We start from the raw sequence: 56,638 nt of genomic DNA on the forward strand, positions 1-56,638 counted from the left end.
ATGGACCAGAAAATTCTTTTTTCCTCTCAAATGTTAAAGTTGCATATATCATCAAGTTGATAGGATTTGAAATAATTTAAATTTTAAAATGATGAGAATATAGTCTACAATCAAGATTTTGAAATTAACTCATTGCATTTTAGGAATTAAAATAAATAAACAAAGCTTCAAAAAAGGAATTAACAGTACATTTTAGGAATTGAAATAAATTGAAAATCTCTGAAAAAGGATTTGACATTTCATTTTAGGAATTATAATAAACAGGAAGAAATTAATATAAATAAAAAATCTATTGAGAATTTGGAAGCTTCTAATAAAAAAAACCCAATTCATATAGATATGGACTAGTTTTCAATTTCATTACGTAGAATATTTTGTTGAAAATTAACTTTTGACATGTCTCAGTCAAGGCCGGCAATCAACCGGGGCCTACTCCACACCAACCCCGCTGTCCTCATTCGGCACTACTGTATATTCAGTCATCCCTGCCTCCTTCCTCCTCTGCCCTCACTCACCAAGCAGTAAACCCTGATCCATTCCGCTCTTTCCTCCCTCGTGTTTTTCTATCTGAAAATGGCAGCACGAGTTACAGTGCCAAGAATCAAGATGGGATCGCAAGGTCTCGAAGTTTCAGCGCAAGGGCTGGGCTGCATGGGCATGTCAGCCTTCTACGGCCCACCAAAGCCGGAGCCCGACATGATCAAACTCATTCACTATGCTATTAGCAGAGGCATCACCCATCTTGATACCGCGAATTTTTATGGACCCTACACCAACGAAATCCTCATCGGCAAGGTAACTTTAATTCAGGGCGGATTTAAGATGGGGCACTTGGACCTGGGCTTGCCCCTTAAATTTCTATAATATTAATGTAATTTTGATATAATTTTAAATGTATTTCCATAGTTTTCTTAAAAAGGACATGAAAGAATTACGTGATTTTTTAATTTAATTCATAAAGTTAAATTCTAAAAAAATACATGGGACACAAATTTCATTTGAAATAAATTAAAAAGAAAATCTTTTCATTTCAACTTGCAAGTATCAATTATATCATTTACTTTCTCTGGGTCTCGCTCCCCAATTTTTTTTCTCTTCTCTGATCTCTCATTTTTCCCCTACAATCGAGAGTCACTACCTTCCACAATCAAGTAGTTAGTTACTTTTTTTCTTAATCAATTCATCAAATTATATCATTCATTTCCGTTGTCCCCACTTCTCAATTTTCCTCCCCTCTACTAGTCTCTCATTTTCCCTCCACAACCGAGAGTTATTCTTACTTCCACAACCAAATAAATTATCAAAATATAAAAACTCGCAGTAAAAACTCGCAATAATTTAGTTTATTTTTTAAATAAAATTATTATTACATTAATAATTTTGAATTTATTTTTTTATATTTTTCATGAAATATATGCATCATTTATATTTGTCAGTAAATTTTTTTTTCTTAAAAATAAAAAAAAAGTAAGTAAAAAATTTTAGTATTTTTTTTTGTCATCATTAAAAATTTTTTCTGGCTCCGCCACTGCTTTAATCACATTTGCATTTTTCTGCAGTTGTGCGGTATGCATGAACTCTTGTACTTTTAGTTTTGACTCTGTTCTTGGTTGCTTTAGATTTTGCATAATTTGATTATGGTAAGTGATTACAGAAAATAATTAGAATCAGTAAGATCTGCTCTTTGGCCAATTATGAATTATAGCTTTTTTGGTTATTAAAAAATTTATAATCTGAAACATCACAAAAATTAATTATTTAAAATCAGAATCTGTGATCGATAAAAAATAATCAACCAAGAAGAATTATAAACAGGTAAATTTTGTTGGCTCTTAAAGTCCATTTGTCAATCCAAAAAGCTTGTATCTTTATTCTAATGGAATGTTAACCAAGAGAGAAGTGTGTTTGGATTGACATTTTAAGCAGGGAAAGAAGAGGAGATAAGGGAAAGGAAGGAAGGAGCAAGGTTGGTTGTTTTCCTTCAGTTTTATTTCCATCCAAACGTGGACAAAGTTACATTTCCATTCAAAAGTGGACAGAAAGGAAAAGAAAGGAATTTTGCTTTTTAATGATTTTCTATTTAAATGCCTCAAAACCCAAATTTTGGACTTGGGCTTTGATTCCTTTCTTTTCTGTCATTTAACCAAACAACATCTTTAAGTTTTGTTTCACATCCATGTCTAATCCAAACGAGTAAATTCTCAAAAAGAGGGATTTTCTAAATTCACTTCTCAAAAGGTGGTGTTCTTTAAACTTCTTCTCAAAGGGTGAAAAATGAACTTAATAAATGAGTTGTTTCCTCAAAAGACAGATTCACAAAATGCATTCTTTTATTTGTCTAGGTATTTTTCCTTAAAAAAATGCATTCACTAAATGCATTGTCTAAAAGACACATTAGTTGTTTCAGAACTCTCACTATTTGGAAACTCTTTGTGAAATGTACCCCTGTTTGAGAATTTTCTTTCCGAAAAGACAATAGGCGAACTGTACTCCTCTATCTCCTTTCCTTTCTTTTTTCACTAGGATGTTTTCATTTCTTTTCCTTCCCTTGAATCCAAATGGATCCTAATAGGGCACTATTTACTGCACCTTAATAATTTGATTAAATATGAGGTTCCTATTTTTTTTATTATTGTTCATGTATACGAATCTGTCTATGCTCATGTTTTCCATCTAATCTTATCAGTGGTAAAGGTAGACTGTGAATTTGTATTCGAAGAAACAGAAATAAGAGCAGAAAAAAGGAAAGGGATTGGCTCCTTTAACTGAATCAAGCTTCTAAAGTCCGTGGTTTACATAATTTTCATTCTGCGTGTTACCATATTCAATAGGAAGAAGCAGCATAGTCTTAAAAATGAAAAGGATGGAAAATCTCAGACAGATTGTGCCATGCATGGATCACAAATCAACTTGCTGTAACATGCAATAATGTTCATGTCCTCCATGATTGATGTTATGAAAGTGTGGTTTTAGGCCTTGAAGGAAGGAAAGAGAGAGACAATGCAGCTAGCAACAAAATTTGCATTCATTGATCAGGATGGGCAGTCTGGTATACGTGGTGATCCAGCCCATGTGAGAGCTGTATGTGAAGGCAGCTTGAAGCGGCTTGGTTTGGATTGCATTGATCTCTATTATCAGCCTCGCATTGATACAAATGTGCCCATTGAAGTCACGGTTTGCTCCATTTTACCTTTCTTGTTTAAATCTCCATCTCATTCTTAAAAAAATGAAAGTTTGATCAACTTCAAATTTAGGCATACAACTGCTTTTCATGTCCTTTGCAATTGCTTAAAATATACAAAAAAAAAGGTCTTAAAAAATGCAATTTGTGTGCTATACATGTTGATCTGCATTAAGGTAAAGCTTTATTTAGCACCAGCATCTCAAAAATAAAGAGAACCAAACTATTAGTCTTGTAAGCATAAAAATTGTAGCTTGACTGCCCTGCTGAGGGAGTTACTAATGGATATGACATGCTATAGATTCTATGGCTTTCCTTTAGAGCCAGAAGACCTGTGCATTCTCTTTCTTTTGAAATTTGTAATCCGGTTGAGTAATCATATGCTAATTTATACACCTTGTCAGTTGTCAGTTGCCACATCTTTTAATTCAGTGCATAAAGCAGCAGATTGGTACTCAGTTTTTATCAAATTGAAGTTTTTTTGGAACGATTTATATAAATTTTTTCCTAGTATAGCTAGCAAAACATATTTTGCTTTTCTTGAGCAGCAGGAAGAAATTTTCTTATCGCACAATCACTCAAAATTCAGGTAAGTTTGAATGAGATCAAGCAAAATTGATGATTGGCAATTGATATGTGCAGCCATTAGTCTGTTTAGAAGAAGTCAAGAAAATTGTATAATGTTGTATAATGTGGTATAATGATATCAGAGCTAAGTCAACCAGTGAGTTAATAACATCATCATCTAGAGAAACATCTTGGCTGCTTGTTGCCATTTTTGTCAAGTAGTGCTTTGAGCTTGATGTATACTTTGTCAAGATTGTGCTGCTGCACTGAACTAGTGCTACTTTTCGTATGTGGATGTATAATTTCGATTCTCTACCTTCGTATGGAATTTAATAAATCAGCTTGGAATTTTCTCGTCCATTAAAAATTCTATTTTGCCCAGGTAGGAGAATTTAAGAAATTGGTTGAAGAGGGTAAAATAAAGTATATAGGTCTGTCTGAGGCCTCAGCTTCAACAATTAGAAGAGCACATGCTGTTCATCCAATAACAGCTATACAGTTGGAGTGGTCATTGTGGAGCAGAGATGTCGAGGAAGAGATCATTCCCACTTGCAGGTAGTGTATTTATTCTGCTTCATTTTCTACATGGTCTGGAAGAAATATGAAGTTGTAAGTTCATTTTGGTGTAATCTTGTAGAGAGCTTGGAATAGGGATTGTTGCATACAGTCCACTTGGAAGAGGATTCTTCTCTTCAGGTCCAAAGCTGGTTGAGAATTTGACTGACGATGACTACCGAAAGGTTTGTGAATATCCAAAAAGATTAGTAGTTCCTAGTGTAGTATAGTCAGTTGCAATCTTTCTCAATATCCCTATTCTTATCTATCTGTTACATGTTGCTGCACTAATTGATGTCCAATAATTTGGTGGAACTTCTCTAAAACTATCTAATATAATTAACTTCTATCCAACAGAGCGACTAAACAAGCTTTTTCTATCTGACAAGTCTTGGTCGTCTTGGATTCCAGTAAATCCAGTTTTTGGCATTGTTAGAAACTGAACCTTTTGTAGAGACAGGATAGAAATTGTGTGCTCTGTTTTTTGTTAGAATTTAAAGATAGCACTAGCGTTATCAACTATCACGAGCGGTGGGAGTTTTCTATTTTATGGTGCAAAAATATCCTGGACATGAAAAAGGCAGAAGGCAAGAAACTATGGCATTTTTTAATAATTGTCTCTGCAATTTTGAGGAGAAATGGACTTTCATTTCAATGCAGTTATTATCGATCATCTTGAAGTTATTCGTAATACCTTCATTTATAGACAGCACATGCTTTACTCCATTTTGAATTTCTGGCGTTGCAGTTGCTTAAGTTTTGAAATTCATACAATGCAGCATATGCCAAGGTTTCAAGCAGAGAATTTGGAGCACAACAAGAACTTGTACGAGCGGGTCAATGCCATTGCTTCAAGGAAGGGTTGTACTCCATCACAGCTAGCATTGGCCTGGGTCCATCACCAAGGCAATGATGTTTGCCCCATACCTGGCACTACCAAGATTGAGAACCTCGATCAGAATATAGGAGCTTTGTCTGTAAAACTGTCTGCAGAGGAAATGGCAGAACTTGAATCTATTGCTTCGGCTGGAGTCAAGGGTGAGAGATACGGGCCTGAAGTCAGCACTTGGCAAAATTCTGAAACTCCACCATTGTCAACGTGGAAGGGCATATGACGAGCAAGTTTGCTTTGATATTAAGCTGACTTGCTGTTCTGGTTTTGGCTTGGACGAGCACATGAAGTGCCAGTTTGGTTTGGTATTTCGTTGGAAGACCACAAAGTGCAAGTTTGGTTTGATACTTTGTGAACTTTTGTTTTAGTTTAGCTTGTGTTGTGGAATAATCATCAGGTACAATACAACGGTGTTATGTCCTGGTTTCTAAATGTAATAAAATCCTAGCCCCAGGAGTTGTATTGTAATCTGTTGAGAAATCCTCCTTTGCCTAAAATTTTGTTCCATTAGCATCCCTATTTTTGAGTCCTTGCGCCCTTAGGTTAAGGTAAAGTTCTGAATCTTAGAACTAATTCAAATAACTTTTAAGTGAAATCACAAACTCAAAACTGATTCATGTAAGTTATTTAATGACCCATAAGGCAAAACTTCTAAACCTTTCTTGTCCTTTCTTTCCTCTCATTTATCAACATCATAATAAAACCAAACTCGGGCAATATTTTTAACTCGATATGGAGTCAAGCCAAACTTAAATGAAACCAAAAGACAAAGAAGAACCTTGCACTTGCATTATCCAAGTTCGTGTCTCATGATAGAGACTTAGCTGTCAATTATCATCCAAAATTACACGGTTGCTTGTAATGGAGTTATTTTTTGTTGATGGATCGTTGTCAATCATGATACCTCAGCAGGTATTGGATGGGTGCTCCAAGATCCACTTCATAATAATCCATAAACTAAGCAAGAAGGTCCATTCCTTCTTCTTTTTTTTTATTCCGAAGGGGACTGAACCATCACCTGTCTAAACAGGTGCTTACACACCCGCTGACAATATTTCTCGAAAACTTGAATTTTTAAAATATAGATAAAGGAATTTGATCCTTTGACTTACACCTAAATAAAATTTTAAAATTCTCTTAGTGGCTAACTATTCTAGTAGTAGAGTAGTTGGTTGATTAGTAGGTCATCTGTCAATTTGGCTCATAACTTTACTGTTAAAGCTAGAACTCTGTAATTATGTGTTAATATTATTAAATGCTTTCATTTTTAGAAAAAAAAAAAGATGTCAATTACGTCTCTTTATTGAATCTGTCCACTTATTTCCATTGATAAATTAATATCTTTTGAGATAGTTTCTAGTTCGAAAATCTGTAGCATGTTGAATTAATCAAAGACATTTTTATCTTGTTTATGAATTGGATTGGTATTCTTGGTACTCTAAGGTTACAAAATAACAAGTGGGCTCGGCATTATTCTTTTCACAAGAAGCTAATTTCATCGTGAAAGTGTTGTAACTCAGGACCTGGATAGTAATTTTAAAACTTTAATAGTGCACCTAACTTTCAACTTTTCACGTGCTTTCAGGGTACCAAATGAAAAAAAAAAAAAAAAAAACCATATAACTTCAAGTCTAAGATGGTATGCAATTTATCAAATTAATAAGTATTCATAATTTCATATGTAGATGTTAATATACATTAATATATAAAAAGTGCATGATTGATCACAAACATATTTATCCTAATATTACAGTCTTTTTTTCTTTTGAGAATTCAACTTTTCATGCAAACATGTAATCAACATGCATAAATGAGATAACATTAGATAAGTTTAAACGAGCAGCCTTCAAATATAAAATTTTGATTTCATAAATGTGCATTGGCAATTTAGAAAGGGTACTTTTCAAATGACAAATCTAGAGAGCAACAACTACTCCTACTTTATTTTGATTTCTAATCTTCTTTTGACGTATCAAAAAGGTGAAAACATGAAATTAATAATGGATCAGATAGAGAAGAGTACACTGTGAGTAAAAATAAAATGAATAATTTATTTTGAATTTCTTCGTGTATAAATTTTTCCTTAACATTAATCGTTGACGTATCATTTATTATAGACTCTTTCAAGGCACCAATCAAAAGTTCTAAGTGCTGGAAACAATATAAAACCTAACACTGAATATGAACAATAGAACATGTAATTACCCAAATGCAAAATCATTGGCCTATTTGGAACCTGAATTTTTTGGGAGTTTGTCTAAAACTTTACTGTAGTGCACTGTAGAAATTTTTGAAAAAATTTTGTAGAAGTTTTTATAAGGTGAAAATTTTGTAGAAGTTTTTGTAGGGTGGAACTTTTTTTTCCTTTTCTTTTTTTTTTCTTTCTTTTTCTCTTTCTCTTTCTTTTTCTTTTCTTTCTTTCCTTTTTCTTTTCTTTCCTCTATTCTTCTTCTTCTTCCTTTTTCTTCTTCTTCTTTCTTTCTTTCCTCCCCGTTACCTCCCAGCAGCTCACGCCCACCACCCCTCTCCTCCCTTTCCCCTTCTCCTCCCGCCACCTCCCCTCTGCCACCGTGACCCCCTCCCTCCCGCCAACCCCCTGTGTCCCTTCCCTCCTTGCCACCGCGACCCCCTCCCCCCGCCACCCTCTTGCCCTTTCCCTCGGCCACCCCCGCCCTTTCCTCTGCCAACATGACCCCCTGCCCTTCCCCCTCCCCTGTCCCTTTTCCTGAAACTCCCTTCCCCGCCACCCCTCCTCCCTCCCCCGCCACCCCCTGCAAAAGTTAAACCCGCCGCCCCCTGCAAAAGTTTCCCTGTCGCTCTCCTCTGCCCGCAACCCCCTCCCCCACCCCTGCAAAAGCTCCCTCTCCCTTTGCCCGCAATCGAACAGGAGGGCGGCCGGAAGATTCAGGTTGGTCTGGGGTGGCCAGAAGATTCAGGTCTAAAGACAGGAGGGCTCTTGGCTTCTTGACTGCAAATTCTCGAGAACCCTCCTCGTCGTTACTGCTGGTGCCAGTTAGCATCGGCAGAATCTTTTTTAATTTTTTTTTTTTGCAATTTTTCTTCTCCCCAAGCTGCGGGAGGGGGAAGGTGGAGGGGAAAGGCAGAGGGAAAGAGGGGAGGGGGGAGGGAGAAATAAAAAAAAAGGAAAAAAAAGATTTTGGAAACTAACATATCGGTCAAAGGGGCAAGGGAGGGAGAGAAAAAAAAAAAAAGAGAAAGGCCGGCAAAAGTTGACCGGAATAGTTACCGGCATCGGAAGCGGTGGTGGAAGTGGTGGCAGGTTGGGTGGGGGAGAAAAAAGAAGAAGAAAAGTTGAAGGGGAAGTTTTTTGTGTATTATTTTGAAGTGTATAGGTAAAAAACTTTGATAAGTTTTTTGGGGTTCCTGTAGCAAAAGTTGTTAAAAAACTAGTAGCTAAAAAACTTGGCCAAAAACTTCACTTCCAAACAAGCCCCATATTATACATGCACTATTCACCCACGACGTATGGCACAATTTTAAAGTTTATTCAAATTTCGAGGTTTGTTTGGTTTGGTGTTTTAGAAAAATTATATTATACTCTCTCCTTTCCACTTTGATAGTCCTGATTTTTTTCCACACAGTTTAAAAAAAAGTTGTTAACTTTGTTTGAACAATCAATTTAGGTAGTTATTTTCCTAAAATACCCTCACATTAATTAGAGTACAACTTTATGAGAACTTGAAATCATATTCTTTTGTTGGAGTTTCATTAGAAAAATTGTGGGAATATGGATGGTTTTGAAAATTTTCACTCATGGTTTGTAGCCAATGATGACATAGTTTGTTTCCCTCCGGATATAAATAAGCTTGGAAAATCTAAATGCATTAAATGTGGTAAATTTATAGTAACAGCAACTTACATTGAATAAGGGTATTTTAGAAAAATTAAAATATAACTACATTATTCAATTGGAAAGTGGATCACAATTTGGGACAGACGAAAAAAGAAAACAAGACTATCAAAGTGGGACGGACGGAGTAGGTTTTTTCTTTTGTCTTTTGAAAAAAAATATAATTATAAGATAAAAAAAATAGTTGAAAAACTAATTGAGAGTTTTATTAGAAATTTATCAGGAGAGCAGTAATCCCTCATGAGCCATCCCCTCATTCTTCCATGTATATTTTTCATGAATTGGGTTGATCTATTTGGCGTTCTGAGATCACATTTAAAAAGTTTTTTTGCGAAAGTATTATAATTCAGAATATGGATGTAATTTTAAAACTTTAGTAATGCACCTACCTTCCATATTTTCGTTTGACTATTGAGTGCTCTTGGAGTATTAATGGGAAAAAAAACCTTGTAAATTTTATATTCGAGCGTACCCCCTTTTTGAAGAGCAGAAAAAAAACACCACATAACTTCAAGTCCAAAATTTTATTTTTTTGAACAAACTTCAAGCCCAATTTTTTTTTTCCTTATAAAAAGTTTAGATAGATTTGACTCCAGTCATCATTAAGGGTTAAAAAATGCCCTCTAAATTATAAGTTACTTACAAAAGTTCTTACATATTGCACAATAGCATAATGTTAAACAAAGGGTATAACGATCCTTTCCTTGTAGCTCTTTTTTTTTTTTTTTTTTTTTTTTTTTCTGTTCTTGATAGGATAACATACTCAGGAGAGTCTATTTAGTCTTATTTCTATACTCTTTATAGCCTTCCTTTGGTCGTATATTCCCAATGCCTTGTGGTTGTATGCTAATGTAGGGCTCCTGCTCACTCACTGACGGGTTGCTTGATTAAAGGGTTTGGGAATCACGGAAAAGAATGTACTCCGTATTTATTGTTTGAGTTAAGTCTATTGGAATGCAAATTTTAGAATCATTTCTAAAAATTCGGAGTTATCCCATTCGCAAGCAAATTGGGAGGTTTTGGACAAAACTCTCAATTTATTTCCTCAGACAACATTTATGACGGACCTACCCTCTCTTTCTCTCCATCACACGCCGCACCTTCTGTTCTTCTTCTTCGTCAAATTTCCTATCTCTTCTTCTTCATCACATAATCTTCATCTGTAATCCAAAATGTCTTGAAACAAAAAGATCTAAAGTAGATCTAAATGGATTAATAGTGGGCAAATATCTTCAGTGGGCAAATTGTTCAACAAGATCTCCACCAGAAAGATCTCTAAGAAAAATTGAAGAAAACTCACAACCCAAATCCAAGGGATTTGTGATTTTCGCTTCAGGGGTCTTGTTCAGTGCAAGAAGGATGACTTGCTGTGAATTAATTGTGAGATTTTAGTACAAATTGTTCTTTGTATATTAAGAACCTGCTCAGTATATTAAGAACCTCAACCCAAAGATCTTCGCTTCAGGGGTCTTGTTCAGTGCAGGAAGGATGACTTGCAGCAAATTAATTGTGAGATTTTAGTACGAATTGTTTTTTTGTATATTAAGAACCTGCTCAGTATAGCATTTGAACATAGTTGCGGTTGGCATATTAATAAAGCTTTATAGTTGATCATTTCACGCAAGATTTGATCTTTTGTGAAATCTTTTTCGTTCTGGTGTTGGGTGGGATGGGAGAAGTAGGGAATCAAAAGTTGATGGTGATAGAGACAGCGATATTGTAACCCTTCATTCTAAAGCCATAAAGAGCTGGTGTTTTATTGGAGAATGAGTTTATTTTTATTTTATCCGATAAATAAATTTGTTTATGGGAAAATGGGTACTCTGTTCTTATAATGGAGGAAAGCCATAAAAAGCTAGTGTTTTATTGGAAAACAGGTTTATTTTTATTTTATCCTATAAATAAATTTATTTATGAAAAAATGAGTACTCTGTTCTTATAATGGAGGAAAGCTATAAAGAGCTGGTTTTTTATGGGAAAATATGACTTTTGTGAAAGTGACCGCGATTTGGTTTATGAAATTATCCCAAAAAAAAATTTAGAATGAATTTGTTTGTTTTGAAAGTTGTATAACAGTCATTAAACTTCAAATATCCCTTCCTTAAACTTCAAAATCTACAAAGTCTCATATTTTTGTTAAATACAAAACCTACCAGTTTCTGCAATTATCCCTTTGTTTTATAAGAATTGTTATATCAGGGGTAAATTTGGAATTTAATTGCATTTAATTCCGAAACACTTATCAAACCAAACATCAGGAATTAGAATGATGCTAATTCCAATGTGTGAACCAAGTTAGATATTTGAATGAAAAGTTTAATTGATAGGGTACAATTTGTTAGTAATTTTATTATTAATTTCCCCTTTTATCCCTGACAAATATTGTGTTAATTGCTGATATTTACTCATATTTGGTATGTGGACTTAATTTCAGGAATAAAGCAGAAAACTACCAAAAGGAGGGACTTTATGGAAAATATGGAGATTTCTAAGGGCTTCAATGCTTGGGTCCTTGAATTGGTGGGGACCACAAGCTAGTGGAAGGCATCTAGTCATTTGGACTCTAAAAAGAAAGCTACGGAAGGAGACTTGGGGCAAGAAGTACTTTGAAGGCTTTGTCCACATGTGTGGGGACCACGTAGAGAGAGCCTTTAGTTATCTTTCTTTTGTGGCTTAAATAGGGATAACGTAGAGTAGCAGAGGGATATCTCTGGTTTTAGTCTTTTAGTTTAGTTTTAGTTTTTCCCTTCTTCTGACTGGCCTCTGACACACGCCAGGTGTTCGACAAAATTCCCCAACGGGAAGAACACATCTTATTCCTTGCTTCTTAATAGAAAACGCTATGCTTTTGCAACCCATTAATTCGTGTGATGATTTAATTATGCGGCGTGGCTAAGTCTTCCATCTAGTCAAGGGTCAACTCGACGGCGCAGTCCCGAAAACCTGTGAGATTTAATCAGTTTTCACGCGTTCCTTAATTTATTAATATTTGCACGTTGCCTGCTTGTATTCTCATGGGATTATTTTATTAATTGGATGTCAAGGGCCCGATGTTCAATGTGATTTATTAGTCTCGTGCCAATTTAGTCAATTAAATCCGTAATTGTTTGATTGATTAATATTAGTGGCAACTGGTGTGTTTACACATTAGGGGAACGTGCAATCTAATTTAAATAACCCTCGTAGCGTGTTATTGGTTAGGGCTAGGTTTTTCTAATATTAATGCAATTGGGAAATTAATTCCTACGGTCGTACCTAGGAGTATTTTCTGGTTAGGGGTGATCAATGGTCGTACCTTGGTTATCAATAATTTAAGGAAAAATTGGTCGTCAGACTATAACTAGCCTATTAATAAATTAAGTGAACTCCTCCTGCATCAATGATCGGATAAATGGACTGTGCCTGAGTAGTTGCATCCTTGGTTAGGATTTATTTATTCTTGATTTAATTCCTGCTATATTCGTGCTAGTTAATTATTTATTTTTAGTTGAATTGTTTAATTGTTTTTAGTTTCATTCCGGTAAAACCCCCCCTTATCAATTGGACTTTAAAAAGAGACAAATATCTCCAGTCCCTGAGGAGACGACTTTACTTGCCACTGCCTACTATTTTCGCCAACTAATTAATTCTGGTATATCGGATTCAGCAAACTCTTCGGGAACAGGGTGAATCAAGTAACCCATTGCACACCTAGAGTCCCTGCTCCAGTACCTAGGATTAATTATTGACAGCTCTTAGTGGTAGCTAGGTTCTATATTTTATTATAATTATTGCACAGGCTGACGACCTGTCAATTTTTGGCGCCGTTGCCGGGGACTGGTGCTAGATTAATTTGTTTCTTTTTGAGTTCATTTTTTTTTATTATTTATTTTTCTCTTATTTTTTTATATAGTTTATGGCTTCTAACACTCCGTATTTTGGTGATATAATGGATTTTGTTTCCGGGGAAGGCGATGAGACTAGTTTTTTTGTTAAGTCTGCATATGCAGAGGCACTAAACTCTATTAGAGAAAGAATGGCTGCTGCAACCTGTAAAATTTGTTATGCCAGGGATCATTCAACCGGTATGTGCCCCGAATATCAAGATAATCTGAGTGTCCCCCTCAATAATTATGGAGATTTTTCACCCTGGTCTCAAACGTGGTATAACCCTAATCCAAACGGGTATGATCAAGAATGGTGGGATAACTCCGATTATAATTATACAACGGGGCCAATGAATTTTCAGTAGTATGAGTCTCAAGAATCGTCATCTATGTCAGGTATGTCTCTTGAAGAAATAGTTGAATAAATAGTTATTAATACATATCAATTCCAACAGGAGACACAAAGGAGAAATGAGATGATGAAGGAGGCAATGAGTAAACTGGAAGATCAAATGTGTCTATTGACATCCAGAATAAATCGACTGGCTTCTCAATTTGAAGAATTGCCCTCGAAAACCATTGTTGAAAATGAGAGTGCAATTCGCCTGACTAGTGATGAGGAGCTGCAAGATTTTCAAGAAGAGAGATGTACAGATGCAGTTGAAAAAGAAGCCGAAAAGGAAGAAATGGAACCCCAACCGCAACCCATTCAAGTGAAAGAATCCAGTGAAGAATCATCAAATGTGGTGACACCATCTCCATTCCCTAACCCGCATTTTCTTAACTCTGACTCTATGATTTCTGTTAATGAGATTGATTTTGTTATACCGGAAGTTCTTGAGTCTCATGGCAGGAATGAGTTAAGAGTAGCTATGGTCAAATATCTTGAACCGTTGAATGCTCTTGATGGAGGAGTGGATGAAGAATTGCGATCAATGCTTGATTATTTGGCGCCATCAATTAGTCCATGGAAGACCGTAGCTTGTGTGTTCAAAGATTACTCCATCTATGAGGGTTACCAGGATCATATTGAAGATGAAGCATTGAAGCGAGCCACAAGATTTTATCCTCCGTGAACAAGCATAGCATGTCTAGCCAAAGACATTAAAGAAAGGCGCTTTTTGGGAGGCAACCCAATTGTTAATTTTATTGTTTTAGTGCTTAATTATTTAATTATGTCGTTTCTCACGTGGGTACTAGTCACTCTTGATATTTTCTAACTCTGATCAGGATAGGTAATCTTGGCGTGCCCACGCGAGGAGGGCACGCGTTAAAGTGCGTAAGGTAACTCTCGAAGTCAGTGAATGCTCTCTAATCTTGGCGTGCCCACGCCATGTTTGACGACCCAAAAACAAAGGAAATAATTTTTCACCTTAAAAAAATTTTTTTTTCTTTTTTTCTCTTTATTTAAATAAAAGTAATTTCCTTCTTCATTTTCAGTTTTGGTATTCAAAAATCGAATTTTCCAATCTCAATTCAATTTTTTAAAAAGAAAAAAAAATCCCAAAAAAAAAATTTTTTTTTTTCTTTCTTTTCTTCTTCTTCTCCACCGCTCCCCTGTTTCCCTCTTTTTCCTTCTTTTTCTTACATGCCGCTATCGCAGCTCATGCTCCACCTGCGCGCCGCCACCAGCCTTCACACGCACACCCACGGTCTGCCCTGGCCGTCGCCGCTTCCATCACCCACTGCCACCAACGACACCGTTGGGCAGTGGGCAGGTATCTTTGAGTCCCTCTGTTCCCAAGTTGCTCTTTAGTCTACTGCATTTTTAATGTCAATTTTTGGGCTCCATTGACGGCTCTGTGGTTTATGTGCTCCGTGAGACATTTCAATAGCCGTTGTGTGCTTCCTTGGTGCTGTTAAGTTGACTTGCTGGTTTCCTAAATTGGAGACATTTGTTGATTTATTAGCACACTAGTACTGTCCCTAGTCCCGTTAAGTACAATTGGTGCATTCTTTGGGGTTGATTTGGGAGTTTGTTGCCAATTGCTTCTCGTTTTGATTTCTGCTCATTTTTGGTGCTATTGGGTGTGTTCGGATCTATCAGGTGCAGTGGGTTGGCCATTTGATTTACTTTTTCCCCTGTGCATACACCAGTGGCACTGGTGAGGGTAGTGTACGTACCATTTGTTACTCCTATGTTATTGGTTGCCTCATTGACTACTGGGCATCTTTATTGAGTTATTTCTGTCCAATTTCTGAATTGTTGTTGTTGGAGTGCCTGTTGCTTGGCTCAAGTGCTAATTTTGGTCGGCTGAATTGGGTTATTAATTGTCCAATTGGTGACATTTGTTGAGGTTCACTTGCTCAAATTGGTTGAATTCACTGCTCTGTTGGGGTCCCTGTTGGTATCACTTGAGTTCTATTTTGCTAGTTTCTGTCTTGCGTCATTTGAAGTGCCTTTGGGTGGGCATTTTCTGCGTTTGTTTGTTGAATTGGAGGGCTACTGTGCCACGTCCTTTGCTTATTGCTGTTGGTGGCGTCTAATTGACTTACTGGGAGTATTTTACCTATTGATTTCAATTGCTAAATCTTTAGAACATTTGTTGCGATTTTGGGTAGAATTGGGTTCATTTGTTGAGATTTGTTGATTTATTTAGACTCCATTACCGCTTCTAGTCTGTTTGATCGCCATATTCGTTGGAATTGACTGCGTTCAAGCACATTGTTGGACGTCCTCGGCCATTGATTGAAACTGCTGCATTGTCTGGAAATTTGCTGGTTTGAAGTTCTCTGTTGCACTCTAGTTCGCCTGGATCAAGACACATGTCGGAGCTTTCTTTCCCTCTACAATCTTTCACTGCCGCGCACTACCGTAGCACCATTTTCACTCCACCGTTCCCACCTATTCCATAGCTGCCCGAGACCTTCCACCACGTATTCAGGGAAGTGTAGTTGTCCTATTCGCTTTCTTTACTTTATGATCTCCATTGAGGACAATGTCGGATTTAGGTGTGGGGGGGAGAGCTGTGGTACAACTGGTATTTCTGGTGTTCAGCTTTTAGTTTTTTTTTCTTTTCCTTTATTTTCGTTGTTATTTGTTCTATTTTCGTTTATTTCCTTTTCTTTCTTCCTAGTGGTCAGTTTTTTATTTGAATACCAAGTTTGATGTTGGATTGTTGTCTCTAATTCTGCTATTGCTAAGTGTTATTAATAAGGTATCAAGTTGATGTGGTTGAGTTCAGGAACATCTCTTTGGTGAATATCAATAATTGCTTAACTTTTTCAATTTTTGGTTAACATTTCTAGGCATAGGGAATGATTGTTGGCATTTTTCATGTGAATTGGTCCAATTATTAATTTTAGTTCTCCATGTTTGGAAATTTGAGGCTGGCTGCTGTTATTTTTGTGATATTTTCTAGTTATTGTGGTATGTTATCATAAATAAGAGGTGACTGTACTCCACTAGTTGTTACTACTGAGTAACCGGGGATCTTCAATTAAAGTGTCGATTCTCGCGTCAAAAGGTAGTAGTTACTATGAGTGCGTGGTCCCGTAGCAATTAGAGCTGAGTAACCGGGCCCCTCCATCTGTCAAATGTTGGAGTTCGCGTCAAAAGGCTCTAAGGGCTATAGACTAAGTCTTTTGTTACTCAAAAGAAAAAAGAAAAGAAAAAAGAAACAAAAAAAAGGGAAAAAAAAATAAAGATTGTGTTAGTATGTGAATAAGTCAGTTTGCCGGTTTGTGATCTTAATGTCAAGATTTTGGTTAATAGTTGGACCATTTGTTGATAAATGTGAGCAACCATTCCTTTTTCTTAGATTAGTTTGCTTTAAATTGGAGGAGTTGGTGATTGAGAAGCTAATCGGAGTGGTTTTTCTTGGATCTTAACTGTGATGCTTGATATATGTTTTTTTGGGTATCTTGGCAATATGATAGTTAGAGCAATAGCCATTGTCAAATTTTGGTGTTCAATTGTTGTTCCCATGCTTGAGGGCAAGCATGATTTAGGTGTGGGGGGGGATTGATAGGGTGTTAATTGTTAGTAATTTTATTGTTAATTTCCCCTTTTATTCTTGCCAAATATTGTTTTAATTATTAATATTTACTTATATTTGGTATTGGAGCTTCATTTCAGGAACAAAGCAGAAAATTACCAAAAAGGAGGGACTTTTATGAGAAAATGGAGACTTCTAAGGACCTTGGACTCTTGAATTGTTGGGGACCACAAGCTAGTGCATGGCATTTAGTCATTTGGGCTTTTCAAAGAAAACAACGTAGAGAGACTTGGAACAACAAGTACTTTGGAGGTTTTGTCCACATGTGCGGGGACCACGGATAAGAAGCATGAGTCATTTGGACTCTAGAAAAAGAAACGTACAAGACTTTGAATTTGGTGTGGGGACCACTAGAGATAGCATTAGACTTCCTTTTGGCTTTAAAAAGGTAGAAACGTACGGGAGGTGGAGGATTTAATAGTTTTAGTTTAGACAGTTTTTAGCATAGTTTTAGTTTTCTTTTCTTAGCTTTTTCGCATGGTTGTTCTCCATTAATGGAGGACTAACCTCTCAATTCTAGTCAAGGGGACAACTGAAGACTTGGTTCAACAATTACTGTGAGATCGAATTTATTTTAATTATTTTCTTCATTTATTGGTATTTGTATATTCCTTGATTTTAATTGCTATGGCCTTGTGTATGATTGATTAGTGCGCAATAATTAATTATTTATATAGGCTAGTTTTGCTAAATAGGAGTAATTGAATCTGTAATTGTTCGTTATCTCTATCTCAGTAGCAACTGGCGTAATTGGGTTTATGTCAGGGGAATATACGATCTAGCTTAAACAAACCCTCGTAGCGTGTTTGTTGGTTAGGATTGGGCCTTTCTAATTATTAATGCAATCTAGAAATTAAATCCTACGGTCGTACTTAGGATTGTTTTTGGGTTAGAGAAATAGTTAACGGTCGTACCTTAACTATCGATAAATTAAGGAAAGGTTGGTTGTTTATCGCGTGCATGACAACTATAACTAATCTATTACTAAATGTTGGAATTATCTGTGAATCAATGATCAGTGCTTGAACCATTTCTGAAGTATACCCTTGGCTAGAGCTATCTTAATTATTTCTTTTACTTAATTATTTTCTGCAGTTAATTTATTTAGTTAGCATTTAATCCAAAACCCCCCATACTTTGGACTCTAGAAGGAACGAATTATCCCCAATCCCTGTGGATTCGACCCTACTCACCGCTATATACAAAATCTGTATTTTTCTCGAGTAGGTATTTATTATTTCACAGGTTCGGCACCCTGTCATTAATCCCAAAACCAGAGTCTATGATTTCATTTCCATTTTTGATTCTAATATGTGAAACAAGCACCCCCTAAGTATACTTCCAATTCCAGCTTTTAAAGGGCACTGTCGCGCCTCATTTTTCGCGATGGAAAAGAAAAATAAAGTGTGAGGTTTATAAAAGATATGATTTTATTTTTTAAACAAGTTAAAAGGGACCTAGAATGGGACTTAAAAAGAATGCGACAATTTGGGTCCAAAATTTAGTCTAAAAGGGTTTTTAAGAAAAAACAGGAGTCGCCACTTGGTATGGAGTTTTGGTGTACCAAGTCACCCAAAAAATAAAGTAAAACAAAATAAAACCCTTTTTGACAACTCCACGTCTTTGAAAACAAGAGAAAATGGATTCGGGAGTCACGGTTGAAGAAAGGGAAGGCAAAGATTCGATTAACTCAAATCTAAGGCACCCTTTCAACCTAGTCTAAGCTAGTTGCGAGGTTTAGTCAAAATTTTCCTAATCTAACCCTTAATTTATCACATTTGGATGTTTTCTATATGAATGCAAATTTAAAAAATATCGCAAGGGACAACATGTTCATTCAAGGGTTTAATTGAACCAATCGCATTAATTGCGAAGGTCAAAATAAATCCTCGAAGGTGTCACAAGGATGCAAATGATGAAAAAGAAAAGAAAATAAAAGAAAAGAAATTAAATTATATACATATATATAAGTGATCAAAGAAAAAGGGAATGCAACATGAAGGGTACGGGAGGCAAAAAAATTCGTGACATAATTTTCTTATACATGGATTAATAGGGTATTTAAACTAGAAAGTTATAATCACCCATTTCCCATGTTTGAAAAATAATTATCCTAACATGAACAAGCAAATGAACTAGCTTAAATGGGATGCAATTCTAAATGACATGATTAGCACCTATAGCGGGTAGGGGATAATAAAATAGGGAATATCATGCAAATGAGAAAAGATCCTAAAAATGAAAATATGCATGAAAATGTGGTGAATAGCATACAATGATGAATCTAGCGCAAGATGACCTAAAGGGTCTAGCGTTGGACTAACCCATTTCTAAAAATCCTTACTAGCGTTGGACTAGCAAGTAAGCGGAGGGAGAAACCACAACTAGCGTTGGACTAGTGTGGTGACGTCATGCATTAACAATTCATAGTGAAACAAATAAAACATAAATTAAAACAAATAAACACATAAAAGCACGTAGCACATAACACGTAAACATAATATTTAGATGCGAAAATCCTAAGGAAAGCGGATAAAACACATAACACATAAGCCACATAACACGCAACCTATCTATTACATCGGGGAGTGCCTAACTACAAACTAGAAGGGAAAAATATAATAAAACAAATCTAATTATCCTATCTATTACATTTTTGAGGTATTTAAATACCTCTTGAATCATTATAAAAATAAACTAAACAAATATAATATAAGAAAATTTAAATGAACATTTAAATGCAATAAATAAAACATATAAAAATATATAAACACATAGGAACACATAGGAGCACATAAGAGCACATAATTGACATTGAAATAATAAAAATAGGGGTACCTCCCGTTTGAAGTGGTGACTAAATGGAGTCAAATTGTCCTATTTATACTCACAATGAACAAAAGAATCATGGCACCACTTTAATTGAAAATAATAATAATAATGTTAAAACACTAAATTCACGTTAACATGTCAAACGCAAAGAAATTTAAGAACATCTAAAAATTGCAAGTTAAATATATTCAAAAGCGACATAATTAGCTATTAAATAAAAGAAACAATCACAATAAAAAGAGTCAAAATTCATTAGGGACTGAATTGCAAAAATTGAAAAACTTTTGGGGACAAAAATTATATTTTTTCAAAGTTCAGGGGTCAAAATTAAATGAAAGATAAATTTTAGGGACCAAAGTGAAATTACTATAAGGACCTATATGAAATAAAATTAAAATATTCTGGGCCACAATGAAACTACTCCAAAAAAATAGGGGCTAAAGTGCAAGTTCGTTTCTGATTTGGGCAAGAAAAGGGCATCGGGCCTCCCTTTTTATTTTACTTGGGTCGAACATACCTAAACCCAACTGAAAACCCAAGCCAAAACACACAGGCCAGCCCGTCTTTTATCACTCAAACCCAGCCAAAAACACATGGGCTCTAACCTCCCAGCCCAACCGAAACCCAAAAGAAACATAAACCAAAGCCCAACCCCAAAACCTAACAAAACTAGCTCTTGGCCCAACCGAAAAAATAAACATTAGCCCAATCCCCTTTTTTCTTTCTTTTCTTTTCTTTTTCTTCTTTTTCTTTTCCTTCTTCTTCTACCCTTCCGGTTCTTCTTTTCCTTGGCTGGCCGGCTGAAGCTCCTCGCCACCGCCAACCATGGCTGACATGGCGGCTGCCGGCGCCGCCACCGCCGGTCGCCGGCCATTTTTCTGATCACAAAATTTCACCAAAATACACCCCCTCACTCGATTTTTCGCGTAGGTTCCATTTCCGGAGTTAGTTTTTACAAAAGATGATCTGAAAGTGGCCAAAAAGTCAAAATACAGTCCAGTTTTTATTTTTTAAAACACCCAAATCTTTCACCAAAAATCATAAAAAAATATATTACAATACTCCTTATAACCTCTACAATACAACTATGATTTTAACTAACCAGAAAACAATAACAAAAGACTACATTAAGGCAAAACAGTCCCTAAAATCTTTTTGGCATTTTTTCAAACAATTAATATGCATTCACAGACATCATTTCCTTTTCCTTCATCTAGTTCATGCCATTTCCCAATTTTCAGCAATGCAACAACAACAATACGAGGCAGCCAGCAGAAATGAAAGAAAACTAAACAATGAAGCATTGATTTAATGTGCTAGACAAAAACTAAAAAAAATACCTCAATGTAGGTGTGTGTGAGGTTGAGATGGAACCGAGAGGAGTTGGGGAAGATTTTTTTTTTCTCTGTTCTGTTTGTTTCCTCCGCCCAAGTCCGAGAGAGGGAGAGTGAGGGGTCAGGCTGCAAAATTCCGAGAGCTTCCCTTCCTCTTCTCTCGTGCGTTTCTTTTTTTTTTCTGCCTCTGCCCAGTGAGTCCAGAGGGATTGGAGTGCTTTTTTTCCTTTTTGTGGCTTGTCTTTTTGGTCTCCTGAAACTAGAGAGGGCCGAGGGATGTATTTTTGGGGGAGGAAGAGTGGAGAATTTTTTTCTTTGTGGCCTGTCTGATTTTTTCCAGAGAGAGCCGAGTGAGGAAAAATGGGTCGCCAAATTAGCTTTTTGTGCGTGTTTTTTCCTCTGCAAATGTTGAGTGTTGGCAGAGCAAAAACTCATGGCTAAGAGGGAGTCAAATGGGTTTGGTTTCCTTCAAAATGATGGCTTCTGCCAAATGAAAAGAAAAGCCCCTGGGAGTTGAGTGTAGAATGGGTTAATAGGGGTTTTGGTAGAGAAAATGATGAAAATGTGTAAGTTTAGTAATAATTTGATTTTGATTTGATTTTTGATTTTTTTGATTTTTTTGAATTTTTTTTTGCTTTTAACTTTTCTCCCTTTTTTTTTTGTTTGTTTTTGTTTTGTTGTTGTTTTTTTTTTCTTCTTTTCTAAAATAAACCTGCAAAAATGAGAAAATTACACATTAATAATAATAATAATAGATAACTTATTAAATAGATAAAAATTTAGGAAAACATTAAAAATTGACAAAAATTTGGTGTCTACAGGCACGAAGGCCAAATCTCTATTTTGTCCCACCACTAAACATGTCCATGAATCGAATTTTATCTAGATCCAACCTAGATCCAATGTACTTACATTAGGTTTGAATTTAATTCTCAAATTTAGACCCTATCCATACCAAAACTCTGTAAAAGAGTTGCGGGTTTAGATAGGGTCTAATTTTCTATAATCCATATTGAAATCCAAATTTATACAAATCCCTACTCAAACTTGTATATATATATATATATATATATATATATAAAATATTAAATTATATATATTAGTAAATTTATAAAATATTCTAATATTCTATGGTTATTGGATTGAATACAACAAAACTTCGTGATTGTTTTCTTTTTTTATTCTAATCCTAATTATCATTGTAATTAGTACAAACTTTTTAGAAAAAGGAGAAAAAGTAAAGGCAAATAAATAAGAGATTGGATGTAAATATAGTTGAAATTTTAAAAATAAATCAAAGCTGTCAATAATAGTTATTTTATAATATTGCATTCAACTTCTTAAATATTAATTTTATTATTTGAAAATAAAAATTGAATGGTGTTTATACTTTTTGAAATTTATATATTTTTAATATATTTTTACTTTATGGCATTTAGAAAAATACAGAATGGGTAAACAAATTCGAGAGTATTTGGGTTTGGACTTATTTTTTTAGATTCATAAAGGTCTGAGTTTGGGTCCAACTGAATTTAATAGGTCTAGATCAAAGGGATCCAACCCAAATTATATCCATTGACATGCCTACTCAGCACCTAAAGAGGCTTATTTTATCGAAATTGCTAAATAAAGCAAGTAAGACCTTAGTAGAAGCTTCTCATGTGATGTTAATTCTCTATAATCCCTCTAGTGAGTGAAGCCCTTTAGAGGAATAGAGAATAACAGAGTATCTTATAGGTTGCACATCAACACGGTCTTTACATTAGTAGCGAATTTGAACATATGATCTTTTGTAAGTAAATAGTCCGTTTTAATCAATTCAGTGAACTTGTATTCAAAAAATTGTATGCAATTTTGTCCAATAAATAGAAATTCATAAATCATAATTTCAGATCACACGTCAAAATATATTGATATCTGAAATGTGCACCGTTTCCCACAAAGATATACTTATTTATCACACTATTATAACTTTTTTTAATATAATCCAATATTTCATGAAGTACGTAATCAATGACATAACATTAGACAAATTTAGTCCTGACAAATCTTTTCATGACTTCTTGAGTGTTCTAATCTAATTGGGTGTGTGTATTTATTTCTGTCTATGAAAAAAAAAGACAAATCTTTTCATGAAAAAAAAAAAGACAAATCTTTTTATGAGTCATCTTTGACAAACCTTTCCGCGAGTCTTCTTTTCAAAGCTTCGATTATGGCATACACTTTTGACCAGAGGCGGAGCCGAAAATAAGTATCAGTAGGGACAAAAATAATATCAAAACTTCTTCATTATCTTTCTTAAAAGTAGTACATAATAACTATGGCTCATTTGATAAATGAGTTTTATAGGTGTTTGTTTAAAATATTACTGTAACTTACCGTAGAATTTGTTAAAAAACTTTTTGAGATTGTATCTATTTATTGGAGGTTCTTGTATATTCACTTCGAACTTTTTCATTGGTCTCGGAGCAACTACTAAGCTTCTCAAGTAGTTGCTCCAAAACCAATATAAAATTTTCTTTGAATGAGCGATATAACACAAAATCACATAATAACACAATAATTTTCTTTGAAAAAAAATATAAGAAACATTTTAAAATAACCATAGACCTATAGTTTGGTAAGGCACAAGGATATAAAATTTATTGTTTTATTAAAAAAAGTCACGTTCACCATAGTAGAAGAAACTTATGTTTACTTTATTGCAACTAAGCCAACATAATGACTCTATATTTTTACTTTTGTTGCAAAAATTCACAAAATTCATTTTACTGATGTAGAAGGCGATTGTTTTGAATCTTGTAATATTTCATTTCCATTAAGTTACAAAACTAATTATATTTACATTTACTTCCAAACAACAGAATGGGAGCACAATCGAAAATTTCTCAGAATTGCAAGAGTCACAATAGGGGCATAATTGAAAAATTCACAAAATTACTTGAGTAACAACAGAATTTTTTGTGGGGGCAGTAGGGGCCCGTGCCTACAGTTCCCCCATTGTTGATCCACTTCTGCTTTTGAGAATATGCCCCTTTCTGAACCCCTTGTGAAGCTATGGATCAATTATTCCCATTTGTGAATGTCAATATCACGAAATGGAAGGTTGTATTTCTGTAGTAAAAAAACTTCTTCAATCTGCTGTTTCTTTCAAGCCAGAACTATTAATGATTTTGAATCTATCATTGCTTTTCTGTTCTTGTCACTCATCTAGACACCAACTCATGCATGATGAGGAGGAGATATTGTCAGCCAGTGATCCTATAATTGAGAATATCTGATTGTCCATGAAAGAAGCAAATATTGTTGATGTAAAATACATTTCTAAATGTGCCAATATTGTAGCACATGAATTAGCTTTTCATACTAACACTTCTAACAGTATGGAATTCCTATGAAATTCTCCACATAACTTTGTTAAAAAAAATTCATGCTGGACCAATTCCAACAATTTAGTTAACAATATTTGCTCTTTTTATGAAAAAAAAAAAAAAGAAAGCTCATTGGCATCAATTGCTTTTTCAATACAGCTTGCTTTAACAGTCGTACTACCACAATCTTTTGTCAAAGGAGGAAATAAGGATGAAAATACTTTTTTGCATCATCATCGTGATACAATGAAGTACAGAAATTGCTCATGAGAAAATTTAAGATAGTTTTACACTCAACTTTAAAAACCTCAAGAAGGTTTGATTGTTAAATTGAATGTCAAGAAGGGGAGGTAGAAGGGTGCGCGGTGGACGCTGAAACTCACCAACAAGATATTAAATTTGAACTTTTAGAAAAAAAAATACGCGGAGGGACGCGATTACGCTCCAACAGGAAATTAAATGTCAAGAAGGGGAGGTAGAAGGGTGCGCGGTGGACGCTGAGACTCACCAACAGAAATTTAAATTGTCAAGAATGGTAGTCCCTTAGGTTCGGTCGGTAATCCCCTTCAAAATCCTTGCAACTGTTGAATGTCAACTGACAGTACTTTATTATCACAGGACTTTCGATTTCATGACTTCCGTGGGATAAATTATAAGGGATTGTCTTTTGAATAAGACCCAAAGAATGAGAAACATTAAACAATTAATTAAAAATAAAAAAAAATATTATGCAATAATGCTAATGTAAAATAAGTAATGATACAGAATAAATAAATTGCAAATAGAATAGTAAAACAAAATTGTTGAATTTTTGAATACAGACCCAAGGATCAAAATTTGGATTCGTATTTAGAGGATGGCCTTTGATGAGGAAAAATGTTCCATCTGACCCTTTCGTAGTCATCCATTTTGGAATTCATTGTCGGCAAAAGAACAACAGTATAAACGAGACCCAAATCAACATAGTCACCAGCTTTCAGACCTCAACATCTTCTTCTCTGCCGCTGATTCTCTTGTACTCCAAAACCCTACCTCAGCGCCCTTTCGGGTTTTCACTAAGGTTACCCCCACCCTTTTCATTTTCAATTTTTTTTTCTTTTTTCTTTTTTTTTTTGTTTTTTTTTGTTTTTTTTTGTTTTTTTTTGTTTTAGAAGGTGCCCTTTCAGGTTTTCACCCAGAGACATAGACAAGACAAGTTTAATCCCAACTGTATCATTGCAGTCATACTCTGATAATGAGTAGCATCAGTGAGACAATCTTCTCTGACATGTTTCAGAAAAGTTTGTATTTACATCATTTGCTAGTTGAAATTTTTTTTTTTTTCAAAGTACTGCAAAAGACGAAATTCGGCAATTTTGGTTCTTGTGATTAGGATCGGATAGAGTAGCAAAGGAAAGGTTAAGGCTTGAAAGGCTTGACAGCGGATCATATGATGGGTTTGCAATCATTTGAGATAGCATTCTTTCAAAACTTACCCCGATCTAGGGTGAGAAAGAGATAAAATTTGTCCCAGTTTAATTCTGACAGAATCTCTATTTTCTCTCTCTTTTTTTTTTATTTTTTATTTATTTTTTTTTCTCTCTTTTTTTAAGAAACGAATTGCCCCAGTATGGGGTTAGTGATCTTAAGGGACAACCAAGCGAAAAGGAAAATGGTTATGAAAAGTCAAAAGGAAAGAAGAAAAATTAGGGGTAGAATATCGAAATGGAAAAATGAGAGGAAGTATGCCTGAAATCCGTCTCTTGCAGTGTTTTTTTTTTTTTTTTTTTTTCTTCAAATGAAAAACTTTTTGCACATGTCTGCATTGATTGGTTGGGGAAAAACTTGACCGTCCATTTCCATAAGAATAAGCGCTCCTCCGGATAGCACTTTTTTAATAATGAATGGTCCTTGCCAATTGGGAGCAAACTTCCCTTTAGCCTCATCTTGCATTGGAAGAATCCGTTTCAAAACCTTATCTCCAACTTCAAATAAGCGGGGCTTGACTTTTTTGTTGTAAGCCCGAGCCATTCGTCGCTGATAACATTGTCCATGACACACGGCATTCAACCTCTTTTCATCAATCAGAGACAACTGCTCCTGACGTTCTCTGACCCATTCAGCTTCTTTTATCTGAGCTTCCATCAGAATGCGCAAGGAAGGAATTTCAACTTCTGCAGGCAGGACTGCTTCCATTCCATACATAAGAGAGTAAGGAGTTGCACCAGTAGAAGTTCTGATGGTAGTTCTGTATGCCATTAGTGCATAAGGCAGCTTCTCATGCCAATCCCGGTGTGCTTCAGTCATCTTACGGATAATCTTTTTCAAATTTTTATTTGCGGCTTCAACGGCTCCATTCATCTGAGGCCTATAAATAGCAGAATTTCGATGTCTGATCTTGAACTGTTCACATAATCCATCCACCATATCATTGTTGAGGTTTTTGGCATTATCAGTGATCAGCGTCTCTGGTACCCCAAAACGACAGATGATATTATTTCTCAAGAAATCCGACACCACTTTCTTAGTCACGTGCTTATAGGACGCGGCCTCAACCCACTTGGTGAAATATTCAATTGCCACTAAAATGAATCGATGCCCATTTGAAGCAGGAGGATCAATAGTTCCGATTACATCCATTCCCCAGATCGAACATGGCCATGGAGCAGTCATACTATGCAATTCTGTAGGAGGAGCACGTATAACATCACCATGCATTTGACACTTAACACACTTTCTAACAAAATCTACACAGTCATGCTCCATGGTAAGCCAAAAATATCCTGTTCTCATGATCTTCTTAGCCAGTAGATGCCCATTCATGTGTGGCCCACAAACCCCACTATGCACTTCTTTCATCATATAATCGGCTTCCTCTTCATTGATGCATCTCAAAAGGCCCAAATCAGATGTTTTCTTATACAGCACTTCTCCATTCAAGAAAAATCTTGCTGACATCCTGCGTAAGAAACTTTTTGCAACAGAATCAGTATCAGGAGGGTAAGATCCCGTTTTCATGAATTCCTTAATATCCTTGTACCAGGAGCGACTATCAGTGACCCTTTCTGTAACCAGACAATGCGCTGGCCTATTCTGAAGTTGGATATGTATAGGTTCAATCACCAGCTCATCTGGATGTTGGATCATCGAAGACAGAGTAGCTAAAGCATCAGCAAAGGCATTACGAGTGCGGGGAATATGTCTGAGTTCCAAATTCCTGAATTTGCTAGCCAAACTAAGCAAGTTACAATGATACAACATAATTTTTGAATCCCGAGTTACCCACTGTTTAAGCGTCTGGTGCACAAGTAAATCGGAATCACTGAATGCTATCAGATCTTTGATCTCCATGTCCAATGCCATTTTCAATCCAAAAATACAAGCTTCATACTCAGCCATGTTGTTAGTACACGGAAACTGTAATTTGGCAGTAGCAGGATAATGTTTCCCTTCAGGCGACACTAAAACTGCTCCAATTCCAGCTCCAAAAGAGTTTGATGCACCATCGAAAAATAACCTCCATCCAGGATGCTGCTCACTCATGTTCTCAACTGCTCCAACGAATAGAATTTCTTCATCAGGAAAGTAGGTATGCAATGGTTGGTAATCATCATCTCTTGGATTTTCTGCCAAATGATCTGCTATAACTTGACCCTTGACTGCCTTTTGTGTTGTGAAGACAATATCGAATTCGGAAAGGATCATTTGCCACTTAGCCATACGTCCCGTGGGCATCGACTTTTCCAACAGGTATTTCAGAGGATCGGAACGGGAAATCAGGTAAGTGGTATAACCGAGCAAATAATGTCTCAACTTCTGAGCTGCCCATGCTAAAGCACAACAACTTCTCTCAAGGAAAGAATAGTTGGCCTCATATGCTGTAAATTTCTTACTCAGATAGTAGATGGCTTGTTCCTTTCTCCCAGACTCGTCATGTGCTGTCCCAGAACGCATCCAACAGCCTCATCAAGAACAGACAAATACATAATCAGAGGTCTCCCTGGCTGAGGTGGCACTAAGACCGGAGGATTTAACAAATAATTCTTAATCTTATCAAAAGCTTGCTGACAATCTTCATTCCAATCCATCGGCGCATTCTTTTTCAACAGTTTGAACAAAGGCTCACAGGTAGAGGTTAACTGTGCAATGAATCGGCCAATGAAATTGATCTTTCCAAGAAAACTCTTCACATCTTTTTGACTTTTTGGAATGGGCATATCTCGAATTGCTTTTATTTTCGCAGGATCTATCTCTATACCCTTTTTGCTGACAATAAAACCCAATAACTTACCAGCCGGAGCTCCAAAAGCACATTTTGCAGGGTTCAACTTCAAATTATACTTCCTCAATCTTTCAAACAGCTTCTTTAAATCAACCAAATGGTCCTCAACCTTCTTGGATTTAATTATGATATCATCCACATAGACCTCCATCTCTTTGTGAATCATGTCATGGAACAGGGTAGTCATGGTCCTCTGATAAGTGGCTCCAGCATTCTTCAACCCGAAAGGCATCACTCTATAACAAAAAGTTCCCCATGGGGTGATAAAAGAGGTTTTCTCTCTGTCTTCTTCTGCCATTAAAATTTGATGATACCCAGCAAAACAATCACCAAAAGATTCAATTTCGTGTCCAGCAGTATTGTCCAAAAGAATATGAATGTTTGGCAAAGGAAAATCGTCTTTCGGACTGGCCTTATTCAGATCTCTGTAATCAACACATACTCGCACCTCCCCAGATTTCTTAGGCACTGGCACAGGATTCGACAACCAGATGGGATAATGAGACACCATGATTATCTTAGCATTGAGCTGCTTCACAATTTGTTCCTTTATTTGGAGACTCATTTCTGGTTTGAATTTACGTGGCTTCTGCTTTACAGGTAAAAAATTTGGATCGGTTGGCAACCTGTGAACCACTATGTCTGTAGAGATCCCTGGCATATCATCGTATGACCATGCGAACACATCTTGAAAAAGCATTAAGAATTCAATCATTTCCTCCTTTTGTTTCCTATTCAAATGAATGCTGACTTTAACTTCTTTAACCTCCGTCTTCGTGCCAATATTGATGATTTCTGTTTCTTCTAAGTTGGGTTTGGGTTTCTCTTCATACTGTTTTAAATCCCTTGAAATAGACTCAAATTCTTCCTCAATATCGCTCTCGCTTTGAATTTCAGATTGCATGATTTCAAGTTCATGAGAGATATCGAGGTTGCAGCCATCGAATTCCAAAATGGTGACATCCAAAGGGTCAAAAGATTTTATTTGTGGCCATCTGAAAATAGAATAGAACATAAGTAATAAACAAATAGCAAATACTGGAGAAGCCTTTCATTTCATTAAATTCAAAAAGCATCGTGACTTCACAAAAAGATAAATATACAGACATGATTGCTATTTAAAGACATATTTAACCCAAACCTTTATTTTCGTTTCAGCAATTTTCTTGAACAAAGCAAGTTATATTAACTGAAACAAGAATAAAGGTTTAAAAGATGAAAGCAATTTCTTTTAACAAAAGATCCAGACTACTGTCCTATCTGGATGTGATCTAGACAAAAGACAATCCCCTTAAATTTACCGAAATTCCCTTCGAGAGGGAAGATAATCAGCAGTCCAATTCTGAATAGCTCCTTTGGTAATTGGCAAAAATTCTGCATTCTCCGATGGCTCCTCCTCACAAGTAGCCCCGACAAATAGCTGAGACAGGTCCACTTCAATCTCCTCCACAGGATTCTTCGTTTCAGGCATAATCACCTCCGATGGACGAGGAAAAATGTGATATAGCGGAGGGATATATAAGGCAGTTTGCTTGCCCTTCTTTTCGGCTTGTTTCCGAGCTTGCATTTCCTTTCTATCCTTAGCAGTTGGATGAAATCCCAGTCCAAATGTATCCTTCTGCGTCGGGATCTCTATTGGCTCCAAAATTCCTTGCAATTCCCTCCCAAGACCTTTTCCTATTTCGTATCCGCCTCGGATCATCTCCCTAGCCATCATAATACTGGCCTCTGGCAAATCTGATTGAGTGAACGACTTATCCCTAGATGCCCATCCTACAGAGACTATGTCAGCAACATGATGAGATGAAATTGGAGTCCCTTTTCTGTCTTCACCTTTGAATTTTGCATCAATGATCATGGTACAGTCATCCTCAGCAAATACAGTAATGAGTTGATCATTCGTAATAAACCTCAACATTTGATGCAGAGAAGATGGCACTGAATTGGAAGCATGTATCCAAGGTCTTCCAAGTAAAATGTTGTAAACACTGGAGAAATCCATGACTTGGCAAGTAACTTGGAATTGAGCAGGGCCTATCTCCAATACGAGATCTGCTTCACCCATAGATTCCCTCCTTGAACCATCAAATCCTCGAACCACAGTTGCAGATGGACGGAGTTTAATATCAAGAAATCCAAGCTTGGTGAGAGTGTTCCATGGACAGATATTCAACGCTGACCCATTATCCACTAAAACCCTCGGCAACAGCTTTCCATTGCAACGGACCGATATATACAAAGCTCTGTTATGCCCGATCCCTTCTGCAGTCAGATCATCATCGGAGAAGGTAATATGATTAGCGGCAAGTACATTCCCCACAATGTTAGAAAATTTATCCACCGGAATATCTTTAGGGACTTGAGCTTCGTTCAGAATTTTGAGCAATGCTTCTCTGTGCAGCTCGGAAGTCAAGAGAAGATTCAGAAAAGAAATCTGAGCAGGCATCCTATCCAACTGCTCCACTATTTTGTACTCGCTTCTTTTCAGCATTTTCAGAAAATCTACAGCTTCATTTTCAGACACACGAGGCTTGGGTGTTGGAGATTTAACTTTGGCCCTGGATTGAACATCAATATCGGAGTTTCCCACAATTTTTCCAGATCTAGTAATAGTAGATATATCTTCCTTCAAACAATCTTTACCCCCAATTAACAGACTGGGCTCCTCGTAGTTCCATGGTACCTCTTGCAAGTTATTGACAGGCATTTGCTCTGGAAATTCGAGAATGGCAGGCTCTGATATATCCCATTCAAAAGAAGGAAGATCCAAAATAAAAGGAACCTCAGAATTGTCAACCTCGGAAGGCCCTCCTTCTACCATAAACGGCTCATCTTTCTCAAACACAAAAGATTTTAATTTTTTCTCAGCACTATCCTTAGTTATGGACTCTTTAACAGACAGTAGTTTCCTCATCTCCGCATGGTCAGTCTCCATCACGCCAACTACTTCAGTTTCATCTACAATGTACTGACTGGGGTCGACAAAATCTTCATCAGCAATGATAACCCCCACAGTGCTCCCATGCTCAGGAAGAGGATTCTTACTAACATTTGGTCCCTGCTCTCCCTTTCTTCTGAGAAGGATGTCTCCAGAGTCAATCATGTCCTGAATTTTATGTTTTAAAGCCCAACAATTGCCAGTGGTATGACCTGGACTTCCAGAATGATAAGCACAGATTACATGCGGATCATAACCGGCAGGAGGACCTCTAGGATAGATTTTGGGAGGAACAGTGCCAATTTTTCCAGCTGCTTTTAATTGCTCATACAACTGATCAATAGGTCGGCCCAAGTTGGTGAAGGTTCGAAATTGCCTCTGAGTTTGAATTCCACTGGTTTGCAAAGGATTTTGAGAAGGGTTATTGTTTTGCAGGGTTGGTCTGGAATGGTAAATGGGACGAGAGTGATTTTGAAAAACAGGTTGTGGAGTTGGAGGTAAGGGCGAGGTATTCAAATGATTTGGTCGAGAATGATGGAATTGGGTAGTGGTGTGGTAGACTGGTTGAGGATTGGTGTAATACGGGTAAGGAAAAGAATAGGTGGGATGGTTTTTGGGTCTGAAAGACGGGCCCTGATCCCATATAAAAGCAGTTTCTCCTTCTTTCTTCTTGAATGGGGGTTTTTTCCCATTGTTGCTTTGATTTTGTAGAGCATCTAATTGCAACTTTAATGCAGACACATTAACAATCTTTCCTGCTTTGACAAATTCATCATACTCCTCCAATTTGTTAATGATAGCAGCAAATGGACTTCCAGTCATGCGAAAGATCTCTTCAAAATAGGGTGGATCGTGAGCCTTGATGAAAGTACGAACAATCTCCTCCTCAGTCATAGGAGGCTCCACTTTGGCAGCTAACTTTCTCCACCGTTTTGCGTAGGTCTTGTGATCTTCCGACGGCTTTCTTTTCGTACCCTCCAGTGTGGTTCGTGTTGGTGCCAACTCACAGTTAAATTCATACTGCTTCACAAAAGCAGTTGATAGATCCAACCAGGTTTTGACCTCTTCAGACTTCAAATTTGAATACCAATCTAGAGCATCTCCCTCCAAACTTTCCGGAAATAGACGCATAGGCAAACTCTCATCATCCACAGGTTTACCTAACTTGTTGGCAAACATTTTGAGGTGCGTCTTAGGATTTCCAGTTCCATCATACTTGCTGAATTTAGGGGTTTTGAATCCCAACGGTAGCTGAATATCTGGGAAAAGACATAATTCATCATAGTCCAAACCACCATGCCTGCTCAACCCTTGATTCTTTCTCATAAAATCATCGAATCGGTCCAACCTTCTTAACAAATCTTTATCAATGGGTGTAGGTTGTTCTTCCATCGCCGCCTTCCCTTGAGATCCAGTATCCAGTACAAAAGGCTCTGCAGTATGGTGGTGGGGTCCCTGAGGGTTGGGGGGAATGTTCAGATTGGTTTGTGGATGGGTTTGAGGGATTTGACTACTGGTTGGGTTCACCAATACATAATTCGGATGCATATAGGAAAAGTCTGAATTTAGTCGGGTGAAGGTATTTTCAAGTGGGTTAGCGCAAGGAGGAAAGAAAGGTGTTTGGGTATTGGATGTGTGGGGTGGTTGATAGTCTTGTGCAGGTGGGTGATTATCGATAGGTTCTTGGTCGTTTGGGACCCCACCACTATTGTTGCTAGCGACCAGCTGATCAATTACACGCCTTTGTGCGGCCATTTCAGCACTTAACTCATTGAACTTGCCAAGTACCTCATTTAACTGAGCTCCCAATGCTGTGAAGTCTGGTGATGTAACCATAGCAGATCTTTCCGAAGCTTCAGGCGCTGAACTCATGTTTACAGACTGTCTCAAGGCTCTACTTCGGGATCTGGTGATGATGGGGCTTCTTTGGATAGCAATTGTGAAAAATACCTGATAGGGGGGAAAAGAAACTCATTTAGGGTTGGATTTTCTGTCAAATTGCTGTAATTTATTCAAGAAAAAAGAAAAAAAGAAAGGAAAAAAAACATGAGTTAGTAGATATTTAAATAATTCGGATGCATGTCCTATGGGGAGCCCTTTTTGTGCCAAGGGTCGGCCTAACATGATGCAATACCTTCGGGGTAAAATTCCAATTTCAAACCTGTAAGTGAATGTAGAAATTCAAGTAGAAATTCTCATTAACCACTGACAAGTTCAGTCATTTTGTACAGCTTCATTGATGGTTCGACTGACCATTTTTACAAAATCCTCATGCCTTGCTAAACTAGTACGTTGAGACTCCCTAGAACTTCCTATACTAAGCTTCCGAATTCCTTCTCGAATTTTGTCAAATGCATCCAGGGCTCTCTCCAACTTTTCAGTTTTTCTTGTCTCCCACTTTAATTGTGCTCGGGCGTCTTCCAGGGCATGGTCGGCCACTATAAGTTGTAATTGATAATCCTCGAGCTCTTTCTTTAGCTTGTCTATCTGTTCTTCAGGGCTAGCGGAAGCAGACTGTGCTTTCTCTCTTGCTTGTTCGACTGTCAGTTTGATCCACTCATTATATTCTGAAATGATCTTAGGTTCCAATTTGTTGACTTGATCCAAGTGCAAGTTCTCTAAACTAAGAAGATTTCCCCAAGCTTCCAATACCATGCTCCGACTTTCAGCAACTGTGTTGAGTCTGATATTTTCAATCCCTTGTATCATCGGAATTCTTTGCGGATACCCGAATTGCCTCATGACTCGTTGCGGAACATATGCGACCAATCCATTGGTGCCTGCTAGGGGGATAAAACTGTGTTGGGTAGTCGTGAAAGCCGGATCCCTAACTTTCGTCCAATCCAAAACCCATTGTATTTTCTCAGGTGCCAGGTTATCGAACTCTTGAATAAACTGAGTCGGAGATGCAATTCGATAATACTTTTTGACCCTTTCTCGGTGTGATTCGATCCAATTCTCTGCGGGGAGACAAGATCCCAAAGGATTGAGCGTTCTCTTCGCTAGATGCTCCATTGCCCACATTTGGAGTATCAAATTTGACCCATAAAAGAAACCTCTCTTCTTTTGACATTCAGTAGCGGCCGTGAAGATGTCGGCAATGATTACAGGCACCAAGGTAGGGGTCATTCCATTAATCCCTGAAAATAGGCTCTGAACCATGTTGATAGTGAAAAATGTGATCTTTCCATGCTTTTGCGGGAACAACAACAAATTGATCAAAGCTAATCCAAACGCTTGCACTCGCTTCTCTACCCATTGCTCCTTACTTATAAAAAAATCGGTTCGGTACTGTTCATAGGACCCTCTTTCTCCAAATCGTTCATACAGAAACTCTAACGGGCATGATCTCGCATCCGGATGTTGGTTCATACTAGCCTGCCTTAATCCCAAAAACCTATAAAACTGTTCCCTTGTTCCATTAGTTGGATATATCATAGGATAACCTTTTCCAGGTATCTGCAATAATCCTTCTATTTCTTCTAAAGTTGGTGTTAGTTCACATTCACCGAATCGAAAAACAGAACCTTCTGGATCCCAGTACCCAAGTAGAGCTTGAATGATTGCAACATTTGGGGTTATGCTTAGAAGACTCGGTAAATATCCCACATATTTGAACAGTCTTTTCACCTCATGTGTCATATCATTTTTCCAGTCCGTTAGTTCCCGAGGTATCTGGTTCAGCATTCTGCACGGAGCCATCTGAGGAGGAATTTCACTCTTAGTACCTTACCTCGGGATTTTACCCCTTAGGCCATACAAAATCATAAACATGCAAGTCTCATTGGATTACATATCCGAGACAAAAGGTGACTTATTCCTACCGTGGGATTCCCTATGCGGCATTCCCTCTATGGTTAATGCATGATGACAATTTATTAAAGCATATTAAATATACAATGAAATAATTGAAATGTGACCTAAAAGTGCCCCCTTTAAATGCCGGGGTAAGCCTAAAATGATGTGCAATACATATGCATATGCAATTGACTAAAATTTAAACATGCTTGATATAAGAGGCGGTCTCATCTTAAACGAGTACCATGTTAGGACTCTTATTTCTAAAGTTTGTGTATGCAGAAAAAGGGAAAACAAGAAGAGGTTAGTTCAACAAGTAACATATAACACATTGTGACAATAAATGATACAAGAATGAAGAGTAAATAAAGCACAGAAAGAGGGGTGAAATCCCTCCCCTCGTGCTTAGTGTTCCTAATTGGATAGGTTGACTCTATCATAGGTAATTTCTAATATGGATGCATGAGGTTTGGCTTACTAATGCATCTAGACTCGATAAGGTTTCAGGCTCCCAAGCCTTCAGACCAAAAAGTTAAGGGTCATCAATCCCAAAACCTTCGGTCGGTGGCTTGAGTGATCCCTTAGGCATCGCTATGGGCGCAGAGCACACCATCCGCCTACCTAAGGAAATCGATCCTAATCCTACAAGGAGATGTGGGATGGCGCCCACGAGAAAAATAAAAATAGGGTAAAAATAATGCATGCACGTATGAAGTGCTTCCTTTTGAGGGGAGAGATTATAATTAAAACACGTGTGGAGGCTCTACGGTGATATTTTCCCCCACCCAAATGCAAAGCGCGATACGAGAAAAAATAAATAAATGAATAAATAAGCCATTCATCACATACACGTAAGACGAGGAACGATTACGAGTGTGAAATGCAAAACATCCTAAAAAAGAAACATGCAACCTAAAACATCCAAATATGATAAATATAAGGGTTAAAAAGAGAAAAAACGACTAAACCAAGTGCTTGGACTCTCTAGCGTCCCCAGTGGAGTCGCCAAGTTGTCGCGCCCCATTTTTCGCGATGGAAAAGAAAAATAAAGTGTGAGGTTTATAAAAGATATGATTTTATTTTTTAAACAAGTTAAAAGGGACCTAGAATGGGACTTAAAAAGAATGCGACAATTTGGGTCCAAAATTTAGTCTAAAAGGGTTTTTAAGAAAAAACAGGAGTCGCCACTTGGTATGGAGTTTTGGTGTACCAAGTCACCCAAAAAATAAAGTAAAACAAAATAAAACCCTTTTTGACAACTCCAGGTCTTTGAAAACAAGAGAAAATGGATTCGGGAGTCACGGTTGAAGAAAGGGAAGGCAAAGATTCGATTAACTCAAATCTAAGGCACCCTTTCAACCTAGTCTAAGCTAGTTGCGAGGTTTAGTCAAAATTTTCCTAATCTAACCCTTAATTTATCACATTTGGATGTTTCTATATGAATGCAAATTTAAAAAATATCGCAAGGGACAACATGTTCATTCAAGGGTTTAATTGAACCAATCGCATTAATTGCGAAGGTCAAAATAAATCCTCGAAGGTGTCACAAGGATGCAAATGATGAAAAAGAAAAGAAAATAAAAGAAAAGAAATTAAATTATATACATATATATAAGTGATCAAAGAAAAAGGGAATGCAACATGAAGGGTACGGGAGGCAAAAAAATTCGTGACATAATTTTCTTATACATGGATTAATAGGGTATTTAAACTAGAAAGTTATAATCACCCATTTCCCATGTTTGAAAAATAATTATCCTAACATGAACAAGCAAATGAACTAGCTTAAATGGGATGCAATTCTAAATGACATGATTAGCACCTATAGCGGGTAGGGGATAATAAAATAGGGAATATCATGCAAATGAGAAAAGATCCTAAAAATGAAAATATGCATGAAAATGTGGTGAATAGCATACAATGATGAATCTAGCGCAAGATGACCTAAAGGGTCTAGCGTTGGACTAGCCCATTTCTAAAAATCCTTGCTAGCGTTGGACTAGCAAGTAAGCGGAGGGAGAAACCACAACTAGCGTTGGACTAGTGTGGTGACGTCATGCATTAACAATTCATAGTGAAACAAATAAAACATAAATTAAAACAAATAAACACATAAAAGCACGTAGCACATAACACGTAAACATAATATCTAGATGCGAAAATCCTAAGGAAAAGCGGATAAAACACATAACACATAAGCCACATAACACGCAACCTATCTATTACATCGGGGAGTGCCTAACTACAAACTAGAAGGGAAAAATATAATAAAACAAATCTAATTATCCTATCTATTACATTTTTGAGGTATTTAAATACCTCTTGAATCATTATAAAAATAAACTAAACAAATATAATATAAGAAAATTTAAATGAACATTTAAATGCAATAAATAAAACATATAAAAATATATAAACACATAGGAACACATAGGAGCACATAAGAGCACATAATTGACATTGAAATAATAAAAATAGGGGTACCTCCCGTTTGAAGTGGTGACTAAATGGAGTCAAATTGTCCTATTTATACTCACAATGAACAAAAGAATCATGGCACCACTTTAATTGAAAATAATAATAATAATGTTAAAACACTAAATTCACGTTAACATGTCAAACGCAAAGAAATTTAAGAACATCTAAAAATTGCAAGTTAAATATATTCAAAAGCGACATAATTAGCTATTAAATAAAAGAAACAATCACAATAAAAAGAGTCAAAATTCATTAGGGACTGAATTGCAAAAATTGAAAAACTTTTGGGGACAAAAATTATATTTTTTCAAAGTTCAGGGGTCAAAATTAAATGAAAGATAAATTTTAGGGACCAAAGTGAAATTACTATAAGGACCTATATGAAATAAAATTAAAATATTCTGGGCCACAATGAAACTACTCCAAAAAAATAGGGGCTAAAGTGCAAGTTCGTTTCTGATTTGGGCAAGAAAAGGGCATCGGGCCTCCCTTTTTATTTTACTTGGGTCGAACATACCTAAGCCCAACTGAAAACCCAAGCCAAAACACACAGGCCAGCCCGTCTTTTATCACTCAAACCCAGCCAAAAACACATGGGCTCTAACCTCCCAGCCCAACCGAAACCCAAAAGAAACATAAACCAAAGCCCAACCCCAAAACCTAACAAAACTAGCTCTTGGCCCAACCGAAAAAATAAACATTAGCCCAATCCCCTTTTTTCTTTCTTTTCTTTTCTTTTTCTTCTTTTTCTTTTCCTTCTTCTTCTACCCTTCCGGTTCTTCTTTTCCTTGGCTGGCCGGCTGAAGCTCCTCGCCACCGCCAACCATGGCTGACATGGCGACTGCCGGCGCCGCCACCGCCGGTCGCCGGCCATTTTTCTGATCACAAAATTTCACCAAAATACACCCCCTCACTCGATTTTTCGCGTAGGTTCCATTTCCGGAGTTAGTTTTTACAAAAGATGATCTGAAAGTGGCCAAAAAGTCAAAATACAGTCCAGTTTTTATTTTTTAAAACACCCAAATCTTTCACCAAAAATCATAAAAAAATATATTACAATACTCCTTATAACCTCTACAATACAACTATGATTTTAACTAACCAGAAAACAATAACAAAAGACTACATTAAGGCAAAACAGTCCCTAAAATCTTTTTGGCATTTTTTCAAACAATTAATATGCATTCACAGACATCATTTCCTTTTCCTTCATCTAGTTCATGCCATTTCCCAATTTTCAGCAATGCAACAACAACAATACGAGGCAGCCAGCAGAAATGAAAGAAAACTAAACAATGAAGCATTGATTTAATGTGCTAGACAAAAACTAAAAAAAATACCTCAATGTAGGTGTGTGTGAGGTTGAGATGGAACCGAGAGGAGTTGGGGAAGATTTTTTTTTTCTCTGTTCTGTTTGTTTCCTCCGCCCAAGTCCGAGAGAGGGAGAGTGAGGGGTCAGGCTGCAAAATTCCGAGAGCTTCCCTTCCTCTTCTCTCGTGCGTTTCTTTTTTTTTCTGCCTCTGCCCAGTGAGTCCAGAGGGATTGGAGTGCTTTTTTTTCCTTTTTGTGGCTTGTCTTTTTGGTCTCCTGAAACTAGAGAGGGCCGAGGGATGTATTTTTGGGGGAGGAAGAGTGGAGAATTTTTTTTCTTTGTGGCCTGTCTGATTTTTTCCAGAGAGAGCCGAGTGAGGAAAAATGGGTCGCCAAATTAGCTTTTTGTGCGTGTTTTTTCCTCTGCAAATGTTGAGTGTTGGCAGAGCAAAAACTCATGGCTAAGAGGGAGTCAAATGGGTTTGGTTTCCTTCAAAATGATGGCTTCTGCCAAATGAAAAGAAAAGCCCCTGGGAGTTGAGTGTAGAATGGGTTAATAGGGGTTTTGGTAGAGAAAATGATGAAAATGTGTAAGTTTAGTAATAATTTGATTTTGATTTGATTTTTGATTTTTTTGATTTTTTTGAATTTTTTTTTGCTTTTAACTTTTCTCCCTTTTTTTTTGTTTGTTTTTGTTTTGTTGTTGTTTTTTTTTTCTTCTTTTCTAAAATAAACCTGCAAAAATGAGAAAATTACACATTAATAATAATAATAATAGATAACTTATTAAATAGATAAAAATTTAGGAAAACATTAAAAATTGACAAAAATTTGGTGTCTACAGGCACGAAGGCCAAATCTCTATTTTGTCCCACCACTAAACATGTCCATGAATCGAATTTTATCTAGATCCAACCTAGATCCAATGTACTTACATTAGGTTTGAATTTAATTCTCAAATTTAGACCCTATCCATACCAAAACTCTGTAAAAGAGTTGCGGGTTTAGATAGGGTCTAATTTTCTATAATCCATATTGAAATCCAAATTTATACAAATCCCTACTCAAACTTGTATATATATATATATAAAATATTAAATTATATATATTAGTAAATTTATAAAATATTCTAATATTCTATGGTTATTGGATTGAATACAACAAAACTTCGTGATTGTTTTCTTTTTTTATTCTAATCCTAATTATCATTGTAATTAGTACAAACTTTTTAGAAAAAGGAGAAAAAGTAAAGGCAAATAAATAAGAGATTGGATGTAAATATAGTTGAAATTTTAAAAATAAATCAAAGCTGTCAATAATAGTTATTTTATAATATTGCATTCAACTTCTTAAATATTAATTTTATTATTTGAAAATAAAAATTGAATGGTGTTTATACTTTTTGAAATTTATATATTTTTAATATATTTTTACTTTATGGCATTTAGAAAAATACAGAATGGGTAAACAAATTCGAGAGTATTTGGGTTTGGACTTATTTTTTTAGATTCATAAAGGTCTGAGTTTGGGTCCAACTGAATTTAATAGGTCTAGATCAAAGGGATCCAACCCAAATTATATCCATTGACATGCCTACTCAGCACCTAAAGAGGCTTATTTTATCGAAATTGCTAAATAAAGCAAGTAAGACCTTAGTAGAAGCTTCTCATGTGATGTTAATTCTCTATAATCCCTCTAGTGAGTGAAGCCCTTTAGAGGAATAGAGAATAACAGAGTATCTTATAGGTTGCACATCAACACGGTCTTTACATTAGTAGCGAATTTGAACATATGATCTTTTGTAAGTAAATAGTCCGTTTTAATCAATTCAGTGAACTTGTATTCAAAAAATTGTATGCAATTTTGTCCAATAAATAGAAATTCATAAATCATAATTTCAGATCACACGTCAAAATATATTGATATCTGAAATGTGCACCGTTTCCCACAAAGATATACTTATTTATCACACTTTTAATATAATCCAATATTTCATGAAGTACGTAATCAATGACATAACATTAGACAAATTTAGTCCTGACAAATCTTTTCATGACTTCTTGAGTGTTCTAATCTAATTGGGTGTGTGTATTTATTTCTGTCTATGGAAAAAAAAAGACAAATCTTTTCATGAAAAAAAAAAAGACAAATCTTTTTATGAGTCATCTTTGACAAACCTTTCCGCGAGTCTTCTTTTCAAAGCTTCGATTATGGCATACACTTTTGACCAGAGGCGGAGCCGAAAATAAGTATCAGTAGGGACAAAAATAATATCAAAACTTCTTCATTATCTTTCTTAAAAGTAGTACATAATAACTATGGCTCATTTGATAAATGAGTTTTATAGGTGTTTGTTTAAAATATTACTGTAACTTACCGTAGAATTTGTTAAAAAACTTTTTGAGATTGTATCTATTTATTGGAGGTTCTTGTATATTCACTTCGAACTTTTTCATTGGTCTCGGAGCAACTACTAAGCTTCTCAAGTAGTTGCTCCAAAACCAATATAAAATTTTCTTTGAATGAGCGATATAACACAAAATCACATAATAACACAATAATTTTCTTTGAAAAAAAATATAAGAAACATTTTAAAATAACCATAGACCTATAGTTTGGTAAGGCACAAGGATATAAAATTTATTGTTTTATTAAAAAAAGTCACGTTCACCATAGTAGAAGAAACTTATGTTTACTTTATTGCAACTAAGCCAACATAATGACTCTATATTTTTACTTTTGTTGCAAAAATTCACAAAATTCATTTTACTGATGTAGAAGGCGATTGTTTTGAATCTTGTAATATTTCATTTCCATTAAGTTACAAAACTAATTATATTTACATTTACTTCCAAACAACAGAATGGGAGCACAATCGAAAATTTCTCAGAATTGCAAGAGTCACAATAGGGGCATAATTGAAAAATTCACAAAATTACTTGAGTAACAACAGAATTTTTTGTGGGGGCAGTAGGGGCCCGTGCCTACAGTTCCCCCATTGTTGATCCACTTCTGCTTTTGAGAATATGCCCCTTTCTGAACCCCTTGTGAAGCTATGGATCAATTATTCCCATTTGTGAATGTCAATATCACGAAATGGAAGGTTGTATTTCTGTAGTAAAAAAACTTCTTCAATCTGCTGTTTCTTTCAAGCCAGAACTATTAATGATTTTGAATCTATCATTGCTTTTCTGTTCTTGTCACTCATCTAGACACCAACTCATGCATGATGAGGAGGAGATATTGTCAGCCAGTGATCCTATAATTGAGAATATCTGATTGTCCATGAAAGAAGCAAATATTGTTGATGTAAAATACATTTCTAAATGTGCCAATATTGTAGCACATGAATTAGCTTTTCATACTAACACTTCTAACAGTATGGAATTCCTATGAAATTCTCCACATAACTTTGTTAAAAAAAATTCATGCTGGACCAATTCCAACAATTTAGTTAACAATATTTGCTCTTTTTATGAAAAAAAAAAAAAAGAAAGCTCATTGGCATCAATTGCTTTTTCAATACAGCTTGCTTTAACAGTCGTACTACCACAATCTTTTGTCAAAGGAGGAAATAAGGATGAAAATACTTTTTTGCATCATCATCGTGATACAATGAAGTACAGAAATTGCTCATGAGAAAATTTAAGATAGTTTTACACTCAACTTTAAAAACCTCAAGAAGGTTTGATTGTTAAATTGACTTCTTCTGATGCCGCCATTTTCAGACAAAAACACAAGACACAGAGGAAAGAGTTGAGCGGAGCAGAGTTCATTGTTAAGTAGCTGAGGCCTGAAGAAGAAGTATGGACTGGACTGATGAGGGATTATTGTAGTCTTGGTCTATGCTTTTAGGGATAATTACAGAAACCGTCCCTGAGGTTTCTAACAGTTGCACTTACTTCCTCTAAGATTTGAAAAATAGTACTAATCTTTTTTGAACTTAAGATTTTGATAGTAACTTCAGCCCATGTTAGAGAAAGTACCACTAAAAAGGTCTTTTGGAAAGTGAGAGAATAATTTTGTTTCATTTATACCCGTTTGCCATTTGTGAGGTAGTATAAGTAAAAGAATAAAAAACATTAAGATATGAAAATAATTAGTGAAACTTAGAAGATATATATATATTATATAAAAAAAAAACACAAAACACAGAGGAAAGAATTGAGTGGAGCGGAGTTTTATTGTTTGTAGGTGCGGCCCCGAAGATGAAGAAGAAATTTATTTTTCATTATACCTTTATATATATGTGTGTATATATTGGTAGAATGAATTATATATTTTCACTATATAAATATAAATATAAGCATTTGGATTGGCCATTTTTTATAATTTATATGTTTTTATAATTATTTTTCATTATACATATTTTATATGTTTTCATAAAAAATTTACATTTCATTATATATTATATGTGCGTGGGGTAGAATGAAAAAAGTTTTACGAGTGTACAAGAAATGAAAACCAAAATAAAAATGGAAAATGCTTACCTTTGTGCTTACCTCATCCAAGTCATAGTCAAATGTTGATCCCTCCGAGTCTACGCAGAGTTGCAGGTCAATTACGCATCCTCATTCAATTTGTCCACTTGTTTCAATAATAACATCTTTTGACGGATTTGTAATGCAGACAATAAAATATTAATGTCTCGTGCAATAAATAGCGGACATTTGCTTCCTCATTACGAACCACATAACATAAGGGCTACGATTCTAAGTGTTGGCCATCTAGAAGCTTGTTGTTGTAAGGAAGGCAACATCCCTTTTAATAAAATTGGAGTTTAAAAATTAAAATTAAAATTTATTAAATTGTTAAATATTTAATTTAATATATTTAAATGTGTATCACATTAAATAATAAGTTAACAGGTTATTATTATTTTTAATTAAATTTTATCTAAAAAATTCTTTATCATTTAATTAATTCAAATATTCTATTTTTCGTTATTATATACATCTGAATATATTAAATCTAAACTCATTAAATTTGAGTAATATTAAGATCTATAATTACAATAATATGTTTGCTATGATAAAGAAAAGAGTTGTTATGGTCCATCAATTAAATTAAATTAAAGTACAGACAACACATCATCCATCCAAGTGAGACAAATGGAGCGCGAATTATTCTTCCCCGTTTTGATTTGTCCACTAGTTTCAATTGACAATGACTTTATAAGATGCTTTGCAATAGAAAAATCCACCTGAAGCCAGCCAGTGGGGTCTGCAATTAGCAGCAGTATTAATATCCTTTTTTTTTAAATATTCCTTGTGCACCTAATTGGTCCCGTTTCTAGAAAAGAAAACAAAAAGATATGAGAGTCACACGAAACACGTGTCTGGTTCAGAATTTTGCGGTGACCGATTATTTTGCAGGGTTAGCAGGATAAAATAGTTAAAAGATTCTACAGTTCCTTATTGTAATCATACTTTAATCTTAAATTCATATTTGAATACTCAAGTAAGGGTTTGTTTCGATAGAGTTTTATTTTAAATATTATTTGAAATAATTACTGTAGTACTTTTTATGATGTGATATATGTAAGATAAAAAGGTGATTGAAAATATAAAAAGATGAGTTAAAAAATATGTTTATGATGTAAGCGAAATATTATTTGAAATAATATAGTATCCAAATTATTATTTTTGATATTTAGATCGTTACAATTTCAATCATTTGAAGTACAAGTTACTATCATCATTGAAAGATACACATTAAGTAAATGGCACCCTAAAATGACTATAGAATTTTCCTAATTGACTATGTAACATATTAATATTTGAAAAAAAAAAATACTACACACACAATTGTATTTGATCTCAACAAATCTTCAGTATTTTAAATCGGTTTGGATCGCAATTCATGTCATAACTTTGCGTGGATATCAAATAGGGGTATACGATGTTTGGATATTAGATTATTTGGAATATTTGTCTAATTTTATGCTTACATTATAGCTTGAAAAGTTCATGAAATGAGAAAAATACATGCTTGCATTATATAAGTACTAGTTTTCAATTTCTTTATGTAGAATATTTTCTTGAATATCAAATTTTGACATGTATTATAATATGTACCCTTCTGCAATTTATATAGCTATAGATATCAGAAAACACATATAATACATGTAGAAACCAGAGTGAATGCGGGAGAGAAAGAAACAAGAGTTTACATTTGTAATTTTAGATTTGGATAATACAAAAATACACGTGGATCAGAAAAATCTCTTTTTCCTCTCAAATGTTAAAGTTGTGTATTATCATCAAATTGTTGGATTTGAAATAATTAAAAATTTTAAATGATGAGCATATAGTTGACAATCAAGATTTTAAAATCAACTTATTACATTTTAAGAATTAAAATAAATAGAAAACATACGAAAAAGGAATTAAGTGTTCGGAGGTCTAGGAAGGCTTCCAACTAAAAACCCTTATGCAATATATAAATATATAAATATATAATACATTTAGAAACTAAAGCGGATCTTGGAAATAAAGGAAAAAGAATTTTCAATAGTAATCTTTGATTAGGATAATACATAACCAAAAATACATATGGACCAGAAAATTCTTTTTTCCTCTCAAATGTTAAAGTTGCATATATCATCAAGTTGATAGGATTTGAAATAATTTAAATTTTGAAATGATGAGAAGAGAGTCTACAATCAAGATTTTGAAATTAGCTCATTGCATTTTAGGAATTAAAATAAATTTAAAAATCTATGAAAAAGGAATTGACAGTACATTTTAGGAATTGAAATAAATAGAAAATCTCTGAAAAAGGGAATTGACATTGCATTTTAGGAATTAAAATAAATAGGAAGAAATTAAAATAAATAAAAAATCTATTGAGAATTTGGAAGCTTCTATCCGAAAAACCCTTATGTAATTCACATAGACAGATATATGCAATTTGGAAGCTTCTGTTATCGTTTGGAAAAAAAAAAAAAATTCATATAGACACAGACTAGTTTTCAATTTCTTTACGTAGAATATTTTGTTGAAAATTAACTTTTGACATGTCTTAGTCAAGGCCAGCAATCAACCGGGGCCTACGCCACACCAACCAAGCTGTCCTCCTTCGGCGCTACTATATATTCACTCATCCCTGCCTCCTTCCTCCTCTGTCCTCACTCACCAAGCAGTAAACCCTGATCCATTCCGCTCTTTCCTCCCTCTGTGTATTTCTATCTGAAAATGGCAGCACGAGTTAAAGTGCCAAGAATCAAGCTGGGATCGCAAGGTCTCGAAGTTTCAGCTCAAGGGCTGGGCTGCATGGGCATGTCAGCCTTCTACGGCCCACCAAAGCCCGAGCCCGACATGATCAAACTCATTCACTATGCTATTAGCAGAGGCATCACCCATCTTGATACCTCTGATGCTTATGGACCCCACACCAACGAAATCCTCATCGGCAAGGTAACTTTAATCACATTTGCATTTTTCTGCAGTTGTGCGGTGTGCATGAACTCTTGTACTTTTAGTTTTGACTCTGTTCTTGGTTGCGTTAGATTTTGCATAATTTGATTATGGTAAGTGGTTACAGAAAATAATTAGAATCAGTAAGATCTGCTCTTTGGCCACTTATGAATTATAGCTTTTTTGGTTATTAAAATATTTATAATCTGAAACATCACAAAAATTGATTATTTAAAATCAGAATCTATGATCGGTAAAAAAAAATTCAACCAAGAAGAATTATAAGCAGATAAATTATACTTAACCTCCTGTAATACCTGTAATTAAAAGCTTGAACGGATCTTATACTTTGAGTTTGAAAAGTAGTCAGGGAGATTTGCAAATTTATATTCAGGTAAATCACACTTAGTCCCCGGTAATTAAAAGCTTGTATCATTTTGTCCCCCTTCATTTTTTTTTGTTGGCTCTTAAAGTCCATTTGTCAATCCAAAAAGCTTGTATCTTTATTCTAATGGAATGTTAACCAAGAGAAAGTGTGTTTGGATTGACATTTTAAGGAGGGAAAGAAAAGGAAGGAGCAAGGTTGGTTGTTTTCCTTGAGTTTTATTTCCATCCAAACGTGGACAGAGTTACATTTCCATTCAAAAGTGGACTGAAAGGGAAAGAAAGGAATTTTGCTTTTTAATGATTTTCTATTTAAATGCCTCAAAACCCAAATTTTGGACTTTGGATTTGATTCCTTTCTTTTCTGTCATTTAACCAAACAACATCTTTAAGTTTTGTTTCACATCCATATCTAATCCAAACGAGTAAATTCTCAAAAAGAGGGATTTTCTAAATTCACTTCCCAAAAGGTGGTGTTCTTTAAACTTCTTCTCAAAGGGTGAAAAACGAACTTAATAAATAAGTTGTTTCCTCAAAAGACAGATTCACAAAATGCATTCTTTTATTTGTGTAGGCATTTTTCCTTAAAAAAAAATGCATTCACTAAATGCATTGTCTAAAAGACACATTTAGTTGTTTCAGAACTCTCACTATTGGAGAACTCTTTCTGAAATGTACCCCTGTTTGAGAATTTTCTTTCCGAAAAGACAATAGGCGAACTGTACTCCTCTATCTCCTTTCCTTTCCTTTCCTTTCCTTTTTTCACTAGGATGTTTTCATTTCTTTTCCTTCCCTTGAATCCAAATGGATCCTAATAGGGCACTATTTACTGCACCTTAATAATTTGATTAAGTATGAGGTTCCTATTTTTGTATTATTGTTCATGTATACGAATCTGTCTATGTTCATGTTTTCCATCTAATCTTATCAGTGATAAAGGTAGACTGTGAATTTGTATTCAAAGAAACAGAAAGAAGAACAGAAAAAAGGAAAGGGATTGGCTTCCTTAACTGAATCAAGCTTCTAAAGTCCGTGGTTTACATAATTTTCATTCTGCATGTTACCATATTCAATAGGAAGAAGCAGCATAGTCTTAAAAATGAAAAGGATGGAAAATCTCAGACAGATTGTGCCATGCATGGATCTCAAATCAACTTCCTATAACATGCAATAATGTTCATGTCCTCGATGATTGATGTTATGAAAGTGTGGTTTTAGGCCTTGAAGGAAGGAAAGAGAGAGACAGTGCAGCTAGCAACCAAATTTGCATTCACTTATGAGGGTGGGCAGTTTGGTATACGTGGTGATCCAGACTATGTGAGAGCTGCATGTGAAGGCAGCTTGAAGCGGCTTGGTTTGGATTGCATTGATCTCTATTATCAGCATCGCATTGATACAAATGTGCCCATTGAAGCCACGGTTTGTTCCATTTTACCTTTCTTGTTTTAAATCTCCATCTCATTCTTAATAAAATGAACGTTTGATCAACTTCAAATTTAGGCATACAACTGCTTTTCATGTCCTTTGCAATTGCTTAAAAAATACCAAAAAAAAAAAAATCTTAAAAAATGCAATTGGTGTGCTATACATGTTGATCTATCATTAAGGTAAAGCTTATTTAGCACCAGCATCTCAAAAATAAAAAGAACCAAACTATTAGTCTTGTAAGCATAAAAATTGTAGCTTGACAGCCCTGCAGAGGGAGTTACCAATGGATATGACATGCTATAGATTGCTATAGATTCTATGGCTTTCCTTTAGAGCCAGAAGACCTGTGCATTCTCTTTCATTTGAAATTTGTAATCCGGTTGAGTAATCATATGCAAATTTATACACCTTGTCAGTTGTCAGTTGCCACATCTTTTAATTCAGTGCATAAAGCAGCAGATTGGTACTCAGTTTTTATCAAATTGAAGTTTCTATGGAATGATTTATACAAGTTCTTTTCCTAGTGTAGCTAGCAAAACATATTTTGCTGTTCTTGAGTAGTAGGAAGAAATTTTCTTATCATACAATCACTCAAAATACAGGTAAGTTTGAATGAGATCAAGCAAAATTGACGATTGGAAATTGATATGTGCAGCCATTAGTCTGTTTAGAAGAAGTCAAGAAAATTGTATAATGTTGTATAATGTGGTATAATGATATCAGAGCTAAGTCAACCAGTGAGTTAATAACATCATCATCTAGAGAAGTATATTCGCTGCTTGTTGCCACTTTTGTCAAGTAGTGCTTTGAGCTTCATGTATACTTTGTCAAAATTGTGCTGCTGCACTGAACTAGTGCTACTTTTCGTATATGGATGTATAATTTTGATTCTCTACCTTCGTATGGAATTTAATAAATCAGCTTGGAATTTTCTCGTCCATTAAAAATTCTATTTTGCCCAGGTAGGAGAACTTAAGAAATTGGTTGAAGAGGGTAAAATAAAGTATATAGGTCTGTCTGAGGCCTCAGCTTCAACAATTCGAAGAGCACATGCTGTTCATCCAATAACAGCTGTACAGTTGGAGTGGTCATTGTGGACCAGAGATGTCGAGGAAGAGATTATTCCCACTTGCAGGTAGTGCATTTATTCTGCTTCATTTTCTACATGGTCTGGAAAAAATATGAAGTTCTAAGTTCATTTTGGTGTAATCTTGTAGAGAGCTTGGAATAGGGATTGTTGCATACAGTCCACTTGGAAGAGGATTCTTCTCTTCAGGTCCAAAGCTGGTTGAGAATTTGACTGACGATGACTACCGAAAGGTTTGTGATTATCCAAAAAGATTAGTAGTTCCTAGTGTAGTATAGTCAGTTGCAATCTTTCTCAATATCCATATTCTTATCTATCTGTTACATGTTGCTGCACTATTTGATGTCCAATAATTTGGTGGAACTTCTCTAAAACTATATAATATAATTAACTTCTATCCAACAGAGCGACTAAACAAGCTTTTTTCTATTTGACAAGTCTTGTAGTCTTGGATTCCAATAAATGCAGTTTTTGGGATTGTTAGAAACTGAACCTTTTGTAGAGACAGGATAGAAATTGTGTGCTCTGTTTTTTGTTCGAATTTAAAGATAGCACTAGCATTATCAACTATCACGAGCAGTGGCTGTGTTCTATTTTATGGTGCAAAAATATCCTGGACATGAAAAAGGCAAAAGGTAAGACACTATAGCATTTTTTAATAATAGTCTCTGCAATTTTGAGGAGAAATGGACTTTCATTTCAATGTCATCGTCTGGTCTAGGGCACAGAAGTTATACATTGTCCTTTCAAATTGCTATTTTCCCTTTTCCATACATCCTTTAAATGAGTTTCGTTGGTCCCAAGTTCACTTGATAATATTGTCCTGATAGCTCAAAAATGTATTCGTTTTCTATTTTGAGTTCCCTCGTTAATGGGCAATGTGTTGCAGGATCTACCTTCTACAATTGATGTTTCTTAGAGTACTCAGTCCACCTTACAGGATTGTTCTTCCCCTGAACTTTGTACACCTCAAACAATATTATCGATCATCTTGAAGTTATTCGTAATACCATCATTTATAAACAGCACATGCTTTACGCCCTTTTGAATTTCTGGCGTTACAGTTGCTTAAATTTTGAAATTCATACAATGCAGTATATGCCAAGGTTTCAAGCAGAGAATTTGGAGCACAACAAGAACTTGTACGAGCGGGTCAATGCTATTGCTTCAAGGAAGGGTTGTACTCCATCACAGCTAGCGTTGGCCTGGGTCCATCACCAAGGCAATGATGTTTGCCCCATACCTGGCACTACCAAGATTGAGAACCTCGATCAGAATATAGGAGCTTTGTGTGTAAAACTGTCTGCAGAGGAAATGGCAGAACTTGAATCTATTGCTTCATCTATCAAGGGTGAGAGATATGCGTCTGACGCTGGCACTTGGAAAACTTCTGAAACTCCACCTTTGTCAACCTGGAAGTGCACATGAAGAAGAGCAAGTTCACTTTGATATTAAGTGGACTTACTGTTCTGGTTTTGGCTTGGAAGAGCACATGAAGTGCAAGTTTGGTTTGGTACTTCGTTGGAAGACCACAAAGTGCACAAGTTTGGTTTGATACTTTGTGGACTTTTGTTTTAGTTTAGCTTTTCTTGTGGAATAATCATCAGGTACAACATGTTATGTCCTGAGTTCCGGAGCAATCATGAGGTAGAACAGTATTATGTCCTGGTTTCTGAATGTAATAAAATCCTAGCGCGTAGAGTTGGCACAAATTAACTTTTGTGCAAAATTGCTTATTAGGTTTCGGCTGTGCAGCTATTTGAACTTATCGGGGATGATTTCACCATAGAGATGTAATGCAGTTGTATTTTGAACCTATAATTTAATTTGACGTTTGTATGTTGATTTCCTATTTTCTACTTTTATTATGATACTTGCTGTTTGAGAGAGGTCATTTCAGTCGGGCTTCGCTGAGCCGAGCTCCCCCTTCTCTGAATAAAACTCTGTTAATCCTCACCTTGGCCTCCTTGTACCGAGACGAGGATCACACACCTAAGGTTGAACCACCCGTTCCTATTACTCCGGCTACCGCGGTCACCACCCTAAAGTTTCATTGTGTCTGATGGAACGGGCGAAGTCAGGTCAACACCTACACGGACAGGACGTCTAATAAGACATGTCCTCAACACCGACCTGTCAAGATAGATTGACATGCTCAGTCTTTTAGATTCTAGGAAGTTGAATCCTACTGTCATTCCCTTCCAATTGTCTCCTATAAATACAGAGATTTCACTCAAAAAAGCACACGAAAAAAAAATACACTCTGTAAGAACTACTCTAACGAAAAATTTCACTACTTTCCATTCCAAAAAGAAGACTAACTACATCGTTGGAGGAAAATTGGGGGATTCAGCCCCATCTCTAATAATTTGAGCATGTGACTTCCGCAAGACAGTACCCACTTCAGGAGGTCACTCCCGCACTTTGATACAACTTGTCAACTCCAAAAATTATCTCTTCAATTGGCACCGTCTATGGAAACCGCAAAGACATCCAAGAATGAAACCTACGCGTTCTAGGAGCAGGAAGGTTCTCACCATTGAGGCTGAGCCAAGTGCTGCAGCCCAACCGGAAAATGTTTCCGAAGAACAGGAGTCTCATGAGGCTCGACCCACGAATGGAGAAGCCATGGCCCGAATGGCAAAGTTTGTGGCTGAGAATCCTAATATTTTCAAAGAGTTAAGAAGATATTTCAAGAGACAAGGTAAACAAAAAGCCGAATTTTCTAAGAGAAAGCCAGATGAATCTTCCGAGGTCCCATTCGAGGAAGAATCGGATGGAAGACATTCTAACAGGAGCACCCCGAACGGGCCTCATCCAAGGTTATTTCGAGAATTGCCTCCATTTCTAGGGCAATCTTACGGGGTTTCCTGGGGAAACAAGTCGAAGACGAACCTCGCGATCGAAAAGGTTGGAGGTGGATTACATGAGAGCTCCGCCTTTCACGGATAGCATTAATGAAGAGAGGGTCCCCCCCCCAAACTTTAAACTCCCAACGTTGCTACCTTATGATGGCCGAGGTGATCCTGAGAATCATCTCCATGCTTTTATCTCAGCTTTTCGATTATCTGGTGTCTCTGACTCAGTTATTTGTCGAATTTTTCCGGTCTTTCTTCAAGAGACTGCTCGAAAATGGTTCTGCGGTCTAGAATCTAGGAGCATATTCTCCCTAGGAGAGCTGATGAATAAATTTATCCATCGGTTTATATCTTCCAGGCCAACGACAAAGACCTCGGCCTATCTGCTAAATATACAGCAGAATTCGGGGCAGTCTCTCCGTTCTTATATACAAAGATTTCAAGATAAGAGCGTGCAGATACCTGATCCTAACAAAAAGGTAATCATAGCCGCCTTTACAAATGGGTTTATTGTCGAAGAGTTGAACACCGAAGTGCACAAAAAATACCTTCGAACACTTCGGGAATTGTGGCAAAAGGTCGAGAAAGGCATACAGTCTGAGGACTTGAACCGCATAAATAGAGAAGCCCAAATAGCTTGATCAGGGCCTGATTCCCGAAAGAAGAAGGAATCAAGTCGAGGTGACCCTGGCACTACTGGCGGTTTTCAGAGTCTCAACCAAGATCGCTGAAGCGTCTTTGACCGAATTGCCAAGGGAAAGTCGTTTGTCCCTGATTCCGACCTAACACCCTTAAATACCAACCGATCTTATATCCTTGCTCTCATGGAGCAGAATCACCTCGGACGTGCTCCCCCAAGAATGGCCGGAAAAAGAGAAAAGAGAAACTCCAACCTCTATTGTGCTTATCATCGAGGTATTGGACACGAAACCGAGGATTGTAGCGATTTGAAGAAAGACATTGAGAATTTAATAAAGCAAGGGTATCTGAAACAATTTGTTCGCAGAGATGGAGACCACAACAGAAGTGACTCCCGCCGCGACAACCGAGGTGAGCAACGCCTGGAGGATAGGCAGAGACCACGTAGCAGTTGCCGATCCCTGAGGATCCTAGGAAGACGAGAAGGCCTCTCCAAGGTGGGTCCTCCGATTATGGGCCGAACATAGTCGGGATTGTCAACACCATAGCTAGAGGCCCTATGGGAAGGGATAGTTAAAACTCCTGAAAAAGAATCTATAAACAGGCTAATCCAGAACAGGTCGAGAGCAGCTCCCGTCTTACTGAGACAATCACGTATGGCCCAAGTGACCCCGTCCCAACTGCTTCCAGTAGTCACGAGGCCTTGGTGATAGAGTTGCTCACCAACAATTATATAGTGAAGAAAGTGTATGTCAACCCCAGTAGTTCGATAGATGTCATGTATTACCGAACCTTCAAAATCTTGATATTAACCAGGGATCAGCTCATATCTGTAAAGACCCCTTTAGTAGGGTTCAGGAGACACGTGGTCCACCCGCAAGGGATAGTTACGTTTATGGTGACCATTGGGTGCCACCCTTAATGCCGAACCATTTCTGTCAATTTTGTCGTAGTCAAAGCTAATTCCCCATATAATTTACTTATGGGTCGACCCACCTTGAATGCGCTACAGGCTGCGTATTCAACCTATCACTTAAGCTTTAAATTTTCAACTCTCACAGGCATCGTCGAGGTAAGCAGCGATGTCTGTGTAGCAAGAGAATGCTATTTTGCTACCCTGCAGGCCGCCTTTTCTTCAACGGCCGAACCGAAAATTGAGGATAGGAGGTCTAATATTCTCTCGATAGATTGTATAGATCCTCAACAGTCCGGGAAGCCTAAAAAGCTAGAGACCAAAGATGAGGTAGAAAAAATTCCTCTGAATCCTTTGAACCCGGATCAAACCATTCGCGTTGGCACCAGCCTATCTGAGCCTCTCAAAGGCGAGCTAACCTTCTCAAAGAATACCAGAACGTCTTCGCCTGGATTGCCGAACAAGTTGTGGGGGTACCCCATCAACTTATGCTGTATGAACTGAACGTCGACCCGCGTGCACGACCAGTTAAGCAAAAGAGGAGGCACTTCGGCCCGGAACGCAATAAAATCGTAGCCGAGGAGACGAACAAGCTCTTACCGGCGCGGATGATTAAAGAGGTGCAATGTTCCATCTGGCTGTCCAACCCTGTTATGGTCAAGAATGATACCGGGGGTAGAGGATGTGCTTAGATTTTACTGATTTGAACAAGGCCTGCCCTAAGAATTGCTACCTACTGTCGAGAATTGACGCTTTGGTCAACTGGATATTGGGTTACGAGATCCTCTACTTCCTTGATGCCTTTAAAGACTATCATCAGATAGGAATGAATGAAGAGTACCAAGAAAAAGCGGCCTTCTTCACAGATCAGGAAATCTACTGTTACACCACCATGCCCTTCGGCTTGAAGAACACCCGGGCGACGTATCAGCGACTGGTTAACTGGATTTTTAAATCTCAAATAGGTAGGAATGTTGAAGCGTATGTGGACGATATCCTCCTGAAAAGCAAGGAGACCTCGGCTTTCTTATCCGACGTGAGGGAGGTCCTTAGGGTCCTCCGCAACACTCGAATGATGTTCAATCCCAAGAAGTGCGTGTTTGGCGCGATTTCGAGAAATTCTTGGGATACCTTGCATCACGCCGAGGTATAGAAGCTAATCCTGATAAAGTGAAGGCCATTCAAAAAATGTCTTCACCTCGAAATTCCCGAGATGTACAAAGACTAACAGGTCGGCTGGCAGCTCTGAACCGGTTCTTGTCCCTGTTTGCTACAAGGCATTGCCCTTCTTCAAAGCATTGAAGAAGACTGACAAGTTCTCTTAGACCGAGAAGTGCCAGTAGGCCTTTGAGCAAATGAAGGAGCACCTGCACCACCTTCCCACTCTTAATTCACCACGCCCAGGAGAGAGTTATATCTTTACCTGTCTGCTGCTGAGGAGGCTGTGAGCACGGTGCTAATACAAGATAATAGTGCCCAAGTGCCGGTTTACTATGTTAGCTGAGTTCTCCGCGGGCCGAAGACTCGATACATCCGTGTAGAGAAACTCATATTAGGTTTGGTTCATATAGCTCACAGGTTAAAACCTAATTTCTTAACTCACCCCATACGTTTGAGAACAGATCAGCCCATTAGGCAAATCCTGTCGCGTCCCGAGACTTTCGGACGTCTCACCAAGTGGGCCATAGAGCGAGGGGAATACGATCTAACCTATGAACCTCGGACTGCCATCAAGGCTCAAGCTCTGGTAGATTTCTTGGCCGAACTCACATTTCCCGTGAGCCAAGAAGCCACTCCGGATGACGCCGAATCGCAAAAGTGGACCTTGTACGTGAACGAGTCATCTAACAGTGATGGTAGTGGAGATGGACTGCTCCTCGAAGACCCTCACGGGGAGGCATGCTCATATGCCATCTGATTCGATTTCACCGCCTCTAACAATGAAGCTGAGTACGAGACTGTCATCGCGGACTTACAATTAGTTCGCAGACTTGGTGCTCAACGTATTTCAGTCTATAGCGACTCCCAACTCGTCATATGTCAAGTACTAGGGGAGTATGAAACTAGAGAGGAAACCATGCAATGGTATCTCTCCAAAATTCACCAGTTAGCGGCCTACTTCAAATCCTTTGAAATCCAAAGGATACCTCGGTTCTAGAATAGGCGAGCAGATGCCCTATCCAGGTTGGCCCCCACCTTGTTATCTGCGCTCAACCAGACTGTTCTCGTGGAGGTCTTAACCGAACCGGATTACCTAGAGGATAAGGTCTACCCTATAAGTTCAGAAGACACCTGGATGAGTCCTCTAATCAGATTCTTAGGTCAGGGTGTCCTTCCGAACGATAAGGCAGAAACGAGAAAAATTCAGCGCAAGGTGGTCCGATATGCACTCCGCGACGGCAACCTGTACAAACGATCCTATCTCGACCCATGGGTGCGGTGTGTTACCGTAGAGCAAGGGCAAAATGCCTTCCAGGATATACATGAAGGATTGTGTGACGCTCACGTCGACTATCGGATGTTGGTTAAGAAGACTTTGCTCCTTGGATATTTTTAGCCAACCATTCGGCGATATGCCCAATTTAGTCCTTTGCTGTCCCTCCTGCCAGCACCATGCCTAGGAGCACCACCAGCCAACTAGTCTCATGGTCCCCATCA

General features: G+C 36.7%; 2 protein-coding genes and 1 pseudogene across 3 annotated transcripts; 2 read left to right on the plus strand and 1 right to left on the minus strand.

Moving 5' to 3' along the window:
* Nucleotides 1–494: 494 nt before the first annotated feature.
* On the plus strand, nt 495–5,692 carry LOC113734655 (probable aldo-keto reductase 2). 2 transcript variants are annotated; one of them, XM_072082250.1, is made up of 6 exons: nt 677–795; nt 1,927–1,966; nt 2,974–3,174; nt 4,131–4,303; nt 4,386–4,488; nt 5,083–5,692. In XM_072082250.1, exons 1-6 carry the CDS (start codon nt 716–718, stop codon nt 5,416–5,418), a joined length of 933 nt encoding a protein of 310 aa, XP_071938351.1. In that variant the 5' UTR covers nt 677–715; the 3' UTR covers nt 5,419–5,692. The 2 variants fall into 2 exon arrangements, with proteins under 2 accessions (XP_027117081.1, XP_071938351.1); XM_027261280.2 differs by lacking the exon at nt 1,927–1,966 and having other exon boundaries at nt 495–795.
* A 20,548-nt stretch (nt 5,693–26,240) lies between these two features.
* LOC113735608 (uncharacterized) lies at nt 26,241–33,538 on the minus strand (annotated as a pseudogene).
* Nucleotides 33,539–46,371: 12,833 nt separating this feature from the next.
* LOC113734656 (auxin-induced protein PCNT115-like) lies at nt 46,372–51,422 on the plus strand. Its single transcript, XM_027261281.2, has 5 exons — nt 46,372–46,671; nt 48,274–48,474; nt 49,446–49,618; nt 49,701–49,803; nt 50,666–51,422. Exons 1-5 carry the CDS (start codon nt 46,450–46,452, stop codon nt 50,996–50,998), a joined length of 1,032 nt encoding a protein of 343 aa, XP_027117082.1. The 5' UTR covers nt 46,372–46,449; the 3' UTR covers nt 50,999–51,422.
* The last annotated feature ends 5,216 nt before the right edge of the window (nt 51,423–56,638 follow it).

This window comes from Coffea arabica, chromosome 3c (assembly GCF_036785885.1).
Source record: "Coffea arabica cultivar ET-39 chromosome 3c, Coffea Arabica ET-39 HiFi, whole genome shotgun sequence".
Taxonomy (NCBI): domain Eukaryota; kingdom Viridiplantae; phylum Streptophyta; class Magnoliopsida; order Gentianales; family Rubiaceae; genus Coffea; species Coffea arabica.

Excerpts from the sequence above, each read along its gene's own strand:
- LOC113734655 (XM_027261280.2), top strand. The coding sequence starts at position 574 with ATGGCAGCACGAGTTACAGTGCCAAGAATCAAGATGGGATCGCAAGGT. Across the intron at positions 3,175-4,130 it reads ATGTGCCCATTGAAGTCACG|GTAGGAGAATTTAAGAAATT; the intron begins GTTTGCTCCATT and ends TATTTTGCCCAG. Across the intron at positions 4,304-4,385 it reads GAGATCATTCCCACTTGCAG|AGAGCTTGGAATAGGGATTG; the intron begins GTAGTGTATTTA and ends GTAATCTTGTAG.
- LOC113734656 (XM_027261281.2), top strand. The coding sequence starts at position 46,450 with ATGGCAGCACGAGTTAAAGTGCCAAGAATCAAGCTGGGATCGCAAGGT. Across the intron at positions 46,672-48,273 it reads ACGAAATCCTCATCGGCAAG|GCCTTGAAGGAAGGAAAGAG; the intron begins GTAACTTTAATC and ends GTGTGGTTTTAG. Across the intron at positions 48,475-49,445 it reads ATGTGCCCATTGAAGCCACG|GTAGGAGAACTTAAGAAATT; the intron begins GTTTGTTCCATT and ends TATTTTGCCCAG.